This window comes from Serinus canaria, chromosome 1A (genome assembly GCF_022539315.1).
Source record: "Serinus canaria isolate serCan28SL12 chromosome 1A, serCan2020, whole genome shotgun sequence".
NCBI lineage: Eukaryota > Metazoa > Chordata > Aves > Passeriformes > Fringillidae > Serinus > Serinus canaria.
The window spans coordinates 59,767,849-59,839,705 of record NC_066314.1 but is presented as its reverse complement, the minus strand read 5'-3'; the positions used below and the strand labels follow the sequence as shown (position 1 = coordinate 59,839,705).

General features: G+C 44.8%; 3 long non-coding RNA genes across 3 annotated transcripts; all 3 read right to left on the bottom strand.

The window, feature by feature from the left end:
- Positions 1-44,787: 44,787 nt before the first annotated feature.
- Positions 44,788-46,969, bottom strand: LOC127061345 (uncharacterized). The gene is made up of 3 exons (XR_007780842.1): positions 46,870-46,969; positions 46,124-46,289; positions 44,788-45,603 (listed from the first exon to the last, which is right to left on the bottom strand). It is a non-coding gene; the product is annotated as an uncharacterized LOC127061345 (long non-coding RNA).
- A 6,826-nt stretch (positions 46,970-53,795) lies between these two features.
- Positions 53,796-54,214, bottom strand: LOC127059144 (uncharacterized). Its single transcript, XR_007776622.1, has 3 exons — positions 54,141-54,214; positions 53,982-54,053; positions 53,796-53,894 (listed from the first exon to the last, which is right to left on the bottom strand). It is a non-coding gene; the product is annotated as an uncharacterized LOC127059144 (long non-coding RNA).
- A 1,256-nt stretch (positions 54,215-55,470) lies between these two features.
- LOC115485220 (uncharacterized) lies at positions 55,471-55,994 on the bottom strand. The gene is made up of 3 exons (XR_003945938.1): positions 55,915-55,994; positions 55,642-55,713; positions 55,471-55,554 (listed from the first exon to the last, which is right to left on the bottom strand). It is a non-coding gene; the product is annotated as an uncharacterized LOC115485220 (long non-coding RNA).
- Between the last annotated feature and the right edge of the window lie 15,863 nt (positions 55,995-71,857).

Sequence of the window (71,857 nt, the reverse complement as noted above, 5' to 3'; positions counted from 1 at the left end):
GATTCACTACCTGACAGAACAGGAAACTCAGTAAGGAGTGATGCAAGCTCATGTTCTCAGTGAACTCCCTGATTCAGTTTTTACACAAAGACACTCAGAGGCAACCAGATGCTCAATGCAGTTATATTAACAGTGCACAGGTGTGCAGAGCAGAGTAGGAGAAAAGAAGAGGTAATTTCAGTGTATTACAGAATTTATGGCAGGGGCATTTTTGTGTCCAGGGCTTGATGAAAATCATGGAGAGGGCTAGTTAAAAACAAATTCCTAACTTAGAATTTAATTGTTGTTGCTATTGAAAGAGAAGGAGGTCCCAGGAGACCAGAAAAAGGTGGGAGCTTTTATTAAAAAAAGATAGCTTAAAGAGATAAAGTCTGAGATTGAAGATGACTCAGGCTAGTTTCATTAACAGGATAGAGACTTAAATGTTTAAAAAATAATAATAATATAAAAGCATGAAGGAGAGATTAACAAAAATTTAGGAGTTTATTTGAGAAGCAACTTCTCCAAGCAAATGAGTATTAATTTTGGCATGGTTACTGGTACAAACAAACACAGGTGCAGTACTGTCTTAAATTCTATAAGGCCTCTGATATCAACTCATAGAAATAGGAAATATGGGTTGGATAAGGAAAAATAGTTCTGGGAACATTGTCATAAAATGGGCACATAATTTGCTGAAAAAAATCTGCTTAGATCTGACTGTAATGGTTTCTGTCAAAAAAAAAAGGCAAAACAGTTACAGTCTCTTCTATGCCCAAATTAGTGCCATTATTTCCATTAAAGATTCAGATTATGAAAATTATAATAAACTTATAAAATACACAGAACAGACCAAAAACTTTTCAGAAGACAGGAACAAATCAAAATAAATCTCAGCAAGTTGGAGAAATAATCTAAAACTAAGGAGGGAAAAATCAGATAAAGTCAAAGGTAAAGTCTGTAAGAAGAACAAAAAAGGAAGAGCATAATTAAAAAGAGAAGACTCGTAGGAAGTTGTGCAAGAAAAGTATGGAGAATTGTAATGAAGTGGGAAATCATAATGAAATATTACAAAAACTCCCAAGTCTCACTCTGGGATATTTTACAGAGTGTCACTGACATATTTTCTGAAAAATCCTTTTGCTAGGATTTTTCTCCTGAGAAGCTGAGAGGCCTCAGAAATGAAATGTAAACAATGATTATCTGATGGCTGTGGAATGTGGGCTGGAGATGATTTACCAACAAATGCATCTTTGATTGGATGCATGTGAACTGTTTTTAATTGATGGCCAATCACAGCCAGCTGTGTTGGACTCTCTGTCACGAGATTTTATTATCATTCCTTTCTAGCTTTCTGATGTTTCCTTTCTCTTTCTTTAGAGTAGTTTCAGTGTATCATTTTCTTTTAATATAAAATATAACATAAAATGATGAATCAGCCTTCTGAAACATGGAGTCAAGATTCTCATCTCTTCCCTCATCCTGGGGACCCTCAAACACCACCACAGCAGAGAGCACAGAAAATAACTTTTTCCTTAAACTCAGGTGAGACTTTGCCTAGAATAATGTCCAGACATTGATCACTTGGGGATCGCTTGATTTTTCAAGTGATCCCTAAAACCATGTGTCCTAGACACATGGTTTTGGGGATCACTTGAAAAATCAAGCTCAAAGGAATGATGTATTAAAGATCTGGTTGAAGTCCAGAAAAAGGAAGATGAAGTACCATGTCTACATTTTCCTCTATGTTTACTCAACAAAATGAAGAACCAACTGGCTCCATTTTCAGAAACATTTTAAATAAGAAAGTAAAAAATATATTTGTCTGTCAGCACAATTAAGTTACAGAAAAATGGGAGTTTAGGAGGGAGGCTCTGGACTCAACTTTACAAAATTAATAATAACAACAAATTCCTAATGAAGAGAAGCATGTTGCTGTGACACACACGGGAGCTGAGAGAAAATGACCTGGATTGTTCTCTCCAGAGAGGGAATCTCCACCTCCAGGTCAGCCAAGCCCCTGCTCTGCTTCACTGGAGTTAACAGGAATATCCAATTCTCAGATATGTGAGCAGGGGCCCCACACCAAAGGGAGTAATAGCTCTCCATGGCATTGTGGTGGCACTGGGCACAGAATGTCACTTGTTCATTAGTGTAGATATTTCCATAACTGAGGCTGCCAAAAGAGGCACAATAGATGTTAGTTGGGGGTTCAGACTCACTGATTTCTTGGAACAGGTTAAAGCTCTGATTCATGAAGCTTCTTAAGCAGCTTGTGGCTTGTGCATTTGAGTCATCTCTCAAACTGAGTGTTTTATTATAAGTACATGTGTACAGAGTAATTACTTAGGGTCTGATGCACCCCAAAATTTGTGGTAGAACTCTCTCACCTTTTGCACACAAAATCAGGAGAGGTATAACTTCAGAAAACATATTTCAGGAAATAATTATTTATTTGGACTGGGTTGCCAGGAGCATCCCTATGTACATCTCAGGCCTTGCCTCTCCCTCTGTGTTGCTCACACTTTAATCCAACAGCCCATGGCAACAACTGCACCAAGACCATGATCCTGCTCTGGCTTTCCCTGCTCTTGTTCATATGGGAACAGACCTCTACCTACCAACTCCACTTTCCTGCACCCCCATTCTATGCACACATCTTTTCCCTCCTGTTGTTATTAGAACTAAAAAAACCTCTTGTGACTCTACAGTAACAAATCCCCCAATGATTCCTGTATATATCATAATGACAAATAGTTTTAAAACTCTGGGGAAAAAACAACATAATCTCACACATTCCAAATTAAACAGTTTCTCTTCTCCCAGGTACTGGGTTTTATTTTTCACTTCTTTAGTTCTTGCTTAATGATTTGCCCCTTTTGATTTGGTAGGGCTTGACATCTGCTTTTGAGTAAAGACAAGAGTCATGGAGAATATATTTATTCTATTAGACAAGAGGCCTTAAAAATAACATGGGGTTATGATGCTGAATGTGGTGCCAGGAACCAAAGCACAAATCTGCTTAAAGAACCAGAAAGTTTTATTAATATTTTCAAACACAAAATGAAATTCCACCTTCAAGCTATATCCTGTGAGATCGATGATAATTCTATTTGCTTTGCAAGGATAAACACCTCATCTCATTGAACATGCTTTCTTTTTCATCTTTCCTGCATGGAATAGACTGAGTATCCCTGTGTATTGCTTTGGGAGGTACCTGCCAGCAAATAAAAGAGTCAATGAGAACACACAAAGCTCACTGATGATTGTGACATAAAACTCAGCTCACTTCCGAAATGAGTAAAATAACTAGGGTTTTAAATAAATGACAATTAAAAAAAAACCCCAACAACATGATTCATTGGTCATGATGTGGAAGTACAAGAAAGGACAACAGTTCTCTGATTCACTCTGAATGCACGTACCTATTAAATAATTCTGACAAATGTAAAAAGCAGCCAAGAAGTTTTCAGTCCGTTACAAAACCAGAATAAGTTAAAGATTTCTAAAGGGTGACACTAAAGAAGGAAGTGTTAAAAGGTACAGCTCATAAGGACATTAACACAAACAATCTTTAAACCCAGCTTTTTTTGGAAACAGTGATACATCAGCACTCAGAAATTTCTGACATGGACACGTCATATGAATGGAGGGATTGACTGCACTTTTCCCTGGAGTGATGAATTCCTGATAATTAGAGAGACCAGGAGAATTAGGCAGTGATTTGACAGGTCCCTCATTAGATCTGAGGATGTAAATAGCATGATGCACTATTTGAATTGTGTCATTATCAAAATATGAATAAAGAAAGGTGGAAACTTTTAATTTATTCCGTCTAAAACCAGAAGGCAATGCAAAATAAGGAGCTATTGTTATAAACATTCATTTTTCCAGAAATTCATCACCCACAGCTCATATAGATTTATTGAGTTTCAGCAAACTGCTTTTATCAGAACAATTTTGACTTTAACACTGTTTATCAAATATGTGGAGAAGGTCCAGAAGAAAAATTAACAATCCCAGAATAAAAACAATTACCTCAGAGTTCTACAAATTCTCAGCATGAATGTTCTGTAGGTAGAGAAGTATATTTATGACTGGGAGTGGAATGACGTGCTGTTATTTGCTGCAGCAATCTTGTGTAGGAAGTAGATACCTCAAAAATGCATGCTTTTAATTATATATTATGCAGTGGGTGTAAATGGGAGTTGGTTTCTTGTAGGATTTTTTATGATGAATTATTACAAAATATGTTCTGATGATATCATGTAATGAAAAAAAGCACTTAAAGAGATTTTTTTGTAATGAATAACATGCTATATTAATTTTAATTTAAGATTAGATAAGTTAGGTAAAACTTAATATTTAGATGGTAATATTATAGGAACACTATATCACCAAACTAGAATTCAGGCTGATCATTGCAAATTAAAATTGGATTTAAGTGCAAAGTTTCAGTAAATAAAAAGTTGCATTGGTTTTAAGGATCAGAAGGTTCTGGAGACAAAATGCAATGCTATTCTTATTGTTTTTATAATTATCTTCATAATAGAAGAAGATAATTATAAAAACAATTGCTCAGTTTTTAAAGCCCAGTGTAAAATTTCACTCACTTGGATCAGCATTCTTCAACCCCATATTAACTGGTGGCACAGTCAAAGAAGAACTGAAAATATATTTTAATGCATGGCAAGCAAACATAAGAGGATCAATTAAAGCAGTTCACTATCTAAATTCTGTAACTGGTTAAAAAAAATTAAAATCTCTGCATAACTTTTTCTCACTTCTCAGAGCTTAATTTAGCTGTGTTTCCTTAGCAGAAGAATTTATTCCCTAGAAATAATACACACACACACACAAAGTTCTGAAAGAGAAAATTTTGGACTGTATCCTCCATTGCATGAATGGAATAAGAAAAATTCTTCCAATACATATTGCATGACAGTGAATTCTCATTTTGTTCTTCCCCAGAGTCAGAAATCAATTGAAGTATTTGGATTTATGCCAGTTTATATTGGTTTAGATTCAGAGTTTTGATGTAGAGACTTCTGACTGTAATAAATCATAGTGATCCTGAATTTATTAGCATATGCTGAGTTCTTAAACATGTTTTGAAGGTACCAAGGTTCTTTTAGACATCCAAAAGTTGAAGAGGAAAGAGACAATCAAAACATGAACTGAACTGTAGTCTGTCCAACAAAAGTTTTGATCTAAGAGTTATTCATCTTGTTTCTTGAAAAGAAAGAAGAGGCTGCAGGAGAAATCCAACAGAATTTAAGAAAACTGCCTTACCATTAAGTAATTCAGTGCCAGCTTCTTGTCCAAAAGAACACTGCAGTGGGAAAGGGAAAGATCTGTTTTTTCATTTAAAGAAATATTGTATGGTTTGTTTCCATTATTGTTGCAATCCAGTCTTTATCAGAAAGCATCCCCACTGATATCTGAGGGAAATTACACAATAACTCCTCTGTATGCCTTCTCTTGAATGTTGAAAGCAATTATCATGTCCTTTCCCAGAGCTCTCTACCACTGTTTAGCAAGGATCTCTGGAAGTCATGGCCTTATCACAGAGTGAGCAGTGCTTTGTGAGCAGCATTCCTGCAATCTGTGAGAAAAAAGGAACAATTTGTCCTTTTGCCTTGGCTTGCTGGCAACCATTGCACAGCACAATCTCTGAGGGAGTCACTTCAGTGGTACCACTTCACTTTGCATTCAAAAGAGAGAAAGATGAAGAAAGAGATGGGGTAAGCTCCATCTAACCTGAGCCATTCAGGCACAGGAAGTATTCAAACCCCTCCTAAGTGTAGCAACAACACTTTCACCATCAAATTTTCTGAAAAATCTCTGTGCCCAGGATTTTGCTCCTGGGAAGCTGAGAAGCCTCAGGGAAAAATAAAACCAATAATTATCTGATTCACTTCTCCTGTGTTTTGCTGCTTTGGAATGTGGTTTGGACATTGTTTACCCACAGGGCATTGTTTGATTGGTTTCATGTGAATTGTTTTGACTTAATGACCAATCACAGCCAGCTGGGTCAGGGCTCTGGAGAGAATCACAAGTTTTTCATGATCATTCTTGTTAAGCCTTTTGTAAGTATCCTTTCTCTATTCTTTAGCACAGTTTAGTATACCATTCTTTATTATAATATCATATCATAAAATAATAAATCAGCCTTCTAAGAACATGGAGTCAGATTCATCTTTCCTCCCCACTACAGGGGACCCAGAAAATACCCCACAACACCTCCATTGCAATCAAAAGGTTACAATCTAATGCATAAAATAGCTTCTTGCCACAAGGAACAAGACATCAAATTAGGATGGGGAGACTTGTGGTAACATCAAAATTAGCACTTCCTCCCTTGTCAGCACAGTGATGTATTTGACTTTCAGTGACAACTAAGCATAACTGGTTAAAAATGTCCTGAGCTTTCACACCCATGAAAACAGGTTAAGGAGAAGCAGAATGTGTCAGTCTTATAAAAATTGAGTCATGTGTTTCACAGAATAGAATATCTTATTTTTCATTGTCAGACTGCTTATCAGGCACACAAGGAAATCAACAGCAAGAGAGAAGAAGGGTAGGTGAAGTAAAAACAAGGATAAAGGACCAGTCCTCTGTGGCAGGATTTCTAGCAGGTTTAGAGTTGTGGTACAGCCAAGCCAGTGCAGAAAATGGATTTCCACTCAAGATACAAGAAATATTTCTATCTTACTGAAAAAATTGAGCACTAAATAATAATGTGCTAGATTTTATCTTTCTAATGGAAGATGTTAATTCTCAAACTGTGACCAACATGGTGCAGGTTTGTCTGATTTAGTGGAATCACTGATTCTGAAATTCAGTTTTCTTCTGTCTCTGTTGTATCTGGCCAGTTTGAAATGAAAACTGACCCTCTTGCTGGGCTCAGAGGTACGTAATTCCTGGGAAAGATCTTTGTGTTTGTCCTTCCTCATTCTATAAGTGGTGTGCAATGCAGGGTGGTGTATTGTTACCAATGGTTTGTGTTTCCCAAAGCATATGATCTAAGGAAAGTTTGCAGTAGCTCTTTTAACTGTTTATAAATTGGTTTAAGGAACTGAATTTGTTTTTAAATTTTATTTTTGCAGACTTCTTAATAATGATTTTTTTTTTTATATGAGACCAAGGTGTACAGTGGTCCTAATCTATTTTATTTGAATGACTGAAATTCCTGGGCAGATAACAATTTGCTCTCTTAAATGCTTTGAACTGGAGGTGCACCACAATCTTACAAAGGAATTAACTGTAGGAATTATAGCATCTTCTGGTGGGCAAAACATTCAGCTTCGAGAAACCATCTTAATGGTGATTAACTGCCTGCTGATGCCAGGTAAAGGTCACAAGACAAATTCTTCCAGCAGCCATAAAGCAGCATTCACATTGCTTGACTTTCTCCATCTGAGTTGGGTACCTGAGTAAGGAGTCTAATCTCCACAAGATGCCCTTGAGCAAGGTTAGGGAAAGTAATTTAGAAGCCCCTGGAGGGTAATTCAGAGGGCATGAAGTTGAGGCATTCCACACTTAAGTGGAATTCAGCAGAGTGGATATGCCAGCCTTGTGACCTACTGGGGAGCAGCCTGAAGCACTGTAACTCTTGCTTCCCCTACAGTGAGAGTAGCCAGACTTGTGGAGTCCTCTGCCCTTTATTACAGATTATTTGTGCCAGGCCTAATTAAATGCCTGGAAGGAGATAAAGAAATAAGACAGAAAATTTCAAGTTTAGTAAAGAAACTAAAAATTTAGTTTAATTAGAAAAAATATGGGGGGTGGGGTAGGGGGGGAAGGCAGCCTAAAAAAGTGCTTCTGGGGGATCCAGTCAAAACTCAGTGTTATCCTCAAAGTGCAAGCTTTTAATATTGCATGAGTTATAAATTATGGAATGTAGCATTCAGAAGATTTCCAGACATTTCCCTGCTGGTGTATAATCTTCTATCACTCATTTTCACCTTGTGCTTGTATCATCTTCTGCAGCACGGAATTGGTTTCAGCCCATGACTGTGCCTTCAGTGCTGTTTTTTACCTCGAGATTCAGCATTGTTGTAATCAAAATGTAACAGAAAAAAACTGTGGTGTAAGTGAGTGAGAAATAGTTTAGCTGTAGATGAAATCAACACAGATTGAACATTTCCCTCATTTTACAGCAAATCAATATATTAAGTACTATATACTAAGAAAGTCTAAACTTTCATGGTGGTCAGGAAATTCACACCACTTGCAAAATAACTTGACTAACAGAGTGAAAGACTGGCATGTCCAAACTTTCCAATTTTCTGGTTTGGATCATAGCTGGTTTTAACTGAAATGAGTTTTTTAGCATTGTGTCAGTTCATATCATTGAGGGATCTCCTTATGCTTCTTTTGGGTCTTCTGTTTCTTTTACTCCAGCAGAATTTTCACTGTAATTTGTCATCCTTATAAGAACAGCAAACCTTTGTTTGCTCACCTAATGTAAATTCAATTGCTCTTTTGATCTATCCTACTAGCCTATGCCAGAAATCTGCAGTGATAACTTTAGGTCTGAAATTTCCTGCCTGCCTTGGGCAACAAATATACCAAAAATGCTGAAACCACTCAGATCAAACAATCCAAGCAATCTTTTAATAACCACCTACTCACTTACAGAGAATTGAGTTCCATTTTATTCTCTTCCCCTCTCCATCTATTTCAAAGGACAACAAAGTGGTAGTGTGGGCTATTGTTTTCTGGGTTTGCCTTCCTTTAATGCATCCTCTTTTAATTGAACCTTCTGAAAGCTGGGTATCATCTATCCAGGGCACTAGCTTGTTTCATGGAAAACCATATGGTCTGATGACTATGGGGAATTCATTAGAGGGACAGAGGCAACTTAAAAATTACAATCTTATGACTCCAAACTTCAGTTCAACTATTTTATGATTATTCTTGTACTGGTTTAGTAAATGTGGTGCTGAAAGCAGGGAGAGGATGTGTGAATTCAACTTCTGTTCACCCTCAGCACCCCCAATTCCTCAGCCAGTTCCTGCTCTCCTCTTTGGGGAGCAGCCTCTGGCAGGTACCATCAGTACGTGCACAATGGTTTGACCTTCAGCTGGAGCCTCCCTCGTGTTGTACAGCTTCTCCTTTACCTATAATGCTGTCATACAACCTTCTTCTTGCTAATTGCTTCATAGAACAGCTCACTGACAAAGGACATTTGAGGGAAAAGCCTTCTAAATGCATGAGTTCTCTTAGTTCTGTTACCATGTGTGTTTTAGGCACCAAACCTTTCAGCATTTTTACTGGGGTAAGAGGTGCTGGAAGGTCTCTCCTTGTTGCAGCTGTGCTTAAAATGTTTTCAAGAGACAAGCACCACTCTGCTACAAACAAAAATTCACATCTGTAGCCATATTTCAAAACAGGTGTTATTTGTTCACTTTATTAGATATGCTTGTATTTTTTTTACCAATTCCCAAAGAGAAAATATATTTGTCCGAGGAGGGATAGAAGTCTCTTAAACAATACCAACATGTAATCAAACAAAGTTGACTCACTGACTGACAGAGTAATAATATTCTGGAGGTTTTCTTTGATCAATCATGTTCTAGTTCTTGTAACACAACTTAGGTGATGAGAAAAGAACAGTTTTTGTTCTTGTAGGCTTTTAGTCTTTATCTACCACAGGATAACACAATGAAGCACACACTTCTTGCTCTATTTAAGGTTAACTCCTTACCCATTTGATCACCTGTAGGATTTCACACTTTTGTGTCACTCAGATGAGGAACAGAAGTGGCCAGTCTGGTATACTGGTGTTGTCTGGCCTGAAACACTTCTGGTTTTTGACATGTGATAGTAGCACCCTCCAAGTTACTGTGTCCAGATATGACAGCAGCAGCAGACTGCTGGAGGGTGGATTTTGGGAAAAAAAATTCCTGCTGCTAAAGGCATTCTGCAGCCTGTACAGAGCAAGTGAAGTTTTCTGTCAGTTATCTACTTCTGGCATCCACACCCTGCCCAGCCAATTGTTTAGCTCTTAAATTTACAAAGAGTGAAACAGGCCATTAACTTGGCTTAACATGACCTATCACAGGGTGTATTGCTTGGGAGTGTCCCTACAGCTGTTTGTGCTGCATCACAGTCACGTTTCTTCCTTCAGTTTATCACTGACAGACATCAGTGAGTTTTACAATTGGGCTGTTGTCCACAGCTCCCTGATGGTGCCCATGGGGGTCAGCATCCCCTTGTGCAGAGCTGCTTTGGTTTCAGACACTGCCTTTTACACAGACACTGCCCACAGCTGCCTTCCAGCATCTGTTGTGCTGAAATTCCTTCAGAAAGAGTGGAAATCACAGTGTTAGATTTCTGGAGCTACAGTTGAGACTCTGCCTGATATGATTTCATGTAAACACTAAGAAATGTTTACTGAAGCTTTCCGAGAATCCCAGCTTCTATTTTGTCAATCCAGACCCTGTATGTTGTTTAAATCTTACTGATTTGGATGAAAAAAAATTAAAGTCAGTTGTCCATTGCAATAACTAAGTAATTTTTAGGGTCCCTCAAATTGCTTTTGAGTTTTGTTCAGCTATCAGAGGAACATTTACTCACCTGCTTTTATGCCTGTTTTGGTCAGACAACACAGAGGCATTCAGAGGAAAACAGCAGTATTTTCTTGGATTAGTCACACACTTACTTCTAAAAAAGGAAGCTAAGAGTCATTCCTTGTTGTGCAGCACCATTACATGTGAAAGAAACATGCTTTGTTAAAGAGCAGGTCAAAGAAAAGGGGCACTTCTAATTTCATATCCTTCATTTGGAAAAGTTCTGTTGGTGAGTGGAAAGTATTATTCTGTTGGTGAGTGAAAGTAGTATTGTTTGACCCAGTCCAGTGAGTTTTGAACTTGGAAGTGATTTTTTTTTTTTTTTACTGAACTGCAGTGAAATTAAAATTGCAATGACTTTGAAATTCCTTGGAAGAGTGAGTAAATGTAAAATGCAAGATTCAGAGTAATTATTAATAAGTGTAATTAAGTAAAAAATGTGTAAAGAATAATGAAGCAGAGAATAAATATTACTACTTTGTCCGTTTTACTTGGATTTCTTTGGGTTTTTTTTGTTTTGTTTTGTTTTGGGGGGTTTTTTGGGGTTTTTTTGTTTGTTTGTTTGTTTGCTTTTTGTTTTTTAATCTGTCCTTTGTTCAGGAAAAAGAGAAAGAAAGGAAGAATGAACAGCATGTGATAAACTGGGCTATCTGATCTGCACTGTTATCTCTCCTCCACTTTACATGGAGGAAATAATCCAAAAGATGTCAAATCATTTGAACTTTTTCACAACTCGTGGTAATCTTGAGATAAGGACCCAAAGTTATGCAAGGTGCCTCCCCTGTTACCATAGGGATTTCATATAACATACAAAATATATATATAGGTCTAAATCTCTTTGAAATTACAATCAATCCTATCATTTAATTCTGGGGAAAAATCTGAGACCTGAAATGATCATGGTATGTGCAATTAAAAAAAAATCATTTATGCCTGCTGTTCTGATGCTCCTATAGCCAGCTGGAGTAACATTCAGGTGACATCTTTAACCAAGACTTTTTTGCCTCATCTTTAGGAACACATTTCTATCATTTCTGCCTCACTAATTTCAGTTGTCACCAATGCCAAGAGAGCACAATTGACAAAGAGCAGAGAGATAATAACAAGCTTTCCAGGCTGTCCTCAGGGGGTCTGGTGTGACTGCTTTCAAACATTTGGGTGAGCAATTGAACAGGAAGCTGCCTAAAACTGAGCAAGGGTATGTCCTTGGCTCTTGTTTTACTTTAACACCGAGAAAATCAAGCAATTGGAGGTGCCAGGGAGCAGCATGTGGGGAGGGGGTGAGTCAAAGGCGACCTCCCTTAGGCTGGGCTCTCCCTGAAGGACCCATCTGTATAAAAATAGGGATCCAGGACCAGGGAACACCCAGGAGATGGGGATAAAAACCATCACTTCATGGCAGAGCTCTGGGAGGGTGAGATAGCCCCTGAAGCCAAGGGTTGGCTGGGGACAGGTCAAGGTGGGCCTGCAGTTATGGATTTTTGGTACCGTCAGGGCCCTGATGGAGGGCTCTGAAAGCCTCTCTGCACTAAATTGCAATGGGGAGAGTAAAGTGGGTGTTAATGTGACTTACAGTAGGACCTTGCCACACACCCTTACAAGGAATCCCTACTTTATTGTGGAGTAGGACTGCAGGGAGCTTTGGTGTCCATAGCAACTTCAGGGGAAACTGATTTATTTCCCATCTGTCCTGGATTGCCAAGCAAATTGTATTCTATTTGCCATCTGTATGGCAATTATCTTCTGTTAAGTGGGCAGTTTTCCTTATCTCTTCCACAACCAATCCTTCCTCTGGGGAGATATCTGCTGATGTCAGGCTATGGAATGTCACTGCATGGCTGATAAGAATTACAGCATCCCATTGGGAGATGCTCTGCCCAGAGGGAGGAGCCAAACATTCCTAACTGGATATAATCTGGAGATTCTGGAACACCAGCACAGCTTCTCCACTGGATTTCCCAGAGGAACAGCAGCTGCCTCTTCCACTGGATCTTCAGAGGAAGACTCCACCCTCCTACAGGATCCCTGCTCCAACAGAACCACACCTGACACTCCAGGAGGACTGCAGCCACAATTCCAATTGGACTGCTACCAGCACCCTGACCCACAGGGTGTCAGGTTGTGTTCTGATTCTGTCAGGGTTGTTTTAGTTTATTGCATTGTTTATTTTATCTTTTTTTTTCTTCCCTATTCAAGAACTGTTATTCCTGATCCCATATTTTTGCCTAAAAACTCCCCTTTATCTCAGATTCAAAGCAATTCAGAGGGAGGGGGTTTACATTCTCCATTTCTGGCCTTCCTTGGCATGCACCTGTCTTTCCAAACCAAGACACCATCAAAACAGCACTTAGTCATGGTGACCTCCTCCCACCCCCAAAACCATGCCAACCACTGATTAGGAAAAAATCAGGTGGACACAGACATGCAAAAATCTGGGATGTTGAAGGACCCAAGGCACGTGGAGAGAAAGATGAGGGGGAGCAGAGGGATCCGGGGCAGCAGGACAGCAAAAAACAAACACAGCTGGGAGCCTGTGCTGAGAGGGATAAAACAGAATTGATGAGAACAGGACAGGGTGACCTGGAGCATCAGTGGCCTAATGTGGGTGGAGCCTGGCTGGGTGATTTGTGTTGTGAATCAAGGACCATTCCTTGCCTGAATATTCCTTGACAGGGCCACACAGGGCCAGCATCACCATCTGGTGTGTGCTGCTCCAGCAAGGACAGACACTGCTCCTTCCAGGCCATGTGAGCTCTGCCATCCTGTGTGGCAGCAGGCTGGATGCAGCTCTCCAAGGCACTGGCTGCACTCAGGGACTGGCAGAAGTGGTGATAAAATCATGCAGCTGTGATGGTTTTTCTCATGTGAATGCTGTGTGCAGGATCTAGAGAAAACCATGTGTTTTGCATCCTTGTTGGCCTTGAGTAGGATGTTTGGCCATGTCCATTAACTAGATGTGACCCTATATCCTGAGAGATGAAGGAATCCAATGTAGATTATTGCCTTCAGGGGTAGGAATAACAATGCTGCTTTGAAGAGTTATTACGAAAAAATATCTATAAACCAAAACTAAGAAGCCAAACAAAAAACTTCAAGCAACTAAACAAAATACCACCAAAAAGGCCCCACCAAAAAAATAACCAAAGCAAAATGCATCCAGAAAATGAACAGAGAGGTGCACGGGACACCTGAGGCAATGACAGACACACACCTAATTATGACTTCACTCAATCCCCAGGGGTAGCAAATCCCAGGCACCTGTCTGTACGTCTGATAGATGGGAATTAACTTCCCAGCAGGACAGCCTGGCATTTTCCTTTGAATAAAAGGAAGCAGGGTCAGGAGGGAGGAGTAGCTCCTTGCGTCATCCCCTGAACGAGCGGAGATGAAAGCTGTGGTTAAAATGCACCTCCCTAGACCAGGTGTAGGAAAACAAGAGGCAGTAGTCAAATCAGCATGGAAAAGGAGGATTTTATGGATCTCCAAGTTTGGATTTTGTCATGCATTTCAAAGAGCATAACAGTTAAGAAGATCTTTTTAGATTCTTCTTTGGTAAAAAGAGCTTCGCCCTAGTGGAACCAGCTGACATTTTCACTTTAAATGTAAACGTATGCATATACATATACATGTATTTTCACACATAAACTAAAATGGAAAAGGTGACCCAGGGACATTAATAGGGACAGTAACTAATTTACTGGAGTGAAGACAGGCTTGTGATGGGGCCATTTCAATTTCAAAAAGTTCTTTCTTTTGGAAAAAGAAAAATTAACCTAAAATTGTTTTGGATTTTTTAACAGTGTTTTCTACACAGAAATGACTATGACTATGCAGTTTTCTTTCATTCAAATCTATTCTAAAATAGACAATAACTTTAAAGGACACTGAGATCCAGAACAGCACACTTTCCTCATCCTCAAATTATGCTTTTCAACCTGTCTATCAACAAAAACTAAACTGTTTTTAATTTCCCCACCTCGAGGAAATAATTTGGGATTGACAGCAACCAAACACATTAACCATTGTTAGAACTTAAATCTAGTGGAGTTTAATGACATTTTTATCTTATCTCCCTAATTGTTGTTGGATTTTACATGCATTTTAAAGACAGAGAATTCAGTACAATTTGTATCAATCATTTCAGTGATAATAAATAGCACACATCAGGGAAAAAAGAATTTCACAAATACTTCTAAGAAACAAAGTATTAAAACAAAAATAGTTTTAAACAAAAATTATTCATTGGTTTACAGGATCTTGATTTAGGCAAATGATTGTCCTCTTTTAAGGGTTTACCGAGACAATTCCCTTAGAGTTATTAATCTCTCCTGCATTTAAAGACCATTAATTCCTCAGCTGTTTAAGGTATGATTCCTCACGAAATTTCCTAATTAACTCCTGAATACACTATTATTTTTCATTTATCATACTTGAAGTTAATTAACTTTCATGTTTGTAAAGGCCCTTGGAAGAAGTAGCTAAATGAAAGAATTGGGGGTTTTTATCAGTGAATTGGATGAGACAAAATGATAACTTAATGCATGTTCTGCTTCAGTTTTTTATTTTGATTACCTCATGGTGAATAGCAGTATTGAATAACTGAGTGTAAAACTGGAATCACAGCTTGGCCTTCAAGCAACAGCAACTTATTATTTTGGTAATACCTCCTAGGACTATGCATAGTAGAAAAAAAAGACAAAGGAAAAATAGTTGGGTCAATCTAGAAAAGTTTCCTCTAATTAAAATGTTTTAATTTACTGAATAAAGGTTTTAATGGGTTTGGTTTTTTTTTTTTTTAACATGACAAAGGTTATTTCAAGAAGAAAAGTCAATCATTCATGCATTGGCCAAACGAGTCCAAAGCAAAAATAATATTTTTACAGTATTGAAAATTAATATTTAAATTAACATTACAAGGCAATACTTTGATAGTTATTAGCAAAATAAAAGAGCTCTTCCTTTTTCTGTCACCTTTTATTAAAATTAAGAGGACTTAATTTATTTTATTTTTACATATATATATTTATTTCCAATTCCTTTGAATGTTTTGTTAGTATATTCAGCTCTTAAAATTCACTTTAATTTTTATTTTCACTATCAGAATAAATATTTTTTCCTAAAACTTGCCCTCATTTGATTAAAAAATGAACCCAAGGTTTTGCACAAAACAACCAGTTTTTGTGGTAAAATTTGTTTTTGTCTATTCTAGGTACAGAGAAAAGGTTAAATACACAAATTATAAAATGCCCACCAGCAGAATTAAAAGAGAATAAACAACAACTGCATTGTCTTTTCAATCTTCTGTGTAGAAATCACTTCTAAGAACTTTGGATATTTGAGTCACGGCTGGAACATCTGACCCTGAGTGGCAGCAGAGTGGAGAGCAGCAATCAGCATCAGCAGATGTACCCTGCTGCTCTGCGAGGACAATGCTCATCTTCCTCCAAAACCTCGGGGAAAAGATTGCTGCTGAGAGGAACTCTTCCCAAGTTTTATCTAAAATACCACATCTAAGCATCTCTCTGACAGCATTTTCATTTTTCAGCTGAATTTCTAGGTCAGACTCACTGACAGGAAAGACATTCTCCCCATTTCCTCCTGTGCCAGCTGCAGCCCAGCGTGTCTGGTGCCCGTGGGAGCAGCTTCAGGTGCCTGCAGCACCAGCCAGGAACCCTGTCAATCTTCCAGGCTGATTTCTAGAGCAGGGCTCTCAGCTGCACCCCAGCCTTGGCTGCATGCAGGAAAAGGCCAAAGCAGCACACAGAGCCTTTCAAACCCCAACATTTATCCAGGGCTGTGTCTCTGCAGAGAGAAGCTCCCACAAGTGCCTGTCCAGGGGTTGTGCCAGGGAAGGAGGGGTGCTGTGGGGCACAGCCTGAGCTCAGGATGCTGACACCATTTCAAAAGCACTGTGGGGAGTTCATGGGCACTGCAGCAATGTCAGACAGGCCTGAGGAGCTGGACAAAGAGGAAAAAACAGACATGGGAACTCTAGATACCAGAGCAACCCTGAAGTGGCAGAAAATCACTTCTCCACTTCAGTACTTGGTGGTGTTTAAAAGATGTGTCTCAGAACCACATTGATTCTGGTGAGGTAGGAAGAAAAGTCTTTTTCTTTCTCCAGAGGACAGAGCTTTACTATATAAGCAGCTGCTGAAGAGAATGCAAGTCCAGAGCAGCAGCAGAGCAGCCTAGGGTTTCTTTCTCCAGTAGCAGTTTCTCTGATTTGGGCAGTCTTCATAGAACATGTGCTACTATTAAAAAAATAATCGATCATATTTTAAAACCCAAGCACAAACAAACTGAAAAAGATAAGCAACAATGGGTTATCTCATGTTTCTCTCATGCATCCCTATTAGACTTCCACTAGAAGTGGAAGAAGACTCCCAAGAAATCAATTCACTTCACTGAATATAGAGTGAATTCTGAATTCTCCTTGAAATAGGTCAGTGGCATAAATGTTGAATGTTTAACTTCTGTCCCAATTAATAGCAGCTACTTAGAGTGCAAAGTGGGTTCATTAACAGACTAATATTTCCTGTGCAAAAATAATCTATACAACTTCTGCCTTTCTTCCAAGAACTGAATACGTGGATATGTGCAAGGCTTTCTTAGAAAACCCTTAGAAAAGGAATCTCCTGCTCTTTCAGAAAACAAAAGGTACATGAGTGTAATTGCTTCATTCTGAACTGTTCAGTCAGTTTAAAATGCTGTTTGAAATAAAGGCAAACCTTTCTGTTAATTAATTATAATTAGGTACTTTTTGCTTAGTCTCTAATTTAATCAGATTTTCAACAGACAGTACCTCCTGCATAAATATTACACTTATCTTTTTAGTGCTATTTTAGCTTTGCTAGCAGAGCCTCACCAGCTATGAAGAGATCATTATTTCACAACTGTCTCAAGAGAAGCCCATTTCTCACAGGAATTCATCCTCAGAGCCCCCAGGTCTGACCAAGGCAATCATCACCTGGGAAAAAGGAGTTCCACATGCACTTGTGGGTGTGAATACTTGACATCCAGAGCTGCCCTGGGAAGTGACAGGGACACTCATGTCACAGCAGCAGGGTGGGTGCCCTGGGGACATTGAACACTCAGGACACTGAGGGAGCACAAACCCCTCCTGGGCAGCAGCCAGGGAAGCCTGAGGAGCTGGAGCTGCATTTTCAGAGAAAAGGAGCTGCTTCCTCCTCTGAGCTGTGGAGACTTCCCCTGCTTCCATGGCAGCTGCCCAGCAGCTCTGCAGGGCAATTACAGGGACATAGGATGGATGAACGAGTGCAGGCTCTGAGAAATGTCATTTGAAGTGAAACCTTGGTGATAGGAGTCATAAAGTTTGTACTCCGTGGCTAATTTTATTACTCTGCTAGTGAGACTCATTGAAAAAACATCATTCAGAAGTGACTTTTATGAGAAATTTTATGTGAAAATGGAGATTAATTTTGAAGCTAATATTGTGATGCTAACTTTGTGATGTTGGAGTGAAAAGAAGAATTCCAGCTTTTCTATGCTGACTTACAGTGATGCAGACTTTCTGGAGGCACGACACTTTAGGAAGACTTGAAGTTGTCTGAGGCTTATTGGTATTACTTCAATTGCATTTGGGATTCATTTAATATTCTTGAGGGAGTGAGAGAAAAAGAGGTTGAGCATGTAGCACCCAATCAGGTTCTAAAGAGGTTTTTTAAGCCTTTTGTCACAATCTGTGGGACTAGAAGTAATTTCATATTTTCAAAGAAATGTTTATTCTTCCATGGGCCTTTGAATTGGATACTGTGGCTTTATGGAAAATATTAATTAGTATTGTTTTAAAATTATTTAAAATTATTTAAAATAATTAATATTATTGATATTGTTTTAAAATCTGATTCGACAACAGTGGCACTATCATGAAATAGCTTATCAGGAAATAGTTTAGCTGTGCTTTATAAGTTTGCAACATGATCAGTGGCACAAATATTCATGCACTCCACCTGAAGAACTGAGAAAGAAACATGAGTAAAATACAGTGACAGAAACAGCAACACTCAGATCCAGAAGGGATTTGTGACCTACTGGGCACACTAATTATTACCAGTGATTTAATCATCTCTTGCCAGTGACAAACTCATTTACTGACCTCACAGTGACACTGGGAAAATATTCCATGGTTTCTTATTTCAGAGAAGTTTCTGGAGCTCCATTTGAATGCTTTGAATCTGTATCTAAATAATTTACTAATGAAAAAGTTTCATCAGAAGGCAAAGAAATAGGGGAGGTTCCCTTCTCTGACCCAGTGTTAGGGATAATGCAGGGACAGAGAGATCTGTATGATGTCCACATTGCCCCATGGAAAAAGAACTAGCTCAGGAATCTTCCACCAGGTGTGACAAGATTGTGAACTACACAGATATCATGCAGTTTAATCTTTATTCATTTCCCTCCTCAAACTTTCAGTGAAGGGGAAAATGAAACAAGATCTCCCACAGCAGGAAGAAGACAACACCAAGAACCTCAGGGTCTGACCCAGCCTTGACTCTGTGTAATGGCAGTGGCTCACTACATGGAGGAAGAAGTAGGTTTTAAAATCCCTAGCCCTGTGAGCCCTTAGGCTGGCTATATTTCAGTTTGGATAGAAGAGGCTACTATGGTAACCCTCTTTTTGTTGCTAGGACAACCATTTAATAACAATTAGTTCCTTTAAAAGTAATTCACCTTTAACAGAGCTTTAGAGATTACACCCAACTCTTCCAAAAGGTGTGAAGGATGGAGTCACACTGCCATTCATAACAATTAATAAAATAACCTTTTTTCCTTTTTTTTTTTTTTGTTTGGGATTTTTTAAACAAGGAATTGCTCCTCTTGCCACATATATTTTTGCAACTTGCATCCCATGTACTCTCTCCACAATATTTTTGTGCTTGCAAAAGATACACTTGACATGAAATGTTGGCAGGGCTGCACCAATTCAGATCTCTCAAATGGTCTCCGTGTCCTCATGGCATTCTGCTCTCCTACCCTTTGGTATGGGGAGTCTTCAGGCCCAAGGCTGAACTGGGCACTTGAAGCAGCTTTCAAAGTCAGGAATATTTTAGTTCATTCTCTAAGCTGCAGAGCTGAGCTGTGAACTTTGCAATGTGGGAAGGATCACTCTGTGTATACTCAGTTCAATGACAGTTCAATAGTTGTAAAATTTGAGTCTGAATCCATGCTTGCTCCCTAATTTATCCACCAACAATGCAGCTTTTAGAGAAAATATTCTCTAAGCACCCCACTGCTCATCAGGGTTTGGAAGTGAAGGCTGAGAAAACCCTCCCACTCATGAAATGTTACTGTTGGTCACCTCAGTTTAATGGCTAATGTTCAACAAGACACTTATAACCCTGAACTGTCTCCTCAGTGCTCTGGAGCATCTGTTTTTCCCTTTAAAAAACTCACCTGAGCTACCTTGGAGAGCCTCTCCTGATAAGCAGGGTGATTTGAAAAGTGGTTTGGCACTGCCCTTCCCGTGGTGCCCAGAAGATTTTGTGTGCAAGGTGGTTAAAACATTTCTTATTTTCAGGAGTGAAGCTCAATCCCCACTCTGGGGCTTTGCAACCTGCAGGGACTCAGAGATTTCACAGTGGCCTGACATTTATTTTAGCTAATCCTAAACCCCGTGGAGAATATCAGATTAAAATTTCATCTGCTCTGTGAGTTGAGGTTCTGTCTGTCTGCTGTGACCTCAGATGATACTCTGGGCTGCATGAGGGTGCTTAGAAGCAATGTTTCTCCCTCCTCTCCCCTACTCATCCACACTCAGCCAAGGAGATGAAGGTCTGTTTATCTGTTGCTTCTCCATGCAGCCACCTGAGGAGGGAGAGGATGAGAAATGGGAAACCCTCTGAAACCACTGACCCCGTGGCTCAGATTAGCTGGGGGAGTGCAGGGAAAAGAAATTACAACAGCGCAAAGGAAATGGGACTGAAAGGAGAAGCACAGCTGAGTCCCAACTATTCCTCTGATGTGTTCAAACTCTCTGCTGAGCCCTTCCCACCAAAAAGGTAAACAGACTCCCAATCCCCACAGGCTGAAATGGATTAAAAAAATGCAAAACTCTGTCCTTGCTGTTAAAAAAATGCAAAACTCTGTCCTTGTTATTAAAAAAATGCATAACTCTGTCCTTGTTGCAACGAGGCTGACACACTCAGCCTTGCAGTCTGATTTTTCATGCCTGTAGCTGTTATTGAAGACATCCTTTTGAAATGTAACCAAAAAGAAAAGTGAAAGTGCAACAATTTTCTAATCACCATCAATTTCTCTGGCCTTTCATCTCTCATAAAACATTGGGTAACATCTGGCAAGGAACCCTTTTTCCCCTCCCCTCTGGCAGTTCTTCTAAAGTGGCACTGATGAATCACTCTGGCTGAGGGCTGTAAAAGGAAAGCAGATGGCACACTTATCACCCAGAATCCAATCCCACAAACTTGTCCTTTACAAGCATCTCTGGTGAGGAAGCAACTTGCTAATGATAGCAATTAGCATCATGGAAATACCAAAAAGGCCAGAACCTTGCAGAAAGCATTTCTAATAAACTCTGGGATTGATGCTTCTGATGCCAACCAGGCAGTTAAAACCCATTAGTGTCTCATGTTAATTCATCACAGCTTACCAGCTCCTATGGGACTTTGGCGCAACAGGACCTTGCTATTAAATGCTAAATCAAGGAGAGATCTAATGATCTCTCCTTGATTGATCTAAATGCTAAAAGTAGAGATCTCTGATTTTTGTAGCAGTTCAGGACTCTCAGATTTTTGTTTATTACTCTTAGGGACATTCAGCATCAAGCTGTCCTGTGTGTATTGTGGTTTGGTGAAAGTCACTCTTTCCCCTTTGCAGTAACTTTTTCCAGCAAAGGAGGGGAGGAGCAGTTCACAAGAGTTTGGTAGGATGAAAGTAACTTCAGTATTGCTTTAGCCTGTAATTTTATTCTGTAATTGGACTCCTTCTTGAGAAAGATGCAAGGACAGGAACAGAGGTGCCTGGTTAAGAGCAGGGCAGGACTTCCAGGGAGCAGCAGTTTGCAGAAGATTAATTTGGGAGTCCTTGCTGCAGCCTATGTAAATGGAGCACTTTTCCTCAACTTGATGCATAAAGGTTGCTGATACAGAAAATAAATGTACAGGGTGCAACCTTGCAACTCAATTGAATTATAAGCCCAATTTTGGCTTTGTACAATTCACAAAGATATTTTTTGTCACAACACTGGTAAACTTTTGGGTTTTTTTTTTTTTTGTTTTTTGCGTTTTTTTTAAATTGAGGAACTCTCAGTTCCCTTGCAAAACATCTCTCTTTTTCAGCGTGTCTCTCAGCCTAAATGACTTTTTCCCTTGTAGGTAATGTGGAAAGAAACAAAAGTAGGTCTTTGTTTTGACAAATGACCCTGGGTTTTGCTCTAGCATTTCTCAGTAGAAAATCAAAATTATAAAGACTGTCTCAAATTCTTAGCAGTTTGAAAGGTTCAGGGTCTTAACAAGCCTCAAGAATAATACCAGTTTATTGCTGAGAACTCATCTTCCATTTAAAAATGAATAAAAGTTTATATCTATGCAGCATTATTACACAGATAAAACACAAATTCCACAACACTTTGTTGAAAAAAATTTGTCCAATAAAATTAAAACAAATCAGGGAAGTCTGTTGTGAATTCAACCGTGTTGCACTCCAAATGTTCATGTTAGAATTTGCATCTGTTTGTTACTTTTGCTGTAATTTAGAAGCTTCACAGATTTATTTAACCTGCAAATGTGGTGGGGATTTTTTTGTGAAGGTGGATGTCTTATTGTTTCATGGTTCCTTGCTTTTAAAAGTGAGCCAAAGAGAAAATGAATGCCCAGACACAAAGTAATGAGCAGATAAATGTACACATAAATATATTTCCCATTTCTCTTGAGTGGTTCAGGTCTTGGCACAGAGCAGCAGTGTGTGGTGAGATTAAAGCAGAGTCTCATCTGTTCTCCTGGCAGGCATTGATCAGCACCCACAGTGGTTCTGGGATGAGAGCCTGTGCAGTTAAACCAGGAGCTGCAGTGGAATTTCTGTCTGATCCCTCTGGCCAGGAAGGTGATACATCAGTGAGACAGCATCTCACACTGGCAGATTTGTTCAGAAGATCAATAGAAGATCTCTGTTCACAGGGCAGTCAATCTGTTACCTTTTATGAGCAGTAAATTCCCTTAGCAAAGTGTGAAGAACAGCAATAAGCAATACAACAGAAATTCATTTGCTTTGATCACAGCTGGATCTTGACATTTAGTTTCTGTTTTGAAGATAATAACTCTGAATGGTTTGATGTTTTCCCCCTCCTGAGCTATAATATTAATAAGGCACTGTAAGTATAAGAACAGAAATCATTCTAACTTGAAATATATGAAACTCCAGGCATGTGCCCAAACATCTTCTTAAGGCATGCTTGATGCAGCTTTGGTCTTGTTCATTGTCTGGTTGGATGATCTCTTTATGATGAAGAATCTGAAGAATCATAAGTCTTCTCTCACTTTTCTTAGTAAGAGGAATCTGACCATGGAGGTTTAGTAGTGCAGCTTGTGGGAATACAATCATACTGTTTCTGAACAGTAAAGTTCAGAAAACTTACAGCAGCTTGTTCTCAACATGTATTGGTGATGTGTTTCACAATTATGAATTAAATACCTTGCCTTTCACATACTGCTTGGCTGATTAGCCCATTGTTTTTCATCACATGCCGTCAGACTATGGTTTTGAATAGATTTGTTCACATATATAACATAAAAAATACATGCAAAAATCCCAGACACTGTTTGTCCCAGCTGTCTGCTGCAGTCTCAGCTCATCTTTCTGCTTTGATTCCAAGAACATCTGGCAAAAACTGATTGTCAGCAGCTTGTGAAGTAAATAACACCAAAAACATTGGAAATTATCACAAGATAATAGAGATGAAAATGGCTGATTGACCAACTACGGTAAAAATGGATGGGGAAAAGAACTGTGAAGCCACTGAACTATAAAAAGGAAGAAAACAAATATTAGGGTTGCAGGTGTTCCAAGTCCAAGATGAATATGTTCTGTGAACAGTTTCTTTTTCCATCTCTGTATACTGTGCTGGCACACAGAGACAGCAGATATTAAAACAATTTACTTTCCAGATTTGTTGAGCTGCCTTATTTCAAGATCGAGTCCTGAAGTCAGAACTGAATGAGACCAACTGAGGAAAACATTGGATACTGTCAGAAAACATTTTGTCTTGTCCCCTGTAGTTCCAGGAAGAGATATATAGAATTATAACCCCAAGCCTACTTCACCTCTGTTTCCTGGTAAATCTTGCTCTATTTAACAGGAAAAAAAAAAGTGCAGCGAGTGAGAGAGGTAACAAAAAGAGATCAGTGAGGAAAGGAACACTTCCAGGCACAAGAAAATAAAAAGCTGGTAACAGAGCAATAGAATAAATTACAAGAACATTTCATAAACACAGAAATAAATGGTTTTTATCTTGTGAAGAAGGAACACTGCACAAAATGAATTCCAATCAGAATGCAAAACACTTGAGAATGGGTGAGAACTAATTTTCTAAGTGACTTACTTGTCCCCAATGTTCTTTTTTATTCAGTTTCTTCTTACAGCAGAGGTTCTGCTGCCACATTAAAGTACAGATCAGCTGTAGTCAAACAGCAGTGTTTTGTATGGGAGTGGATTCACTTCCTTTTATTTTTGCCTGCTTTTTGGTCTTCTGTCATGAAAATGAGTTTTCCCACTTCATGTATTTTCCAGTTCACTTACTGCATTGCTAAAATATTTTTGCTAGCTTGTTTGGTTCTTTTTTTTAATCCCCCAATCTTCCCGTCCTCTTTTATTTCATGTAAAAATCAATGGCCAAATCCTATTATTCCCATTATTCTGCACATTCAATTTCCTGTTTGCACTACCATTTCCATGATACAAACTGTTGTTATTGCTAAATAAAAACAAGACATCTTTATCAGGCTGAACTGTGTAATAACAAGAGTGTTTAGCAATTTTTACTGCTTGTTCTCAAAGGGTTAAGGGCTGCAATATTGCTCTGGTCTCCTGCTCCATCAGATGGGAAGGGACATATTCTTTCCCTTCACCCCTCTAACATTAAAAAAAAAAAACAAACAAAAAACCCAAAAAAACACCACCACAAAAAACCAGGAAAAAACCCCTTTCAAAAATATAAAATTTTGATTTGCTGCCATAAGTAATGGACATTATCATGGACTTCCAACAGAAAGAGCTGTCAAATATGGGACCTGGACAAATAACACCAGAGGTCTCACCAGTATTAACTGCCATGTGTCAAGACATTATTTCACTTGACTCTGGGATGCTCTTTAGGTATACAGAGGGCTCTTTTACAGAAAATCCAGTTGCACTTCAGAGGCTGTTTTAAACCATTGGCATTGAATCCATAATTCCTGTGGAGTATAATTTTGACATGGCAAAAAAGTTCTAAGACAGACTGATCCCTGGTAGGGAGAAAGAATTTTCTGAAGTGAATTTAAACCCAATTCTCAAGGGAGAAGAACATAAGGGTGGTAAAATATAGAGGGGAAAAAAGCAACAGTCTGACAAACAAATTGAACATTCCCAAATGACTGCAGAAAAATTAAATGAAATGCTGGTAACAGTATAATGTGGTTTCACATTCTAACAGCAATAGTAATATTTAAGTTCATCTTAGTTTATTAGTTCTTGTCTGAACAGTGCAAGTACAGTTCTTAGAACTGAGATGAAGTCTTTGATGAGGGTCTTCATAAATACTTGAATTTGCCAGATTTTTTTCAACATGTATGTGACTTAGAGAAATCAGTGGATTTAGAGCTGTACACACTAACTGTGGGCTAGCTGCTATTAATTTAATTTATTTTAATCCAAATGAGAAGCTGATGGAGAACAGTGGCAGGGTAGCCACCCTCAAATTGCATTTCAAAAGTGCCTTCTCCAGGTTTGCCTCATGTTCATCTCAACTCACCTTCCTATGAAGAATGTTCTTGACTTTCCAAGAAAAAAAGTGGTGAAATAATTAATAAGATGTCAGCAAAGCCTTTTGAATTTTAAAATATTTGTTTTAAGTATTCCTTTGAATCTGAGGATAAGGAACTTCCATTTCACTCCAGCTCAAAAGATTCATATTAAGAATAATAACAGCCAAAAAAATAATTTCCTTCCCTCGCTCTCTGTTGAGAACAACCTCTTGATAAAATTTCTCAGAAGAATAGTTTATCAAGAGAAATTTTACTTTCACACTTGGAGTTCAGTTTTACACATCTATTTGTAGTTGTTGACAACAGGTGTCTATACCATAGCATGTCTGAGAGACTTAGTAATCCAGGCTCTCTTTTTTGGCTACTGGAAAGGTACAGAACCACCACTGCTGTATATTTTTAATTACTGACTTTGTTAATATTACAGCAATATATTATCCACTGTCTTTCACAGCACCCTCTGAAGCCCTCTGTGTTCCTGGGTCTTTCTCCCTATTTTAAAGCATTGCAGAGTGTCAGTAATTTCAGTCAAAAAGATCTCAAAGTTGAAAAGCAAAGCTAAAGTGTAGCTGGACTCCATTTTTTCCCCTTTTAGCTTGATCTTCTGCTATCACTAAAAGGTTCCTGTAAAAAGAAAGGTCTTGATCGGAACTTGAAGTGCACCTGGGGTTTGGATTCATTCTGACATCTCTGGCAATGACAGCACCACAGCTGGGGACCTTCAGACAATTTCAGAAGGAATAAAGTATTCCTTGCTGTTCTTGTAGCATCTCAGGTGGGAGGAAAAAAACCAAAAAAAGTCAGCAATTATTTTAATAAGCTTTATACTCCTGGTAGCAAAGGTGAGGAATCATCAGTGGAGGATGTAGTCAAGCTGCCACATGGTTCAGCATCACTCCTTACCCTAAGGATGCCTTATTGTATTTGCAGGAAATGCCCTGACAAAGGCAGGAATGTTGAATCTGACTCCATGTTCTCAGAAGGCTAATTTATTACTTTATGATATGATATTATATTAAAGAATAGTATACTATACTAAAGAATACAGAAAGGATCCTTACTGAATGCTAAAAGATAATGATGAAAACTTGTGACTCTTTCCAGAGTCCCAACACAGCTTGGCCCCAGTTGGCCAAAGAATCAAAACAACTCACACCAGAATCCAACCAGGAAATCACCTGTGGGTAAACAATCTCCAAACACATTTCACATGAGCAAAACACAGGAGAGGCAAATGAGATAAGAATTGTTTTCCTTTTTCTCTGAGGCGTCTCAGCTTCCCAGGAGAAAAATCCTGGGTGAAGGGATTTTTTCAGAGAATGTGAAGGCCACTCTGCCTTAATTTTCTCTGACTGCTTATTTGATGTGGCCAGGAGAAAAAACCCAAAACCCACACAAATGCAAAATCCCATGTAAAGCATTGAAAATATCCTGGCAAAAGCCAGTGTTTCCAATACTCACCCAGACTTGTTGCATCTGATCTTTTTAAGCCAGGTTTAATCTCCATGGGACTCTGCAGTTTTGAGGGTTTCAAGCTGCTGCCTGATAGATTGCTTCTGGAACAGCTTCCTAAGTAAATAATTTTATGGTCACTGCACACTGCTGGTAGTCTATCATCAGCTGCACCTAGAGTCAGCTGTTCATAGTTTACTAACAATACACTCAATATATCTTGATGATATTGGGTGTATTAAAGCCTTCTACCTGGAGAACCATAGCCTAATATGACAGGTCTGTGGAGAAAAATTCCGGGCTCGTGCTACATAAAGGGTGCATGCAGGTATTGAGGATTATTCTAGCAAATAATCATTGCCAAACAAGAAACTAGTTCCAGTGCTGAAAAGGTCACTGGCAAATGAAATGTTCTTTAAAAGATTATGCAATTCTTCATATGGGTTTTAATACCAATTTACTGAGCACTGCCTGCAGGTTCACAGAGCTTTAGATCAGATTTTCAAGTTAGTAATGGATAGAGATCTATGTCACTTCTGCAGCCAGAAACTGCTTGAAGTGGAAAGGGGGAAAGCAACATGAAATGACTACAGTGGGCATTTATCTCCACAGAACCAGGGCTGTCAGCAGAGCCCATCAGAAAGCATTACATTGGGATTGTCCTCGGCATACACCATCATCAATACAGACCTGACCTTTCCCGGGCCTTGGACGGTTTGTGGTGCTCTGAGGGATGCAGGAAAATAAACAGATGCCCTCAAAAGATGGTAAATGGCTGCCCTCTCTCTCTTCTGGAGGTAAAAAAGAGCTTTCCCATTAACATTTCATCTCCTGTCACTTGGTAAAGGGTAGAAAAGCAAAGATAGCTCATCTTACTTAATTAAGAGTCCAGTCTACCTGCAAAATAGCTGGCTCAATCCAGAAGTGCAGAATTGAACCTTTGGATTAAGTTACATGTAATATATTGGAAACTACACTGTATCTCAAATTAGTAGAGCTGGTTGCATTTTAAACAATTTATATGTTAAAATGAAAAAAAAAAAGTTCTGCTTTTAATTAAAAGTATTTAAAAGGTCATTTACAGAACTTCTTGCAGAGATTGTAAATGAAACTTTAGAATTTAAATTAGAAGCTTTTTATTCCCTGTTGTAAATAAGAATATCCTTATTGGCCACAAACTTGCTTTTTCAGGGTATGGTTTGAGCCTCAAGCTTTTTATCTATGCAGGTCAATCATATATTAGATCCTTGGAAATGTCTTTATTTAATTAAAAAGTAAATTATTGCTGGGCCTCAAAACCCCCTCCTGTTTACAGTCCTTCTCTTCAAACATTTTATTATTCCTGAAACAGATTCTCCTGTGCAGGAAACATCTGTTTTATTATATTTATATAATCCATACTTTTCATTCCCTACTGTGTCTTCTCCATTCACACCCAGCTGGCTTTTCCCTAGTTAGTGTCATAGATTTGCATACTCTAGTCTCAAATTTCATTGGTTATTTTGTTACCTCCTGTTAGTTCTGTGTTCCAAGATGCTTGAATTCACTTGATTAACGTTTTTCTTAAAAAATAAAAATCTGCCTCTCACTTTTTCCTTAGAAATGCAAGTCTGGACATTTAACATTTTGGCAATCAATCCTTCCATCAATAAATTCCCCCTAACACCTGGCAGAGGCTTTACACTCTTTCTCCTTGACCTATTGCTACTGATGTGCTTCAAGAACATCTAATTAGGTATTTCAGATGTATTAATATCTTCTTCTTGTCCTTCCTCCTGTGAAAGACAACTGCTCACTTTGAAAATTTAAAAAGGTTTATTAGATCTTGACAAACATAGAACAAAAGGACTACTTAAGGAAAAAGCTGCAGTGCTGGGACTGCCCCTCGTGCACACCTCCTGGCCTGTTGGGACCCAGGAGATCCCTCTGGCTGCCCGGGATGGCTCAAGCCCCTACCAAGGGGCTCAGAGACCTTGGCACGAAGCCAAAGGCACCTGTGGCTTTGATTTTAACCCATGGAAAAAATTACCAACTTTATATGAAGATTTACAAGCCACGAGAGTTTAAATAGAATGATAGTTAATTTATCACTGAATGAAAAGAATTTTAGGTTTTTAGAATGGGGAATTAGAAGCCAAGATGGAGGGATTTGGGCATGCTTTGTTCTTCTTCTCAGCCTCCATCTTCTTGGTGATGGTGGCACTTTTGGATTGGTTTAGAGTAGAAACACACTGTCTAACATAGGTGATGGGTATTGGAAAATTGTAAATAATGTACACATAGTTTTTAGTATAAAAAGATAACACCACCCTGGGGGTGGGCAGAGTGCCTCGGACCGACCTGCTAGACAGACCCCAGCAGGTCAGAAAAAGAATGTTATAGATAACAGAAAATAAACAACCTTGAAAACCACAGCCAAAGAATCCTGACTCCTCCTCTGATCTCAGGGCTGGGAAAAAGAGACTTTCTAACACCTCAGGGTCATCTCAACCACAAACACCTCAAGAATGGCCTGTTCATCTTCAAGATGGATGCTCAGTCTTTCATACCCCTGGGGTTGCATCAGCCAGCCCTGGCCCCTCCCAAAGTCTGTCAGTCAGCTCTTCTTTGCCATTTATCAGTGGAGACTGCTTGCTTGTCACTGGATTGGAGATCAGGTGTTGCCATGCTGCACCCCCTGAGCTTTTCCATTCCCACCTGCCCCATGCAAGGGACACGTGTGCAGCCTTCTTTGTACCTGTCCTAGACAGCTCTGGCTGTCTGATGGCAACAATACAGGGGGGAAAGGGAACTGTGGGGAGAACAGAGGGCATCTGAACTACAGTAACATAACTGTACATCACTAAAGCTTTTCTTAATAGTCACACAATAGTTTTCTTTCAATTGTGAGAGCCAATCGTCTCATTATCCATCTGTAACACTCCTAAGCTCTTTCTGTAGTTGTTCCCTGGTCACACCTCACTTTCCTTCCTCCCCAGGATTGCAGTTGGGGCTGCACAGTCTGGCACAGTGGCTCCACAGGGGAGTCAGCACAGGCTGAAATATGAATATTTCTTCAGTGCTGAGTATTTTCCCTGCCTGTGTCTCTGCACAACAGGCATTGGAGTCTGCTTTGGTTTTGACTTTGCAGACTATATTTAAGCACAGACCTGATTTACAAAGTTTCTGAATGCCCACTTTTCTACCAGGGGCTACAAAGTCATTCCTGGCACAGCTGCAAAGCTGGCACTGGGACAGGGGATGGGGATATCCAGATAACAGACATGGAATTGTTGCTTTTGGAGCCATGCATCCCACCAGCATCTGCTGGCTTTTCAATCCACCAAGGAGCCATGTGACTACAGACTTCCAAATCCTAATTTTGCATTTCCAGTCCTTAACTCAAGGCCTGCAGGTAAAACCTGCAGAATGCCAGATGGCTGGGGATCCTCCCTGCAGTCCATGTTCTCTCCTTTTTCTCTCCTTTTTGCCTGGTGACTGCTGGACCAGCACACTGATCTTTCTTTCTCCTTCTATTGATTGTAGTGCTGCTTGTTTGTTTGATGAAGAGGTGTAAATTACTGAAAAAAGCAGCACTGAGTGGTCTTACAATGCTACTAATGCTGCCTTAAAGGTCCCTTCAGACACAAAACTGAGCCTTGAATCCTTTCTTATCAGTCTCTACTAGACAGTAAATTGTGAGGTGTTTTCACACTATTTGTTTGTAAAGTAAAACTTGTATCAAAGTTCACAAGCTTGGGGGGACATATCTTTTATCATAAACTAGTTTTTATGATAAGTTAATTATTTATTAGCCAATATTGACTTTTATTTTCTGGGCTTGTGTTGGAAGAAATCCAAATTTCTCTTTTCAATAATTTTCACATTTTTAGCACAGCTGGTTGAACTGAAAATATTCCATTACCTACAAAACCAAGTTTACTTTGCTGTAGTCCTCACAATTTTAGAATATAAGCGACTGTGAAACACTCATTAATTTCTTTGCACGATAATTCTGAAGGCTGTGAACTCTTACTTTATGTATTTTCATGATAAGAAATTAGAGACCAAATTACTTCCTACAGAACTGGCAGAAGGGCCAAAGAGAAGCAATTTTGTGAGAAGTTTTGTAAATGTTAATACAACCACTGGCAGATCAAGCTCTGTTTTGGTTTTTTTAAGAAGACTTTAGCATTAAAATTAATTTTTTTTGTTTTAAAAATTTTTATTTGTTTCATTAGGATAACTCTAGAATGTAGTAAACAGTAATTTCATGCTTTCATAAAATGCTTCCGGTTATTACAGTAAAAAAATTTAAAAAACCTATCTCTGCTCTTTTTATGGCATTTTGCTCTTAGTGTAATACTCTTATGTTGTCTGCAAATTACAGAAATCCTGGAGCAAAACTTCTGGTATCCCTTTATCAAGCTAAACATGCCAAAGTAGCTCAATACTCTGGAAGATCCTGGGTAAAATTTCTGTGCTGTGGTAGGGGAATCTTTCTATTTCTAGAAACTGTAGAAGGACTCTAGAAAAGCAGTTTAAAGAGTGAACATTTAGCTCTGCATGGCGAAAATCTGGGAAGACAGAACCTTCCAAGGTGACAGTCTGTGAAGTGTGGCTGCAGAGCAGATGCTGGTATTGAAAATGAGATTTTCCCAGTGCTGAAAGACAACCTCAGAGATACAGATGCCACTGGAATCTTAGACAAATATCTGAAAAGAAAATCTCAAAAATAACCACAAATCTCTCCTGCTCTTTGTCTTTGGATATGCCCAGAAATTAGTTATTTAGGCATTATGAGTGCTTTGTAAAGAATCTTGCAATAAAAATATCTATTTGTGAGGTATTTTCAGTTAGACTGAGCTCTTTTTACCCTATTCTTACTTATTTTTCCCTCTCACTTCCACTATTTATGACCACTGCACAAATTCCACATGATGATTCAAGAAAATTATGTGAACTATCTTACACAGGACTTGAAAGGAGGAAGGGACAGTAATAGAAAGAGAGTCTGAAAGAAGTCAAGTACCTATGGGAAATATATGAGAATAATTTGAAATAAGCTTGGACATTTATTGGTTCCTAAAATACCCAGGCAGTGAAGGAAAGTGGCCAGACTTGGAGGGTTTGAGAAGACATGCAGCTCCCTTCTGAAAACACAGCCTGTCACCACATTGCCCATAAAACAGGTGAGAGCCTGTTACACACAGGAAAACACATTCCCACCCCAAGGAATTTGGCCACCACTGTTTTCCTCCCCTGCCTTCTCCCTTTTGAGTCACTTTTGTACCCACCTCAGTTGCCTTTAATATATTGTGAGTCACATTTCATTCCAGATATAGACTCCTGAGCAATGGATGTGAGATCCTGAAATACTGAGATGACAAACACTCACTAATGCAGCCTAGATTAGATATTTAATCTTAAAATATTGTTTTTCTCTGTGTTCTATGTGAACTGCAGTAGAACAGGACAGAGTTGTGGTTTTATAATGTATTTTTTAAATTCCATTTCCCAGTGCTTTCTCTGAATACTGCCTTCCTGCTGGATTTTTCAATATTTTTCTAAACATAACTTTTGACCTTTGCAGCAGTTCTGGACTCATGGCTTTCACATCATACAGAGTCCCTCTCTAGTCCTCTAGGCAGAAATGCACTCTGTAATACTTGTCTGCTGTCCTGCCACAAAGAGCCTGGTCATAAGACTTTAAAAGGTGTTGGTCTGCAGTGACCCCTTGACATTTTGGTTTTGGCAGTCACTAGGGTATATTTCTCTTTGAGCAGTTTTTACTAAAAATCTTCAGCAAGTAGCTCACCCAAAGTCCTGGAGGCACCTACTGACCTGCCATCACCCATCCTTCCTTCCACTCTTTACAGTTTGGCTTTCTACAGGTTCACTCCTCCTCCTGATTTCCCTTTTTTCTCTCTTTCTCTTGACATAATTACTTGTCATGATTTTTCTTTCTCTCATATAAATATTTTCTCTCCTGCCCCATTTTAGCTTGTGCTGGGATCCAACCCTGGTTCATCCCCATTGTCTTTTCCCCTCAGTCTTCTTTCTGCACTTAGGACACTCATGGAATAAATGCCACAAAACATTCACTACACCTTTTCTATCTTTCTTCTCCAGTTAACAATTCTTCTCACATTTAGTGGATTTTCTCACCCCAGCCATCAATCACCTTGTCACTGTCTTTGAGGATCTCCCCACTGCAGCCAACATTTTTCTGATTCCACAAACAGCCCTCTCAGCCTCCCAAGAGGAACCTGATCAAAGGGAGGGCTTTTGCATTGCTTTTGCTTATTCTAAAACTATTACATTCACCTGTTAAAAGCAGATGCTTCTTGACTGCCTTTTGCCCAACTCCTTTAATTGTTCCAATGACCTCGCTGTGTAGCTTGTCTTCCTTGCGCTCTTTTTATCTTTTCCTTTTCCTGCTTTCACTTCCTGGCATGTTTTATCTCACAAATGCATCTTTGTCTTTTAGCTCTGAGACATCCCTTTTCTCCACCATTACAGATGCAAGTGATCTATTTCTTGGGTTTGCAATCTAGGTTTAATCTTTAATTTAGAGTGCTTTTTAACACTGACATGTAAGACCTATTTTTAAATGTGACAGGTTCTTTTTCAGTGGAGGTGCTGGTGGGAGCTTGCAGAGCACTGCAAAGATAGAGTTTCATTGTCCCTTTAAGTCCTTAAAGCTTTTCCATCTCACAATTCAGTTGCTGTGGCATCATGTTGTCTGTTCCTGTCAGAGGCACTTTTGTGCTGCCAGTGTGCATGTGGCAGGCTGCTGCTAAGGTCATTTTCCCAGTCCATCACTTTGACTTTCACACTCTGCAATTGCTCTCACCTTCTGGGTTGTATCAAAGAGAGTACTTTTTTTTTTTAATTTTCCAAGCTCTTCAGGTCTTATTGCAGTATCGAGTTGACATTTCCTTCCTGCAGGTGGCTGTGAGGCCAACTTTCATCACACCCATGCTAAATTCTGAACTTCATGCATTCAGGCATCCAGTGACACCTTCACCTATCTTTTATTTCTCACAGCCCTCCCTAGAACTCTGGCCATTCCTTTTAAAACCACTGCTTAACAACCAATCTTCTTGGATGAGGTGCTCACAAGAGCAGGGACTGCTGGGATATTCTGAGATCAGAAGCCAAGCACACCCACAGATGTTGCCTCATTATTTTCCTTTACTCCTCTCATCTGTTTCTGTCCATCTGTTTTGTCATAAAGTTTATTTCTAGTCTCTCTGAACAGAAAACAGATATATATGTTCACAGCACCAAACCTACAGCATTTGACACACCAGGATCCTAAACTGTGACTAAAATTCAAAGATGAAGGCCACAGGATAATGTAAATAAATAAAAGTAGGTGTAATTATTAGAATAATTCTACCAATATGTTATTGATCCCTGTATCATCATTTCATGATCATTTCATGATCTTTATTTTTAAATTATTTGCGTAATTTTGACAGTATTTTAGAAATATTGGTGTTGGGGGTTTTGTCTCAACAAACTATCAAGATTAATTTCTGTACGTGAATCCTGGCAGAATTTTGCCATCAACTGTTCATGAACATTTTCTCTAAAACAGTCTCTAATATTGTGACACAAGTGTTAAAAGGACACATTAACATTCCTGCCAATAATGACAAGAGGGAGTTAATCCATATGTTGATATTCTGTCAGTCAAAAACAAACTGAAAAATAAATCTGTATTTAAGCAAAAAATAAAGGGAAAATTCCTTAATTAATTTTTTAAATTTCTTTTTTTGGCTGTTGTCCTCATCCATGGATTTCTGTACCTAGTTTGCATAAAAATAAATACCATAGCTCATTGTAGACATGTTGTGGTCCACATGTTACGAAGATAAATTAAACATGCTTCTCTTTTTCTGAAAGCTCTTTTTCTTGTTGTATGGTCCAATATTAGGAAGCAGAAAGAACAACAGGTAACTTTTCTCAAAGCATTTTGTGGAGATCCATACACCTGCCATGCCATTTTTGTACACAGACACTTTCTCAGCTCAAATGTCAGGGGCAGAGGTGAGCCAGGGGCCCTGACTACAATGCAAAACCAGCAGAGCAGAATTTTTTAAACTAAACTGTCCTACTGGTTATATAAAATGCAGTGTACTTTTTAAAATTTTAATTTTATTTGTAATGCCAGGATTTGAAATTCTAGTTTTTCTGAAGTTTCTCTCTCTCTCTACATGGCTACCACGTCCTCCTAAATTGCAGTAGTACATTTCAAGGGGCACCATCATATCTTTAAAAGATTTGCTGAATTGAGAACACAGCCTTATTCATGACAAGTTCAGATAATCTTTCCTCTGTATGCCATGGCTAACAAGGTATTTTGATAAAATATTCTCCTCATGTAGAACGTCAGAGCCCCTAATGTCCCTAACCTCTGAAACAATTTCTAGAGCAGATAATGAAAGTTGGTGCCTGCATGTCATTTGTGCCTTTGAAAATGTCCCCTGAAGCCCAGTGACACAGTGGAGTGCTGTTCTGATACTCAGTGCTTAGAAGAACAGTTAATGGTTTGACATTTTCTAATCTGGATGCATGAGATAAATCATAAAAGAAGACCCAGTGAGCTTGCTATACTGGAAAATATCAAATAATTTTGTCTTTTATCCAACCAGGTGTTGTACAGAGTTGGATTTGGCACTGCTTTACTTGGGCAACTTTGGGAAGTGCTGTCAGTTTCACCTGAATTTGTATATGTACATTTGAGGGTTCTAAGCAGTGAATGTCTCTGCTGACTCTACTGTGCTAACTCCATCCCAGTGTTTAAGCATCTGTATTTCCTAATGGTCAGAAAAACAGGGTGGAGCCACTGCCTTGAAAAAACCCTGATGAAATTAGCCTGACCACTTCTGGCTTGAATAGAAAAAACTATTATAATTTATAAAAAAAAATACCAATCTTTCTGCATGAATTCTTTGCAGGCCTCCTAGGACCTAAGAGCTCCTAGGGAGAAACTATGATTTGTTCTTGATGTAGGGAACCAACTGCTGCAGCTGCCCTTCCCATTCAGCGTGTGACTGTCTGCACCCAGGGCCAGTGTCTCAGGTGTGACAGAGGAAGCTGTAACAAATCCTAACCTGAGAAGTGACAGACAGCTGTGCTTGGGTGCAAAGTTTCATCTTAGCCCCCTCAGTCAGTGGCAGGAGTTCTTGATGACTTTCAGTGTGTCAGGCAGAAACAAGAGCAATCCTGAGCCCAGCTCAGCGGCAAATTTCCCCCTGACCTCAGTGAGGACAGATTTTCTCTCTGGGACCTCTCTCTCAGATATCACCACACAAATCTGCTCTATCTGCTTCCCTATCTGTGAGAAAGGAGGCCAATCATCTCCTCAGGGATCAGCAGCAGCAGAGAAGACCTCTAAGGTTAACTCAGGAATTTTATGGAACAGTTACTGATTTACCTCTTTCTGTTGGACTCCTGGTATGAAGGGCAAGCAACATCCATGCCACTTGTGGAAGGCACGAACTTGTTTGTGCTGTGGCTGTTACTACAGGTTGGTTTTGACTGATATTAACAAGAATGCAATGTATAACAGACAGAAAAGCAACAAACAATACAGCCCTCTAATGGTAAGAGTGAATGTTAATGTTTTGAAGAATAAATAACAATTGCATGAAAGAAATTTTTTTATAAATCACAAAAACATTAATGCCCATAATCATTTCTCTGGTACTATGGAGATCAACTGGATTAAAGTAAAGAAGATGTTAAATGCAAAGAGCAGGTGATGATGAATCCCAAAGCACAGCAAAAACATGTATCCCTGACCTTGAAAGGCAGCAGGACTGAAGGGGATGGGAGAAACAGGAAGGATACAATGCTTGCCCTGTGACTGCTTCCATAACCACAGAGCTCACAAACTTGCACTGGGCTTTGGGGGTTCCTTTGCCTGGTTTAAAAAATCAGTCACTCCACTGGGGACATTCATCTTTTCTAAGCTAAACCAGGATGTGACTTCGACCTGAATTCTACTTTTGAGTGCTGAGGAAGGAGCCTAAAGCTGCTTTTGTCACTGACTGTACTTATGGAAATGCCCTACAGTTTCCAAGGCACTGATCCTGTGGTGCAATTAAAGCAGCAACTGAAACAAATGGATTTTATTCTCTTCATAAATGCAAGAAAAGAGCTGAGTTCAATTAACTAAAACAGGAGATAGTTGGTCACAGGTGCTGCACTGGGAGAGGTTCCTGGCTATGTTCTTCATCCACATCTTTGAGCTGTTTGCTTCTGATGTACACTCAATTTTTCCATTGTGAATAGTCCAAGGGTGAACAGAAGATGTGTGAGGAACTGGCTGAAGATATTTACTAATAAACTTGTTTGTCTTGAATTATTTCTGTTGCTATGTTGGGGAAAGCCCTCAGGTTTACGTATATATTTATCCCCGAAAAGTTTACTGCTTGTTTTCTGTTTTATGCCTTTTGCAAGGGACTATCCCTAAATGAAGGACTGCAGTCAGTAATGAAGCCCTGGCTTGCTAACAATCCCAAAAACTCTGTTCTGTTCTCATGCCCCTATAGCAGTGTCTACAAGTCTGACAGGATGGCAGGACACACAGACCACTTCCTCTCTTCCTCATATTAATGAATGAGGAGTTCAATGTGATTTCTGTTTAAATCCAGACCTTCTACCAGAAACCCTACAGCTGTGTTGGAGCTGGCCAACACAGACTCAGTGAATCACATAAAGATTCCCTAAAAACCCTTTTCTCTTCTCCTGGCTGCTGGGGCATTCACATCTTACATCATAAAAATAAGGCCTTCTTCTCCCTTGTATTTGTAGAAGAGAGCACTGACCCCTCACTGATATAACTGGGTGCTACCTCTGTGAAGATAAATCCATGAATAAAAGGCTAAACTCTGCTCCTACAGCAATCACTAAGTAGAGACATGTCCAATTTGGACCCTCTTTTAATACATTCCTACTTCCAGCTGAAGGTATAATTTACTTTCTGTATGATATAAAGTGTTCAAGGCTGATGTGTCTTTCAGAATGTCTCTCCTAAACCAACATAGAGGCATTTGGTGAACCCTGATTATTCTGGATGGTGTTCCAATTTGAACTGCACATAGAATCTCATAAGCATTACAGAAGCTCTATATTTAAACCATGACTTAACAAGACCTATAGGTTTCTATAAGAGAAAAGAGTTTTTGACTGGTTTGCACCTTTTTTAAAATGGGAAGAGACAGCAATATAATACTAATATCAGCAAATACTAATATCAGTTTAGTTAGAAGTAACTCCAGGAATAAATCCATTAAAATCACATCAATGGCAATTCAGTGCACTTTTCAGCTACTCTGAGTTTGAAATAGAAGACAGACAGGTTTCTGCAAACCACTTGCTATTAAAATTATTTTTTCCATGTTGTAACTCAAAAGAAATACAGGCCAAATATGTCATATTTATTCAAGTGAGTGATGCAAACAGTGACACAGTAGACATGGAATTTGTCAACTTTGCCACAGTATGTCCTATACCATAGATTCATATGGTGACAGGACAAGGGGGAATGGCTTCAAACTGACAGAGAGTAGTTATTTGTGAGAATTTCTTTACTGTGAGGGTGATGAGGCTCTGGAACAGGTTATCCAGAGCAGCTGTGGATGCCCCATCTCTGGAAGTGTCCAAAGCCAGGTTGGATGAGGCTCTGAGCAACCTGGTCTGGTGGAAGGTGTCCCTGCCAATAGCAGAGGGTTGTTCTTTAAGGTTCCTTCCAACCAAAACAATTCTATGGTTCTGTGATTCCATACATTACACTCCTGCTGTTTCCTTTGCTGCAGAGCAAGACATTGGAAAGTACGAGGGTTTACATGAAATGAAAATAATTTTTCATTTCTCATTCATCAATTTTATGAAAATAATACCTTAACTGTTTATCTTTGAACTGCCAGATGGGATGTGACAAAATAAAATACCTAAGGAAATAGTAATGCAAGAGACTTAAATTATATGTCCAGGTCCTACCACTGACAGTCTAAGTAAACATCTTAGCTTAGTAGGATAAAACTGATTAGTCCTAATTGAGCTTCCAGCAGATACTGACTCTTTAATTGATCTCCTGTGTAACAAGGTATTTTTCTGAATGAAATTATCTCCTGTGTGTGCAAACATATTTAATAGGAGCAACTGTGCTCACTGAAATTCCTAATGGTTTGAAATTCAGATGGAATGAATGGTTTGAAATTCAGATGGTTTGAAATTTTTAATGGCTTGAAATTCAGGTGGAATTCAGACACCAAGGGAACTTTGAGGCAGTCCTTTTACAAGCATGTGAGGACAGGTGGGTACTACTAGATCTGAACCAAAGATTTCTCATATCCAGCAAAATAATGGATGCTGCAAGAAAAAAAAAAATCCTCCATCTAAGGAAGACAGCTGAGACCCTAAAATAGTACCTGCAAAAGGGTTCACTGGAATTAACACACACAAGCAGAGGCCAAATCCCAAACCAGCCCTCTGCTATTTATCACTTTAGGCTTCCCTGTCATCAGGATGTCACAGACTCACTGCTATGGACCCAGGTCCATGGGAATGAGCATTTTTCTCACCATCAGTTCAGGTTTGTTCAACGAAGAGGGAGCCTGATCCAAATCTAAGAGGGTGGAAAAGAAAAGGAAAGGTGTTTAACTGAGCCTGAGGCATCTATCCTCACTTTGAGAGAGAAAACATGCCAGAGGAAAAGCAATAAGGAGAACCTGGGGAACTAAAGGCCGATGAATCTAATCTCAGGTTTTGGTAAGATTTTGGAGCAAATTCTTATGTAAACTATTTTGCAAGCACATGAAAGACAAGAAGTGTTTGGGAGCAGCCAGGATGGATTTAGCAATAGAAAGCACAGCTGATCAACTTGATTTGTTTTCCATGAGGAGATGACTTGATCCATGCACAAGCAGACACAGCAACAGATGTTGTTTACCCTGACTCCAGGAAGAGTGTCAGCATGGTATTCCATGATGATAAACTGGAGAACTATATTTTGGATAGATGGAGTATAAAGTGGAAAAACTGCTGGATTTTTTTTCTTTTCTGGCCTAAAAGGCTGATGGTCAGAAGTTTAAAGTGGCAGCTGGGTACCAGTGGCACCTCTTGGTGGCTGGCACTGATATTATTTAAAATCTTCATTAATTGCTGGCAGTATAAAATACCCACCCAATGGTCTGCCAAACAAGAGCAGTTGATATGCTGGATTGTAGGGCTGCCATTCTGAGGGCCCTTCACAGCCTGCAAATGTGGGTCAACAGCACCCTTGATAATTTCAGCAAAGACGAATGAAAGTCCTGCAATAACCACACAGACTAGAGCAAACTGGGGACTGGACAGCTAAATAGAAACCATGAAGGAAAGGACTCGGGACATTTGGTAAACAACAAACTGAACATTAATCACCAGCATGCTCCTGTGGTGCCAAAAAATGCAAAGTGGGTTTTAGTACTGGGATCAGAGACAGCAGGTGGAGGAGGAGATTATCCCCTTTCTGTTCCCATAGCCCACTTTTTGTGCAACACAATTGAACACTTTTGAACGCTTTTCTCCTTCATGAGATCTTTTTATTTTGGGGGATCTTTATGTTTTACAGGGAGGAGACTAGTTATGAGAGAGTCTAACAAACAAGCAAAAATGGGATTTTGTCACAGAACCTCAGAAAATAGGTCATAAGGCTTGTGTGTTCAGGAATTCAAGAAGTTCAGGAAATTTTGCAAAAGCTTTGGTGCATCTGCTGTTTTGACGGGTGTCTGAGCAAGGAAACAAAAGCCTCCTCTGATGGAAAACGTTCTCAGCATGGACATGAAAGGAGACATGAAAGCTACCAAAATAAGCCCCCATTTTATATACTTAATATCTTCCAATGCTGTGAGAAAATGGCTCATTTCAAAGTTTGAATCTCTCTAAGAAAAGCAGTTGATCCATTACCTGCGTCATGATCAGCTCCTGGATCTCTGGAATGCATTTACTGTTTAGGTAAGTGAGTAGCAAGGTTCATCAGTACTCCTGCCATGGACAGAATTCCTCTTACAGTGGGTAACAACAGCATTTTTTCCAACACTATTTTCCCAGAATAGTGTCTCAATGCCTGATTTCAGATAAGCTTGCTCCCAATCAAATTATGCAGCTTTCTTTTATCTGTCTGATTTTTCACTCCCTGACTGGACTGCTAGTCTACACTGGGTGCATGTTGAAATTAGTTTGGTTTTTTATCATAATGTGGACCTTCAGTTCTGAGGCAAAAAAAAATATTACTCTCAACTCTTTCTGCTCTGACTGTGCTGCATTTGTCAGAAATGTTTTGGTATTAGACAAGGTACTCAAGAGGACAAACAAAAGTTGGCCTAGCCTCATGTTATTTTAGACTTTCAAGCAAAGACTCTGCTCATTAATAGTTCACTTCAAAGCTGTGCCAGAGCTTTATGGTCTTGGTGCACTAAGTCAATGCTTGCAGGTATCTCTGTGCTGCCATCTTTAGTGAGTTCACCTATGGAGTTTATGGGATGAGCACAGGAAACAGAGCCCAGATTAGACACATGAACAAAATATGTGGGATTTAAAACTCCCCACAGACCTTGGGTCACCTGTGCAGCTGCTCACCTCTTGCCTGGGACCAGCTGCTGTGAACACCCCAGAGACACAGGATTTTAACCTCCAAAGACCTCTGTGGTTTGACTCCTTCATCTGTGTGTCAGAGATCATCCCAGAAGATCAACTCTGCTGCAGGGAGCAGGCAAATCATCTATTTAGCACTTTCCTGGCAGTGCAAGAGGCAAGAATGGGAGAGGTGGATAGCAAAGTCCAGCTTCATCATTTCTAGTAAGATCAGATGAAAATACTGAGGAATTATTTTGTTTAACATGAGAATAGGGAATAGTTTCAATATTCAATATGATTAATTTACAACAAATTCTAAGTAGATTAATTATACATACACCATGTTTCTTTCCCCAGATGATCATTTATCAAGATAACTTTACAAACCAACAATTAGAGCAGCATTCCCTCTGCTCTGATAATATTCACTGGTGTTCCCAGGCTCAGGCAGCTCAACTGAACAATGGTTATAAGATGGTTGTTGTCACTAGGTAAAAATCTCCAGTGGGAAAAGAGACTCTCCAGTACACTGGGTGTCTTGTGATGACTTAGTTCTTCTTAAAGATCATCAATTAAACGCAGTTTTATTTTTTAGTCTAAGAGTGTAAAAGTGTTCTAAATTTTTCAGAATTCTAAAACTCCTTTCATAAATAGAGATGTTTTGTGGAAAATGGAAAGAAATATTTGGGTATTTTTTTTTCCATAAGAAGTGTTTCTGAGTATTTCTAAAAATTTCTGCTATGTAAAAATGTAAAATGAAGAAAATGGGGTCGCTTTTTCTCAGGAGGCCCATGAATGGCTGCTGCCCACTCACCCATGGCTGTGCCCAGACAAGAAGCTCTGTCAGTGCAGCTCGTAGCACACAGAGACACCTGAGCAGAAGCCCAAAGATGTTGCTGGACTCAGGCCCTTCCCTGGAAGGAGGGCTGCACCTCCTGGCCTGGCTGGACACCAGGGCCAGCACCTTTGGGACAGAGGGTCCTACTATGGGTGGTGGTGGTGGCAACTGCATGTGCCCAGTAGTAAGCTGGTAAAGCAGATGTGGAAGGGACAATGAACACTGCCATAGAGATGCAAAATGACAGGTCCAGTTCTCTTTTGCCCGACTTATTTGGCCAGTCTTGTGAAGCTGCAGAAGCTATTCTGTGCAGAGAGCAAGTGGCTGAGGCCCCACTGCCAGTGGCACAAAGGGACATTCCTGCACAGCAGGGCCCAGAGCTGGCAATGCTCCCCAGCACAGTTGGAGCTGCTGGCACAGCCTGGCCCAGCTGCACAGCTGCCCCTCACGGCCCTGGCGAGCAGGGGACGGCTCTGGGCAGGGTCCCTGGCCAGGAGCGGGTCCCAGAGCGCCTCTGCCTTTCCTGGGCAAGCTCGTCCCTGCTCTTTCTCCTCCCCACCGTGCTTTTCGTCTGCCCTGTAGCCCCGGGCGCCCCGTGTGCCGCAGGGCACGGCTGTGGCTGTCAATGTGTGTGGCTGCAGCACAGGGCCAGGGCGTTGCGAGGTCCTTGTTGTTCCTGCTGCGCTGCTCGGCAGCCCCATCAGAGCCCGGGCCCACAGCCGGGGAACCGGGGCCGCAGCTGGCCCGACAGGGGCGCGGTGGCTGCAGAGCCCTGCCTGGCCCCAAGGATGGGCTCCACCCACCCGCCGGGCTCGCAGGCCGTGCCCAAGGCTTTACAGGAGCTTCCTGCTGACTTTGCACAGCCTCGACCGAGAGTGGCCCTTTGCTGCTCTGAGAAGACTGAAAAACCCCTCAGCACACCTCATGAGGGACTCCTGCAAACCTCAGGAGAGACTGTCAGTACTCCTTTGTGCCTCATGAGGGATCCCTGCAAACCTCAACATAGATCCAAAATTATACCTGTGTGCCTCCTGAGGGATCCCTGCACCCCTCAGCAGGAACCCCACAATATCCCTGAGTGCCTCACAAAAGAACCCATCCTCCTGCCCACCTTAGCAAGGACTCAGCTCCTCTCCAGGCCTTGACGGCAAGCACTAAACCACAATGTTAATCACAAGGAAGTCAAGCCCCTGCCAGCCTTACAGATGTCTCCAGTCACCTGTACGCCATAGAAAAGATCCCATATCCCATTGAGAACCTCATGAGGAAACCCAGCCACACGCACCACTTAGAAAGGACCCAAAGCCTGCATGTCTTACTGCAACACCCAACATGCACAAAACCCCCTCCAGCTCGCGTGCCTCACGATGGACGCCGATCATCTGCCAGCCTTACACGGGTCCCCCCATCACCTGCATGCCACAGAAAAGCCAGGCTTGTCATTAACTCTAGCCAGCAGCGTGTTCCCTGACAGAAGCCAATTTCCTTCTGGGAATGGGGAACAAGTGCTTTGGGGCTGCCTGCACCTGTGGGAGCGCTGGGGAGTGTGAGCCTGTGCTGTGCTGCACTGCTGAGCTGGCAGCCCGGTGGATCCGGGCAGGACGCTCTCCCTTTCCCCCAGAGCTGGGGCCTGCAGGCACCTTGCCACCCCTTGGCACAGGCTGTGCCTCCCAACAGAGCCCAGCAGGCCGGGAGGAGAGCCCGGGGGCAGCAGGAAGCTCAGAGCAGCCCCTGCTCTAGAACTGAGGCAGTTCCACCAGAAGCAAACCAAGATGGTGACTTGAAGAGATTCCCACTGTACTCAAAGTTTGCCTGAGAAGACTTAAGCAGTGAGCTTGCCAAAAATCCCAGGAAATATCTGAGAAAAGGTTTAATATATGATGGCTGTGACTAGGTGCAAAGGTCCCTTGGGAAAAGAACCTCTGCAGAAGGCTGGGTGTCTAAGGGTGTCTTTGTTCTTCCCAGAGTAAAGATTACCACTGAAAAGCAATTTTATTTTTTATTGTCTAAGTGGAAAAAATTTTGCAGAATGTAAAACTGTTGTCTCGTTCACAGGGGTCCCAGGATGAGGGAAGAGACGATAAAGCTAACTCCATGGATCAGAAGGCTTGATTTATTATTATATGAAAAATAATATACTAAAACTCTACTAAAAGAATAGAGGAAAGTATTTCACTACAAGGCTAAGCTAAGAATAGAAAAGGAATCGAAAACAAAGGTCCTCTCCCAGACCGAGACCGGCCAGACAGGTGAACTGTGATTGGCTCTTAATTGGAAACATCCTGAGGAGGCCAATCACAGGTTCCTCCCGTTGCATTCCACCGCAGCATTTAAGAATTGTTTACAATTTGTTCCTGAGGCCTTTTAATTTCTCAGGAGGGGAGAAATCCTAAGGAAAGGATTTTTCATAAAACATGTCGGTGACATAAAACTACTTTCATAACTAGAGATGTACTGTGGGATAAGGAAAGAAACATTTGGGAATTTCTCTCTACAAAAAGTATTTCTAATATTTCAAAAATAGTGAAGACAAAATGGGGTCACTTTTTCAGATTTTTAATCTTCTTTGAAAAATCCTTAACTACTATAGTGATTGCAAAGTAATAATTAGGGATGTCTCTCTACAGAAAAAATATTTTGAAATATTTCTAAAAATGTCTAATTTCTAAAACTGAAAAACAAAGACAAAATGGGGTCTCTTTTTCTCAGGAGCCCCATGCTGCTGCCTGCCCCCTGGGCTCCCCTAGTCCTCAGAGCCCTGCTGCTGCTCACAGCAGCCCCTGCCTGGCTCCTGCCTGCCTACCCCGTGGGCATCCACGGCTGCCCCTGGGCGTGGAGCTCAGCCAGGGCTGGTTCCAGGTGGGCTTTGCTGCTGCTGCCACCTGGACACTGGGGTGAGAGCTCCATCTCTTTATTGCAACAGAAGAGCTGATTTTGGAAGCTCTCACTCAATATTCAGTTGTGCAGTTCCACATGCTTTCCTGAGGCTTTCACATTTGGCCCTGGAGGGAGGGGTCCTCAAATCACCACAGAGCTTGGGGGTGAAAAGGAAAACAGGTCAGACTCAGAGCTGCTGCTATTGCTCTTCCAGCAGTAGAGGTCTCGGGGCCAGCAACCAGCTTTCAGCGTTTCTTCAAGGTGGTGCCTGTGAAGAGAGGAGGTGGCTGAGGCCCCACTGCCAGTGGCACACAGGGACCCTCCTGCACAGCAGGGCCCAGAGCTGGCAAGGCTCCCCAGCACAGCTGGAGCTGCTGGCACAGCCTGGCCCAGCTGCACAGCTGCCCCTCACGGCCCCGGCGAGCAGGGGACGGCTCTGGGCAGGGTCCCTGGCCAGGAGCGGGCCCCAGAGCGCCTCTGCCTTTCCAGGGCAAGCTCGTCCCTGCTCTTTCTCCTCCCCACCTTGCTTTGCCTCTGCTCTGTGGCCCATGGGGCTGCTCTTGGCCAGGCAGCCTCAGTGGGAGCCAGCACTGGCTGCAGCCCAGCGGGCCCCCAGGACAAGGCCCAGCAGTGAGGAGGCCACAGAAATCACTGGGCAGCAGCAGAACCCTCAGCAGGGTATTTGGACAATCATGGACTGTCCACAACTCCACTGCAGCCTCCCTGGGAATGTTTCCCTGAATATGTGCAGCCTTTAAAGGAAGCTTTTTGACCTTCAAAACACTCACCATTGTTTCTTCCAGCAATACCAGATTCCAGTACAGCACATCATCAGGCAAAGTGCTGCACCAGCCACAATTGCTATCAACGTATTCAAACAAGGTGTTCCCTAGCAGAAAACACTTCTCCTGCTTTTCCAGTTGTTCTCAGCATGTGTTGTCGGGCCGGCTGCATCTGTGGGAGCAATGAGGAGCGTGAGCCCGTGCTGTGCTGCACTGCTGAGCTGGCAGCACAGTGGATCCGGACAGGACGTCCTTGCTCCCTATTTCCCTCTGAGCTGGGGCCTGCAGGCACCTTGCTGCCTCTTGGCACAGGACTGCTCAGTACCCGAAACCCTGAGCCTTCATGCCATAATTCCTCTCTTCTGTGCCCTTCTACTCCAGGCAATACTTTTATAAGTCATAGATAATGTCAAGGAAAATGCCCAGGGTTTTGGAGCTGCTGCAGGGCCCTCCCTCCTGCAAAGAGCTGTCTCTCTGCATGTACCCAGAGACTTGGAAATCCCAGGGAAACTCAGGCCAGTGGTGCAGTTTGGGCTCCCTGGCAGCTGATGCCAAATGCCTTCCTGCAGAGGCTGAGGAGAAGCTGCAGCCAGGCCAAGCTGCGGAACAGCCCTGCAGGGCGTGGAAGCAGCAGCGGGGCAGTGAGGCTGCCATGGATCCCTTCCTGCTGTGCCAGGCACAGCATGTCTAGATGTGCAGCCAAAGCCCCCAGCTGCTGAGCCCGAGGGGAAGGCTGAGGGAAATGCACCCACCACGGCATCCCTCCATGTCCCTCAGCATTTTGTCTATGTGTTTGGATGCCTCCAAGGACTTCATGTCTCCTCTAGGTTTGTTCTTCATTCTCAGCAGACCTTAAATGAAAAATTTCCATTTCCAGGAATGCATCCCATAAAAGCAGGGCTCAGCCTGTGGGGTCAGCAGGGATACACTACTCACGCCTGCGATGGGAGCTGGCCCTGTGAGCAACATCCAGCAAAGGACCTGGGAAGGTCGTCCCTGCAGACACCCCTGTAACTCAACAGCCACAGAAACTTCTGTCATCTCTGCTCACCTGCACAGGCATGACTGAGTCACAGGAGCGGTGAGGGGATTGCGCAGGGCGAGGGCACACACGTACATGGATCTGTCCTGGCGCCTGCAACGTTGTCCCTTGGCTGAGCTTTGAGCTCTGGGTTGGCAGCTCTGCCAGGGGAAAGGCCTTGACCTACCCTGCCCATCTCCCAGAGGTTGAGTAACGGGTATGGGTTGGGAAGCCCGATCATCTTCGTCACCAAGATAATCTGCATCATCAGGTTCATCTACAAAGAACAGCAGAACACTACAGCTCCTGTGTCACTGCTGAAGATTTACCTTCAGGCCCGAGTGGCAGTGAGGGCACGTGGGTGACTGGTGTCCTCCAAGGCACTCCCTCTGCTCTGCCTTCCATGCATGATCAACAGCAGGGGGACCACGTGCCTGCAGTGGCCCTACACTGGGATGGAAGGACCCCTTTGAGGGGCAGTAGGGGCAGAAAGGACACCCTGGATCTGCCAGCAGCTCTAAACGCAGCTTCAGGCAGGGCTAATACTTGGCAGTGGAAGCAGGAGCAGCTCAGGCTCCCTGGGGCTGGCAGAGGAGCTGAGAAAGGCTCAGCCCTGGGGCACAGCCTTGGGCCCGGCCCCTTCCCTCTCTGTTCTTCTCTGTGGCTGCACAGAGCACACAGAAGGACACACTGGCATTGCACACGGGAAGAAGATGGACAGCTAAATGCTCCTTCCTCCCACTGACAGCGATCCTGTGGGATGCCGCAGGGCATGAGGCAGGAGCAGGGACAGAATTCCAGATTCTTTCAATGCTGAGATTATGTTAAGAGAAATGGCTCATGAGTCAGCTCTTGACACATAGACACGGATTATTCTCTTAGGAAAAGCACAGGGAGAACTTACCTCCAGCATCCTCCAATATTTTCAAGCTGTCATCCAATAGGCATCGAGATAATGCAAGCTGTGATCCCAATCTGGAGGGGAGCAGAGATCAGACCCATTTCCATGGTGTGCTTGGATCCCCCTCTCCCTCATGGAACTGGGCATTGCAAAGGGGTTGGGTAAGGCTGTGGGAGCCAGATGTGAATGGACAAGGCCAAAGCTGCACAGGGGCCTGGGGGGAGCTCTGGGCTGGCTCCTGGTCACTCTCCACCCTCTTTCCATGCCCTGTAACACATCCCTGGGGAGGAAACAGGGGCTGCCCAGGGCCCATGGGTGATCACTGCCTCCCTAAAAGCCTGGGGAAAACCATCCCCAGCACTTCCTGGGGAGCAGGGAGTGCGGTCGCAAGAAAGGGGAGCCAGGCTGCCATCTCACCTGCTCTCTGTGCTTGCAGTGGAGCAGCCTGGGCAGCCCTGGAAGGCAGGGCCACGGCCACGAGGAGCAGCAGGAAGAGGCGCAGAGCAAGTGCCTTGCCCTCTGCCAGTCCCACAGCTCTTGCTGCCACCGCTGTCCTGACACCGCTGTCCCAATGTCAGCACCACTGCTGCCACCACTGCTGCTGCTGCTGCAACAGTTGTGCTCAGGGACTGACTGCTTGGTCCTTGTGCTGCTGTGCAACCATGGGGCTCTGGGACCTCTGTGACCTCAGCCTGCTGTGACCTCATGGCCTTAGCTGTACCCCCAGAGTGCCCCCCCATCTGTACAAATGGACTGCCATGATTGTTTTCATGTATCTCAGGCCATTGCTCAGCAAAACCTTTTTTTTGCCTGCTGACATTGCTGGTCACGCTGAGTCCCTGGAGATGCTCTCGATGGCTTCCAAGTTTTCCTGGGCATGCCACTGGAGGAGGTCCAGGCCCAGATGATCCCAGGGAAGGAAATGTACCCTCAGCCCAGGCATGGGCTCCCCCAACCCTCGGTGGTCCGCTGCTGCTCACAGCAGCTCCTACCTGGCTCCTGCCTGCCCACCCCATGGGCATCCATGGCTGCCCCTGGGCGCGGAGCTCAGCCAGGGCTGGTACTGGCTGGGCTTTGCTGCTGCTGCTACCTGGACACTGGGGTGACATCTCCAGCTCTTTATTGCCAGAGAAGAGCTGGGCCAAGCCCTGCCCACCTTCAGTAGGGGTCAGAGAGCAGGGCCAGGGCCTTCAGGGGGAGGACAACCTTGTTTCTGTGGTGGCAGCATCGGCTGAGCAACAAGCTGGTAAAGCAGCTGTGACAGGGACACTGGGCATGGGCATGGAGATGGGGAAGGTCTGGTACAGGTGTCCCAGACTGAGGTGTTTGGCTACTCCTGTGAATCTGCAGATGGACGCCTGTTGAAACAGGAGGTTTCTGAGGCCCAGTTGCAGCTGGCACACAGAGACCCCCTGCACAAGCAGGAGATTCCCACTGTGCCCAAAGTTTGCCTCTGAAGACTGAGAGGTGAGCTTGTCAGAAATCCCGGAAAATATCAGAGAAAAAGGTTTTAAGTTGGTTGTTGTCACTAGGTAAAAATCTCGATGACTTAGTTCTTCTTAGAGTAAAGATTACAATGAAACTCAGTTTTATTTATTATTCTCCAAGTGTAAAGTGTGTCAAATTTCTCAGAATTCTAAAACTACTTTGAAAAATCCTAAAGTACTATGCGAAAATGGAAGAAATATTTGGGGATTTTTTTCTACAAAAGATGATTCTAAATATTTAAAAAAACTTGTGCTTTGTAAAAAATGAAGAAAAAATGTGATAGCTTACTTTTCAGGTGGACCATGCTGGCTACTGCCTGCAGCCCCTGGCTGTGCTCAAACATACAGCTCTGCCAGTGCTGGTGGTAGCACACAGACAGCAATAGCTGAAGCCCAAAGATGTTTCTGGACTCAGGCCCTTCCCTGGAAGGAGGGCTGCACCTCCTGGCCTGGCTGGACACCAAGGGCAGCACCTTTGGGGACAGAGGGTCCTGCTCTGGGTGCTGATGTAACCAGCATGTCCCTAGCAATAAGCTTGTAATGGAGCTGTGGAAGAGACAACGAACACTGGCATGGAGATGCAAGATGACAGGTCCAGTTCCCAGTTCTGCCTGAGTTTTTGGCCGGTCTTGTGAAGTGGGAGAGGTGCTCCTGTGGAGAGAGGTGGTGGCTGAGGCCCCACTGCCAGTGGCACACAGGGACCCTCCTGCACAGCAGGGCCCAGAGCTGGCAAGGCTCCCCAGCACGGCTGGAGCTGCTGGCACAGCCTGGCCCAGCTGCACAGCTGCCCCTCACAGCCCTGGTGAGCAGGGGACGGCTCTGGGCAGGGTCCCTGGCCAGGAGCGGGCCCCAGAGCGCCTCTGCCTTTCCAGGGCAAGCTCGTCCCTGCTCTTTCTCCTTCCCACCTTGCTTTGCCTCTGCCCTGTACCCCTGGGGCTGCTCTTGGCCAGGCAGCCTCAGTGGGAGCCAGCGCTGGCTGCAGCCCCAGCGGGCCCCCAGGACAAGGCCCAGCAGTGAAGAGGCCACAGTAAGCACTGGGCAACAGCAGAACCCTCAGCAGAGTTATTTGGACAATCATGGACTGTCCACAATTCCACTGCAGCTTCTCTGAGAATGTTTGCTGTCTGCATTAGACTTTCAAAAGAAGCTGTTTGAGGGAAAGATGAAGAAAACACTCACTGTTTTCTCTTCCAGCTATTCCAAATTTGGACACAGAATAAAATGAAGATAAGCTCCAAAACAAGTAGGCCTGCTATTAGCCCTAGCCAGCAGCCTGTTCCCTTACAGAAACCCTTTCCAGGGACCTTCTGGGAATCAGGAACACGTGCTGTGGTTCCAGCTGCACCTGTGGGAGCAATGGGGCGCATGAGCCCTGCTGTGCTGCACTGCTGAGCTGGCAGCACGGTGGATCCGGGCAGGATGCTCTCTGTTTCCCCCACAGCTGGGGCCTGCAGGCACCTTGCCGCCCCTTGGCACAGGCTGTGCCCCCCAACAAAGCCCAGCAGGCCGGGAGGAGAGCCCGGGGGCGGCGCAGCTGCTTGGGCAGTCACTGCTTCGAGGCACAGGTGCCAAACCCATCCCTGAGCAGCCCCTGCCAGCCCTGTCCCTCCCTGCCCCGTGAGAGCTCCCCCAGCCCCAGGGGACAGAGTCAGGCCCTGTCAGGACCCAGTGCAGCCCCTGCCCAGTTGGGAGCCAGGGCTGGCTCTGGCCCTGGGCTCATGGCAGGGCTCCCGCTCGGGGCTGCTCCTGTGCCTTGGGCCTCTGGGCACTCAGGCCAGCTCCGGAGCAGCTGCTGCGGGAGGGACGTTGGTGGAAGAGTCCTGTTGCCCCGGGGCTGTGAACGAGCTCCAGAGGCGCCTCCAAGCCTCCAGAGGTGCCTCCAGCTTTGGCTGCTGCTGGACCGTGCAAGGGCAGGCCCTGGGGAAAGAGCTGCTGCCACACAGCTGATCCCTGCACAGCAGTTACCTCCTGTGCCTGTGCCTGTGTCTGGCATAGCCTTCCTTCCTGCAGCTGGGGCTGCCAATCGGCCTCTGCTTCCTTGGGGAAACATCTCCTTCTGTCCTGCCTTTTGGTGCCTCACTTGAGAAAAAAGAACAGCTGGATGAGATAGAAAAATTCCCAATTTCTTTGGTGGCATCTTCAGGGTTTTGTGCCTAATAAAAATACTGATAATATTCACAAAATATCTGGAATTTTAGGGCGGGGCCAGGGCCCACCCTCCTCTAAAGAGCTGCCAGTGCTGTGCAGAAATTGTGGAGGGGGTGCGCAGGGTGAGGGCACACGCGTGCATGGATCTATCCTGGCACCTGCAGCGATGCTCCCCTGACCAAGCTTTGGACTCTGAGCTGGCAGCTCTCCCAGGGGAAAGGCCTTGACCTACCCTGCCCATCTCCTAAAGGCTTTATCCTGAATGTGGGTTGGGAAGCCAGATCATCTTCACCAACAGGTTCGTCTGCAAAGAACGTCAGGAAGAGAACAGTTCTTGGGACACTGCTGAATATTATTCTTCAGTGACAAGCAGCATGAGGGCACCTGGGTGATTGGTGCCTTCCAAGGAACTCCCTCGGCTCTGCCTTTTACGCAGGAGCAAGGGCAGGGGGACCACGTGCCTGCAGTGGTCCCACACTAAGATGGAAGGAGCCCCTTGCGGGGCAGTCAGGGCAGAAAGAACTCCCTGGAGGCACCAGCAGCTCTAAACCCAGCCCCAGGAAAGGCCAGGGCTTGGCAGTGGCAGCAGGAGCAGCTCAGGCTCCCTGGGGCTGGCAGAGGAGCTGAGAAAGGCTCAGACCTGGGGCACAGCCCTGGGACTGGCCCCTTCCCTCTCTGCTCTTCTCTGTGGCTGCACAGAGCACACATAAGGACACACTGGCATTGCACACGGGAAGAAGATGGACAGCTAAATGCTCCATCCTCCCACTGAAAGCCATCCTGTAGGATCCCTCAAGATTCCAGAAGGGAGCAGGGCAAGATTTCCAGAACTGATCAACATTCCGTGGAATTCTAGGGAAATGCCCCATGAATGACCTCGTGCCAAATTGACATGGATTATTCTGTCAGGGAATGAATGTTGAGAATTTGTCTCCAGCATCTGTTAAGGTCATCAAAACCACGATTCACCAGTATTTCCACATAATCCAAGTCATGATCCCAATCTAGAAGGGAGCACAGATCCTACACCAGCTTTCCCATCGTGTGCTGGGATTCCATTCAGTCTTGGAGAATTGGGTAATGCAAGGGGAGACTTGCTGTGGGAGCCCTGGGTAGGCTCCTAGTCACTCTCCAAACTCTTTACAGGCCCTGTGCGACATCCCTGGAAGGGCAGCTGGAGCAGCTCCGAACCCTGGGTCTCTCTCACTCCCGCACAGGAAACCCTCACTAAATGCCAAAGGAAATCTGCAGCAGGCAGACTAACCCTTTCTCCCGCTCTTCTGCTTCCCCACCTGCCTGTGGAATAGCTTCCCCAGCCCAAGGGCACACAGCCAGCCCTTCTCAGGACCCACTGAAGCCTTGATCTCCCCCTCTGCCCTTTCCCCACAACGGGCACCCCGTGCAGCAGTTCTCAGGTTTCCCGACATGTCTCCCACGGAGGGACCCCAGCAGGACAGCTCAGTACCCAAGTGCCCTGAGCCTGCTTGGGATAATTTCTCTGGGCTGTGCCCGTCTTTTCCGGGCTGTTCCCGCATTGCCAAGCAGCAGAGAGGGCAGCTCAAGCCTCAGCAGGGCTCAGGCCCAGAGGCACAGCAATTACCTCCTGTGACTGTGCCTGGCATCGCCACCCTAGCTGCAGGAAAAGCAGCCTTCCATAGAGCCTCTCTGTCCATCCCTTGAGAAAGGAATAGGCACAGCTGGATCAGCTGGAATCATTGCACATCAGGAAGGTGGCCTCTTCAGGAAGCAATACTTCTCCAAGACATGGAAAAATCAGGAAAATGCGGATCCTCCCAGGCCCTTGGGGCTGGCTATGGCCCTCCCTCCTCCAAGCAGCCACCCCTCAGGATGTGCCTGGGACCGGGAAGTTGCAGGGGATCTCATGCCCGTAGTGCAGTTTAGGCTGCCTGTCAGCTGCTGCCAAATGCCTTCCTGCAGAGGCTGGGGAGAAGCTGCAGCCAGGCCAAGCTGGGGAACAGCCCTGCAGGGCGTGGAAGCATCAGTGGGACAATGAGGCTGCCATGGATCCCTTCCCACTGTGCCAGGCACGGCGTGTCCAGATGTGCAGCCAAAGCCCCCAGCTGCTGAGCCCCAGGACAATGCTGAGGGAAATGCTCTCACCATTCCCTTTGTGCAGTTCTGTCACCATTTGTTTCGGGATTTTGTTTGGCTCATGGGGTTTCTTGTGCCATGTGGCTTTGTTCTTCCATCTCAGAGGACCTTCACAAAAAGTAGTTCCATTTCCCAGGAAGGGATCCCACAAAAGCAGGGCTCAGCCTGTGGGGTCAGCAGGGATACACTACTCACCCCGGTGATGGGAGCCAGGCTGCCATGTAGGAATCAGCAAAGGGGCAGGAAAAATTCTCTCTGCAGACACATCTGTAACTCAACAGCCACAGAAGTTTCTGTTACCTGGTTCCTGCCAAGTTGTTAACAATATTCCTTGGTGGGGCAGTGAGAACATACCTGCAGGAGGTTCCAATGGCTTCAAAACTTTATTCAACCAATCTAATGGAGGAGCCTTCCCAGCAACCTCATCTAGAACGGAGCACAGATGAGAATATTTTTCAGGGAATGCTGGGATTCCCTTCTGCCTCTGGGAATTGGGCACTGCAAGGAGGTTGGTAAAGGCCGGGGGAGCCATATGAAAGGACATGGCCAAAGGTGCACAGGGGCCTGGGGCGATCTGGGAACGCTCCTGGTCACTCTCCAGCCTCTTTCCATGCCATGCCCTGTGTGACATTCCAGGTGGGGTGGCTTAAGCAGCCCAGGGCCCTGCGGGCTTTCACTCCCACAACTGCAACTCTTGCTAAAGCCCTGGGGAAAACTGCAGCAGGCTGTGCCAAACTGTCGCTCTTTCCCTCTGTAACTCCTGCCTTTTCTCCCTACCTTCCTACCTTCTTCTATCTCTCCATCCCTCTTTTTCCCCTGGGACAAAGCCCCAAGCCCAAGGGCACAGAGCAAGGACCTCTCAGGACCCAATGCAGCCTTGCTCTCCCCCTCTGCCCTTTCCCCACCAAGGGCACCCTGTGCAGCCACTCCCAGGTTTCAGGACGTGTCTCCCAGGGAAGGACCCCAGCAGGACAGCTCAGTACCCGAGTGCCCTGAGCCTGCTTGGGATAATTCCTCTGGGCTGTGTCCATCTTGTCCGGTCTGTGCCTGCAGTGCCAAGCAGCAGAGAGGGCAGCTCAAGCCTCAGCAGGGCTCAGGCCCAGAGGCACAGCAATTACCTCCTGTGACTGTGCCTGGCATCGCCGCCCTTCCTGCAGCAGAGGCTGCCAATGAGCCATTCCTTCCTCCAGGAAACTGAGCCTTCTGCCCAGCCTCTCCATCTGCTTTTGGAGAAAGGATGAGGCACTGCTCAATCAGGTGGGGCTGTTCCCCTTTGGGGAGGTGGCATCTTCAGTAGTCAATGCTTGTCAAAGACATGGTTAAGTATCAGGAACTCCTTATAAAATTTTTCGCTCTGCCAGGGCCCTCTGTTCTCGAAACAGCTGCCCCTTCTGATTTGTTTGGAGATGAGAAATTGCAGGGGATCTCATGCCCGTGGTGCAGTTTGGGCTTCCTGTCAGCTGCTGCCAGATGCCTTCCTGCAGAGGCTGGGGAGAAGCTGCAGCCAGGCCAGGAGGGGAAGAGCACTGCAGGGCATGGAAGGAGCAGCGGGGCAGCGAGGCTGCCATGAATCCCTTCCTGCTTTGCCGACCATGGATTGTCCAGATGTGCTGCCAAAGCCCCCAGCTGTTGAGCCCCACGGGAAGGCTGAGTGGAATGCACCCACCTTTACCTGCCTGCTGCTTTTCCTTTAGCATTTGGCTCATGTATTTGGATGGCTCATGGGGTTTCTTGTGTCCTCTAGCTTTGTTCTTTCCCATTGGAAGACCTAAGAGTAACAGGGTTCCATTTCACATGAATGGATCCCACAAAAGGAAGGTTCAGCCTTTTTGGTCAGCAGGGACACACTACTCACTCGTGTGATGAGAGATGGATTTGTGTGCAGGAACCAGCAAAGGAGCTGGAGAAGTCCTCTCTGCAGACACACCTGTAACTCAACAATCACAGAGGCTTTTCTCATCTATGACCATCTGCATGGGCACCACTATGCCACAGGAGCGGTGATGGGATGGCACAAGGTGAGGGCACACATGTGCATGGCTCTGTCCAGGCACCTGCAGCGATGCCCCCCTGGCCAAACTTTGGGCTCTGAGCTGGCAGCTCTCCCAGGGGAAAGGTCTTAACCTACCCTGCCCATATCCCAGAGGCTCAGTAGAGGTCATGGGCTTGGAAGCCAGATCACCTTCACCAACAGGTTCAGCTGCAAAGAAAGGGACGACAGAACAGCACCCATGGCACTGCAGGAGACCCTCAGGCTGCAGGCAAGGCTCAGCCCTGAGGCACAGGCCTGGGTCCGGCCCTTCCCTCTCTGCTCTTCTCTGTGTCTGCACAGAGCACACAGAAGGACACACTGGCCTTGAATACGGGAGGAAGATGGACAGCTAAATGCTCCATCCTCCCAATGACTGCGATCCTCTTGGATCACTCAGGGAAAGAATTCCAGTATCCTTCAGTCGTGAGATTATTCTAAGGGAAATTGCTCATGAGTGACCTCTTGCGACATAGACATGATTATTCTCTTAGGAAAGGCTCACGGAGAAATTACCTTCAGCATCCTCCAATATTTTCAAGCTTTCATCCAATATGGCATCAACATAATGCAGGTTGTGATCCCAATCTGGAGGGGAGCAGAGATCAGACCCATTTCCATGGTGTGCTTGGATCCCCCTCTCCCTTAGGGAACTGGGCATTGCAAATTGGGATGGGTAAAGCTGTGGAAGACAGATGTGAATGGATAAGGCCTGAGTGCACTGGGGCCTGGGGAGCTCTGGCCTGCCTCCTGGTCACTGACCACCCTCTTTCCATGCCCTGTGACACATCCCTGGAGAGGAAACAGGTGTTGCCCAGAGCCCATGGGTGATCACTGCCTCCCGCAGAGGAAACCCTCCCTAAAGGCCTGGGGAAAACCATCCCCAGCACTTCCTGGGGAGCAGGGAGTGCTGTACCGGGAAAGGGGAGCCAGGCTGCCAGCTCACCTGCTCTCCGTGCTTGCAGCAGAGCAGCCTGGGCAGCCCTGGCAGGCAGGGCCACGGCCAGGAGGAGCAGCAGGAAGAGGTGCAGAGCAAGTGCCTTGCCCTCTGCCAGTCCCGCAGCTCTTGCTGCCACCGCTGTCCTGACACCGGTGTCCCAATGTCAGCACCACTGCTGCCACCGCCGCTGCTGCTGCAACAGTTGTGCTCAGGGACTGACTGCTTGGTCCTTGTGCTGCTGTGCAACCATGGGGCTCTGGGACCTCTGTGACCTCAGAGCCTTCTGTGACCTCAGAGCCTGTTGTGACCTCAGCCTGCTGTGACCCCTGAGCCTGTTGTAAAAATGAATTGCAATAACGAATGTGCTAATTGAGCTTTCAAGCAATATTGTGTAACGGCGCTTTTCATTTTTTTCTTAATATCTTCAAATCAAACGCCTCCCATCCTCGCCCAGCAGCTTGGGTGACCACAGGGAAAGCTTCTATAGTACTAGGGGAGAATGACCCCTCAATTATTGCTTCAGTATTATCTCCTTTCCACTTTCTTTTTTGTGCTGTTTTTATTTCGGGATCTAGCTCTAACTCCCGAACTTCCGTGGTCGAGGGGCGTATCTGCCTCCCCCTCCGCTCCTCGAGAGGCCTCTCAGAGCTCAAAGTAGCTGGCAGCTCCCTCCTTTCAAAAGAATAGTCCTTTTGGGGAGCAACTAGATCACTTTGTTGAATTACAAACTTCTGCAAATTTTCCAACAAAGCTTTTAAATCATCTTCTACCTAGGCAGATCGTCAATCTGTCTTTTCTTCTACAGCCTCATTTTCAGGTGATGAGTACATTATTTCTTAAACTTCACCACCAGCTGCCCCCTTTTCCTGAGTACTTTTATTCTCGAGCTGGCAGCTAGAACCTCCGAGGAAGGCTGCTTCCTGACTCTGTTTCTCATCTGAGGGTCCTGAGATTGTGAGTTCCTCTTTAGTTAGTGGAACTGGGCTAGAGGGTCCTGGGCAGCACGAAGGAACATCTAATGTAGTTGGAAATACCTTGCTAGCAGGAAATGCCTGTGGCTCAGGATCGGGGCTTGGGGAGAAAGCAAAGCAAGCTGCTGCAGCGGCTTTCTTTTCCGCCTTCATTGCCTGTAATACCTCTACGATGTTTTCCCACAAGGCAGCATATTTAGATGCCTCTTTAGCCTCACGTCCTCCCAAAGCAATACAGTCCCACAACACACCGCCCACGGCTTCCCAGGTCGATACCTCAAAAGCGACCTGCGCTCCTGGTATGGGGTTTTGTTCCCATGCCCAGTAAATAAGTCCCTTCAGAGTGGAAGCATCATATTTCTGCCCTCTCTTAAAGAGGATATGTTGGAGGAGTTTCTGGACCCCATCTCTTTCATGGTCTGACTCCATTCCTCCCCAGCCGCTCACCTGATCCGGGCAAGATCACTTCTTCTTCAATTTGGAGCTCCTTTATTCACCTTTTCTTCTTGCCGGGGCAGCAAGGATACTTTTGACCGGCTGCTCCAGCTCCCGAAGGCTGTTGCTGCACCTCTCACCACAGTGAAATATCCGTCTCCGGGTCCCTCGTTCGGGAACCAAAATGTGTGGAGGATCAGTAAGGGGACATCGCGCCATGATCAGTATGATCAAGTGAAGCCAATTTATTACAAAAAGCAAGCCATTTTTATACTATTCCCTATTGTTCACGCCTCAAGCTAATACATGATTTGTTAAACCATTTTTATGCAAGCATTTTAATATTTCAGTTAATTTTATTTAGTCTTCCCTCTTCATGTGTCTCACAGCGGTTTTCTTGTCTGCCTTTGCATCCTGAAGTGTCTGCTTCTGAGCGTGTTCTTCTCCTTTTGTGTCCTTCAAGGACATGGTGACCTTACTCAGTCTCTATGAAGGCTGGATTGTGCATATGTTGCATATGTCCATTGTCCTGCAAAAGACTCTCAACACACACCCACCTTTCTGGACTCCTTTGTTTTCAAGGGCTGCTTCCCGAGGAACTCTCTGAATAAGTCTCTTAAATAGGCCAAAGTCTGCCCTCCAGAAGTCAAATGTGAATGTCTTATTGATGTTCCTCCTGATTTCACGAAATATCAAGAATTCTTGATACATTGGTGTTCCAATGTCTGAGACATAACATAAGACAGACCACTCATGTTTCCTCAGAAAAACTGCCCTGCTTATTGTCTGGAGCTTTCTTTTATAGCCAGTTCAAAACTCCTATGTTGAGACAGCATTGGTCTATCTGTGTGCCTCCAGACTCTGAACCAATACAATGTCTGCATCCTAGGAGAGTTCCCCTTTGGATGTGAACTTCTTTCAGTCAAACACAGAGGCTAATTCATGGAGCTGAGCTGGACTGCTTATTATAACTTGAATAATTTTAACTACAGATCTGCATGAAATGCAACCAATTAAAAAATTCCATGATCACTGGGCCCCAAGCAGCCTCCAACCACCATATCTTCCCCCAGCCCACCTCTATTTGCAAACAGCAGATCTAACATAGTCCCTCCCCTGGTAAGCTCACCCACCAGCTGCAGCAAACAGTTGTCCTCCACACACTCTACAGATTTCCTGGGCTGCTTTTTTTCTACTGTATTAACTTTCCAGCAGATGTCTGGCAAGTTGAAGTTGCCTGTGGAAGAATGGTTGGATGAACTGGGCGATAGATCCCTGGAAATGATGTACAAGCAAGCCCCATGTTAGCTTAGCATGAGTAGGCCGCATGCCATGCTAGGGAGATTGCAAAATATGCTGACAAGGACAGGACAGTGTCCCTGATTGTTTTGTGTGGGTTTGCAATATAAAAATAAGGAAGTAAAAGCGACAAGAATGAGGAAGAACCCTGTGTTAGAAACCGCAAAGTAGGAGGAGTATGCAAATGCAACCTTTTGCCTTACACCAATGAACTAATGACAAGTATGCATAATTACTGGAAACAATATAAAAATACTTTTGCACTCAAAATAAATGGAAGATTGCTTTACCAATCATATTGATTGATTGCACATCTTCCCTCGCTGACCATAGTTGCCTACAAGAACAAGGGCTGATGATCTTGAAACATTCTCTAGCTGTTTATAGAATGAGTTGTCCACCACTTCTTTGTGGTTGGGTGGACGATAACCGACTCCCAGTGGGATGTCAGCCTTGTTGGCCTTCCCCCTAATTCTCACCCATAGGCATTCAACTTCATCATCATTAGTTTCAATATCCATGGTGTCCAAAGCCTCCCTAATATAAAGAGCCACCCCTCCACCTCTTCTCCCTTTACTGTCTCTCCTGAAGAGCTTGTAGCCATCCAGTGCAGAGCTCCAGCCATGTGAGTCATCCCACCATGTTTCTGTGATGGTGATTACATCATAGCTCTGCTGCTGGACCATGGCCTCCAGCTCTTCTTGTTTCTTACCCATGTGCACTGGTATCCATGCACCTCAGCTGGGCTGCTGATTTCGCCCCTAACTCAGGCTTACCACCCTCGGGCCTGCTTCCAGACCACCCATCTGCATGCCCCTCCCCCTTCAGACCTAGTTTAAAGCCCTCTCAACAAGTTCTGCTAGCTCAGGAGCTAAAAACCTTTTGCCCTTAACAGACAGATGGAGTCCATCTGGTTCCAGCAGGCCAGGTGCTCCAAAAGCTGCCCCATGATCAAAGAATCCAAAATTCTGCCAATGACACCAACCCTTGAGCCACTGATCATGTGAGCTCTCCTATTGCTTTCACTGTTTTTCTCAGCCACCAAGGGACTGAGGAAAAGACCACCTGTGCCCCTGTCCTATCAGCCACTTGTCCCAATGCCCTAAAGTGCCTTTAAATTGTCCTGATGGTCCTCTTTTCAATCTCATCACTGCCAGCTTGGAGTATCAGCAGTGGATAATAATCAGAGGGCTGAATCAGCCCAGGAAGTCCCTCAGGGATATCCTGTACCTGGGCCCCAGAGAGGCGGCAGACCTCTCTGTGGGGTGGGTCTGGTTGACATATGGGGCCCTCTGTTCTCCTCACAAGGGAATCACCCACTACGATTACCGTTCCTTCCTTTTTAATAATAGAGGTGGCAATCCATCTTACAAATTAATCATAATTGGGAGGCTCACTGGGCAGACAATTTTCTTCTAAATTGTCTGACTGACTCTCTAGATCCGAGGGCTCATACGTTTTCTGAAGTGGCACCTGGCTAGGGGATGGGGGTTGGGAGGAATTTTTATCATAACCTCCCTGTGCAGGGACCATTTCCACTCCCCTTCATCTAGCAGGTGTCCTTCTATTGCCTGACAGTGGGCAGCATAGGAGTCCTCTGACCCTTGGTGGGCCTCCTGAACTCCGCCAATTTATTTCCCAATCACTTTCCCTGATAATCCATAGTCTTCCAATTTCTTCCCCAAGCTTGGCCACCAGTGAAAGGAGACCGTTCACTTGTTCACAGCGCAGGCAGCTTTTCTCTGCAATGCCTTCTGAAACCACTGCTAAGCATAAACACTACACAGGAATGGGTCTGGAAAGACACATCCTTTTTGAAAAGTTGCATCTGGTTACATACACTTGTACTAACTACAGTTTTCAATTGCGTAAAAACCATTACTACCAGAAACCCCAAAACCAACCAACCAACAGAAACACTGCAAGCAACACAAAGTAAAACTTACTAGCAAGAAAACCTGCAACGCTGCCTGATTGCCCTGCCTGTGCAAACTGCCTGGCGAGCTGCCCCTCAGAGACGTGCCATGGCCCTGTTGGCGCGCTCCTGTTCGCCGCACTCCCCAGAGGCCTCTTTCAATCAGCCCACTACCCAACAGGGGAGGAAGGCGCACCCCGTCCCTGCGTGACTCACAAGCTTTTGATGGCTTCCCTCTTTTCCTGGGCATGCCACTTGAGGAGGTCCAGGCCCAGATGATCCCAGGGAAGGAAATGTGCCCTCAGCTCAGGGACGCTCAGCATGGGCTCCCCCACTGCTCACAGCAGCCCCTGCCTGGCTCCTGCCTGCCCACACCGTGGGCATCCACGGCTGCCCCTGGGCATGGAGCTCAGCCAGGGCTGGTGCTGGCTGGGCTTTGCTGCTGCTGCTACCTGGACACTGGGGTGACAGCTCCATCTCTTTATTGCAACAGAAGAGCCTGGCCAAGCCCTGCCCACCTTCAGTAGGGGCCAGAGAGCAGGGCCAGGGCATTCAGGGGAGAGGACCTTGTTTGCATGGTGGCAGCATGGGCACAGTAATAAGCTGGTAATGCAGCTGTGACTGGGACACTGGGCCTGAGCATGGAGATGGGGAAGGTCTGGTACAGGTGTCCCAGACTGAGGTGTTTGGCTACTCCTGTGAATCTGCAGATGGACGCCTGTTGAAACAGGAGATTGCTGAGGCCCCAGTTGCGGCTGGCACACAGGGACCCTCCTACGAAGCAGGAGATTCCCACTGTGCTTAACGTCTGCCTCTGAAGACTGGGAGGTGAGCTTTTTAGAAATCCCAGAAAGTATCAGGGAAAAGGCGTTGGTTGATGTCACTAGGTAAAAATCTCAACGACTTAGTTCTTCTTAGAGTAAAGATTACCAATGAAATGCAGATTTTTTTTTATTCTCCAAGTGTAAAAGTGTTCTAAATTTCTGAGAATTCTAAAACTACTTTGACAAATCCTAAACTATTGTTGGAAAAGGGAAGAAGCATTTGGGTATTTTTTTCTACAAAACAATATTTCTAAATATTTCCAAAAAATTCTGCTGTGTAATAATATAAAATGAAGAAAATGGGGTCGCTTTTTCTCAGGAGGCCCATGCCCAGCCGCTGCCTGCTCACCCATGGCTGTGCTCAAACATACAGCTCTGCCAGTGCTGGTGGTAGCACACAGACAGCAATAGCTGAAGCCCAAAGATGTTTCTGGACTCAGGCCCTTCCCTGGAAGGAGGGCTGCACCTCCTGGCCTGGCTGGACACCAGGGCCAGCACCTTTGGGGACAGAGGGTCCTGCTCTGGGTGCTGGTGTAACCAGCATGTCCATAGCAATAAGCTTGTAATGGAGCTGTAGAACAGACACCGAACACTGGCATGGAGATGCAAGATGACGGGTCCAGTTCTCCCTGCCTGAGTTATTTGGCCGGTCTTGTGATTCTGTAGAGCTGCTCCTGTGGAGAGAGGAGGTGGCTGAGGCCACAGCTGCCAGTGGCACACAGGGACCCTCCTGCACATCAGGGCCCAGAGCTGGCAAGGCTCCCCAGCACAGCTGGAGCTGCTGGCACAGCCTGGCCCAGCTGCACAGCTGCCCCTCACGGCCCCGGTGAGCAGGGGACGGCTCTGGGCAGGGTCCCTGGCCAGGAGCGGGCCCCAGAGCGCCTCTGCCTTTCCAGGGCAAGCTCGTCCCTGCTCTTTCTCCTTCCCACCTTGCTTTGCCTCTGCCCTGTACCCCTGGGGCTGCTCTTAGCCAGGCAGGCTCACTGGGAGCCAGCACTGGCTGCAGCCCCAGCGGGCCCCCAGGACAAGGCCCAGCAGTGAAGAGGCCACAGAAAGCACTGGGCAGCAGCAGAACCCTCAGCAGAGTTATTTGGACAGTCACAGACTGGCCAAACCTCCACTGCAGTCTCACTATAAATGTTTCCTGTCTACATTAGATGGTAAAAATATGCAGTTTGAGGGAAAGATGAAGAAAACACTCACTGTTTTCTCTTCCAGCAATTCCAAATTCGCACACAGCATAAAGTGAAGATAAGCTCCAAAACAAGTAGGCCGGCTATTAGCCCTAGCCAGCAGCCTCTCCCCTTAGAGAAACCCTTTCCAGGGCCCTTCTGGGAATCAGGAACACGTGCTGTGGTGCAGGCTGCACCTGTGGGAGCAATGGGGAGCGTGAGCCCGTGCTGTGCTGCACTGCTGAGCTGGCAGCATGGTGGATCCGGGCAGGACATTCTCCCTTTCCCCCAGAGCCGGGGCCTGCAGGCACCTTGCTGCCCCTTGGCACAGGCTGTGCCTCCCAGCAAAGCCCAGCAGGCCGGGAGGAGAGCCCGGTGCGGCGCAGCTGCTTGGGCAGTCACTGCTTCGAGGCACAGGTGCCAAACCCATCCCTGAGCAGCCCCTGCCAGCCCTGTCCCTCCCTGCCCCGTGACAGCTCCCCCAGCCCCAGGGGAAAGAGTCAGGCCCTGTCAGGACCCAGTGCAGCCCCTGCCCAGTCGGGAGCCAGGGCTGGCTCTGGCCCTGGGCTCATGGCAGGGCTCCCGCTCGGGGCTGCTCCTGTGCCTTGGGCCTCTGGGCACTCAGGGCCAGCTCCGGAGCAGCTGCAGCGGGAGGGACGTTGGTGCACGAGTCTTGTTTCCCCGGGGCTGTGAACGAGCTCCAGAAGCCTCCAAGCCTCCAGAGGTGCCTCCAGCTGTGGCTGTTGCCCTGCCGTGCAAGGGCAGGCCCTGGGGAAAGAGCTGCTGCCACACAGCCCCGACAAGGGCTGATCCCTGAACAGCAGTTACCTCCTGTGCCTGTGCCCGTGTCTGGCATGGCCTTCCTTCCTGCAGCTGGGGCTGCCAATCAGCCTCTGCTTCCTTGGGGAAACATCTCCTTCTGTCCTTCATTTTGGTGCCTCACTGGAGAAACAAAAAAACCCAGCTGGATCTGATAGAAAAATTCCCTTTTTTTTTTTTTGGCTGCATCTTCAGCGTGTCATGCTTATTAAAAACGGGAATAAGATTCACAAAACATCGGGGCTTTGGGGTTAGGGTTTGGGGGCTGGGCCAGGGCCCACCCTCCTCCAAAGAGCTGCCACTGCTGAGCAGTAGTTGTGAGGAGATCGCACAGGGTGAGCGCACACATGTGCATGGCTCTGTCCTGGCACCTGCAGCAATGCCCCCCTGGCTGAGCTTTGGGCTCTGAGCTGGCAGCTCTCCCAGAGGAAAGGCCTTGACCTACCCTGCCAATATCCCAGAGGCTTTATCCTGAACGTTGGCTGGGAAGCCAGGTCACTTTCACCAACAGGTTCATCTGCAAAGAAGGGCAGGACAGAACAGGTCCCGTGACACTGCTGAAGATTTTCCTTCAGACCCGAGTGGCAGTGAGGGCACCTGGGTGATTGGTGCCCTCCAAGGCACTCCCTCAGCTCTGCATTCCACTCAGGAGCAGGAGCAGGTGGACCATATGCCTGCAGTGGCCCCACACTGGGGTGGAAGGAGCCCCTAGATCTGCCAGCAGCTCTAAACCCAGTCCCAGGCAAGGCCAGGGCTTGGCAGTGGCAGCAGGAGCAGCTCAGGATCCCTGGGGCTGGCAGAGGAGCTGTGAAAGGCTCAGCCCCGGGGCACAGCCCTGGGCCCGGCCCCTTCCCTCTCTGCTCTTCTCTGTGGCTGCACAGAGGACACGGAAGGACACACTGGCATTGCACATGGGAGAAAGATGGACAGCTAAATGCTCCTTCCTCCCACTGAAAGCTATCCTGTTGGATCACTCAGAGCTCCAGAAGGGAGCAGGGCAAGATTTCCAGAACTGATTAACCTTCAGTGGAACTTAAGGGAAATGCCACATGAATGAGGTCTTGCCACATTGACATGAATTATTCTGTCAGGAAATGTACATTGAGAACTTGTCTCCAGCATCTGGCAAGGTCTTCAAACCAAGATACACCAGTATTTCCAAATAATCCAAGTCATGATCCCAATCTAGAAGGGAGCACAGATCCTACACTACCATTTCCATGGTGTGCTGGGATCCCTTTCTTTTTTAGGGAACTGGGTATTGCAAGGTGGTTGGGTTGTGCTGTGGGAGCCTGTGGCTTCTGGTCACTGTCCAGACTCTTTGCAGTCCCCGTGGAACATCCCTGGAGAGGCAGCTGGAGCAGCCCAGGGCCCTGGGGCTCTCTTCCTCCCACTCAGGAAACCCTCACTAAATGCTTGGGGAAATCTGCAGCAGGCAGTGCCACAACTAACCCTCTGTCCCTCTGTCACTCTCTCCTGCTTCCCCACCTGCCTGTGGAACAGCTTCCCCAGCCCAAGGGCAACCAGCCAGGCCCTTCTCAGGACCCACTGGAGCCTTTCTCTCCCCCTCTGCACTTTCCCCACCACGGGCACGCCGTGCAGCTGCTCCCAGGTTTTGGGACATGTCTCCCACGGAGGGACTCCAGCAGGACAGCTCAGTACCCAAGTGCCCTGAGCCTGCTCGGGATAATTTCTCTGGGCTCTGCCTGTCATGTCCAGGCTGTGCTCGCAGTGCCAAGCAGCAGAGAGGGCAGCTCAAGCCTCAGCAGGGCTGAGGCCCAGAGGCACAGCAATTACCTCCAGTGACTGTGCCTGGCATCGCCTCCCTCCCTGCAGGAAATGCAGCCTTCCATAGAGCCTCTCTGTCCATCCCTTGAGAAAGGAATAGGCACAGCTGGATTAGCTGGAATCATTGCACATCAGGGAGGCGGCCTCTTCAGGAGGCAATACTTGTCCAAGACATGGATAAAAATCAGGAAAATCCTGATCCTCCCAGGCCCTTGGGGCTGGCTATGGCCCTCCCTCCTCCAAGCAGTCACCCCTCAGGATGTGCCTGGGGACTGGTAAATTGCAGGGGATCTCATGCCCGTGGTGCAGTTTAGGCTGCCTGTCAGCTGCTGCCAAATGCCTTCCTGCAGAGGCTGGGGAGAAGCTGAATCCTGGCCAAGCTGGGGAACAGCCCTGCAGGGCGTGGAAGCAGCAGTGGGGCAGTGAGGCTGCCATGGATCCCTTCCTGCTGTGCTGGGCACGCCGTGTCCAGATGTGCAGCCAAAGCCCCCAGCTGCTGAGCCCCAGGACAAGGCTGAGGGAAATGCTCTCTCCATTCTCTTTGTGCAGTTCTGTCACCATTTGTTTCAGGATTTTGTTTGGCTCATGGGGTTTCTTGTGCCATGTGGCTTTGTTCTTCCATCTCAGAGGACCTTCACAAAAAGTAGTTCCATATTCCTGGAACGGATCCCACAAAAGCAGGGCTCAGCCTGTGGGGTCAGCAGGGATACACTACTCACCCCTGTGATGGGAGCCAGGCTGCCATGTAGGAATCAGCAAATGGTCAGGAAAAGTTCTCTTTGCAGACACATCTGTAACTCAACAGCCACAGAAGCTTCTGTTACCTGGTTCCTGCCAAGTTGTTAACAATATTCCTTGGTGGGGCAGTGAGAACATAGCTGCAGGAGGTTCCAATGGCTTCAAAACTTTATTCAACCAATCTAATGGAGAAGCCTTCCCAGCAACCTCATCTAGAACGGAGCACAGATGAGAATATTTTTCAGGGAATGCTGGGATTCCCTTCTGCCTCTGGGAATTGGGCACTGCAAGGAGGTTGGTAAAGGCCGAGGGAGCCATATGAAAGGACATGGCCAAAGGTGCACAGGGTCCTGGGGAGCCCTGGGCACGCTCCTGGTCACTCTCCAGCCTCTTTCCATGCCCTGTGTGACATTCCAGGTGGGGTGGCTTAAGCAGCCCAGGGCCCTGCGGGCTTTCACTCCCACAGCTGAAACTCTTGTTAAAACCCTGGGGAAAACTGCAGCAGGCCGTGCGACAACTATCAACCGGTCCCACTGTCCATCCTGCCTTTTTTCCCTACCTTCCTACCTTTGTCTATCTCTCCATCCCTCTTTCCCCAGGGACTAATGCTGCAGTCCAGGGGAACATAGCCTTCTCAGGACCCACTGCAGGATTGCTCTCCCCCTCTGCCCTTTCCCAACCCTATGCAGCTGCTCCCAGGTTTCAGGACGTGTCTCCCAGGGAAGGACCCCAGCAGGACAGCTCAGTACCCGAGTGCCCTGAGCCTGCTTGGGTAATTCCTCTGGGCTGTGCCCATCTTGTCCGGGCTGTGCCCACACTGCCATGGAGCAGAGAGGGCAGCTCAAGCCTCAGCAGGGCTCAGGCCCAGAGGCACAGCAATTACCTCCTGTGACTGTGCCTGGCATCGCCTCCCTTCCTGCAGCAGAGGCTGCCAATGAGCCATTCCTTCCTCCAGGAAACTGAGGCTTCAGCACAGATTCTCCATCTGCTTCTGGAGAAAGGATGAGGCACTGCTCGATTAGGTGGGGCTGTTCCCCATTGGGGAGGTGGCATCTTCAAGAGCCAATGCTTGTCAAAGACATGGTTAAGAATCAGGAAGTCCCTATAAAAGTTTTGGCTCGGCCAGGGCCCTCTGTTCTCCAAACAGCTGCCCCTTTTGATTTGCCTGGAGATGGGGAAATTGCAGGGGATCTCATGCCTGTGGTGCAGTTTGGGCTTCCTGTCAGCTGCTGTCAAATTCCTTCCTGCAGAGGCTGGGGAGAAGCTGCAGCCAGGCCAGGCTGGGAAACAGCCCTGCAGGGTGTGGAAGCAGCAGTCGGGCAGCGAGGCTTCCATGGATCCCTTCCCTTCCTGCTGTGCCGGGCACAGCGTGTCCAGACGTGCCGCCAAAGCTCTCGGCTGTTGACCCCTGGTTAACGCTGAGGGAATGCACCCACCTTGTCCTGCCTGCTGCTTTTCCTTCAGCATTTGGCTCATGTATTTGGATGGCTCATGGGGTTTCTTGTGTCCTGTAGCTTTGTTCTTTCCCACTGGAGGTCCTTAGAGCAACAGGGTTCCATTTCCCATGAATGGATCCCACAAAAAGCAGGCCCAGTCAGTTTGGTCAGCAGGGACACACTACTCACCCGTGTGATGGGAGCTGAGCTTGTGAGGAGGAACCAGCAAAGGAGCTTGAGAAGTCCTCTCTGCATACACACCTGTAACTCAACAGCCACAGAACCTTCTGTCATCTCTGTTCATCTGCATGGGCACCACTGAGCCGCAGGAGCAGTGATGGGATGGCACAGGGCGAGGGCACACAAGTTCATGGCTCTGTCCTGGCACCTGCAGCGATCGTCCCCTGGCCGAACTTTGGGCTCTGAGCTGGCAGCTCTCCCAGGGGAAAGGCCATAACCTACCCTGCCCATATCCCAGAGGCTCAGTCCAGGTCATGGGCTTGGAAGCCAGATCACCTTCACCAACAGGTTCAGCTGCAAAGGAAGGCAGGACAGAACAGCTCTCGTGGCACTACAGGAGACCCTCAGGCTGCAGGCAAGGCTCAGCTCTGGGGCACAGGCTTGGGTCCGGCCCCTTCCCTCTCTGCTCTTCTCTGTGTCTGCACAGAGAGCACGAAAGGACAAACTGTCATTGTACACAGGAGGAAGATGGACAGCTAAATGCTCCATCCTCCCACTGACAGAGATCCTGTGAGATCACTCAGGGCTCCAGAAGGGAGCTGGGCAAGAATTCCAGATTCCTTCAACTGAGAGTATGTTAAGGGAAATGGCTCATGAGTAAGCTGTTGCCACACAGACACGGATTATTCTCTTAGAAAAGGCGCAGAGAGAAAGGATGCATTGTCTCTAGAGGAGGAATTAAAACTCATGTCTGATGAATTCCAATTTTACCAGAAGAAATATGGGATAGATTATCGAAAAGAAAGAAAGCTGTAAAAAAAAATCTAGCAGAATAGATGGGCTGAACAGAAATTATTTTTATTAAGCCAGTAGCCTCCAAACAGTTCCATATATTATTCCTGCTCCCAATGTGTTATTAAGATGATTCTTCTGAAATGAAAATCATTGAAATTGATATTAGAAAAACCAGCAGCTCAGAATAATAACCAGCAGCTAAGCTACTGGGTTCTGAATAAGGATTTCTAATTCTCCTTAAGCTCTTCTCAAATTCCTCTTAATATGGCCAAAGACATCCACAAATTGGAAAAGCTTCAGCCTGCAGAATATGGCTTATGTGCTTTGTGTGAGAAAGAGCCAGCACAGCTTCACAGCTCCTCACAGCTCTCCCAGCAGAGTCTGAAGTGACCAAAACCTCAGAACCAAGTGGCTTCTCAGACAATCTTATCTTTAAGAGGCAAATCCAATATTATTCATCACCCTGCTCAGAGTGTTTGTGGATGCTCTGGCAGCTGTATTGCTCAAAAAGCCCAGGGTTTTTGTTATAAAGTGGATTTCTAGTGGAAGCACATATAAGAAGAGCTGTAACATTTAAAATGAGAAAAATTATTTTCTCACATGCACAAAGAGCAAACAGTGGTTTGCACAGACCACTAGGTTTGTGGGTGCCATGGCTGAGCAGAGCTGCACAGGATATGTTGCATTTTGGAGGTCTCTTACTAAGGACCTTGCAGAGAATTGTTTCAGTTCAACAACTGTGCAGCTCTATTGCCAAGAGAGCTGTTGTGCTGCTATGGTTATACAATTTAATTTTTGAGCCCAGATAAGGAATTATCTAGTAACAAACTCTGTTACACAGATGTGGTCATTTATATTATAAATGGTGACAATAATTTCTGTCTGTGAGGCACTTGTACATCATGCAAGGTGTTGCAGTCTCACAGGATTAAACATGCTCTCTGTTCCAAATCACTGGCCAACATAATTTATGGCATGGGGCTCCTTTTTGCTCTATTCAGCTCCTTCAAACCCCTTCATCTCTTCAGAAGACTTTGGCATGTTTTCTTCCCTCCTAGTTTTTCTAATTTTTACTTTCATTTTGCATTAATTATTTCAATACAATTAAAAAGAGATGATGAAAACCAACTGTTGTGAAGAAAAGACACCTAATGATTTTCATGGAACAGAGCAATTGTAGTTCAGGTTCTTTCCCTGTGGAAATGTTCTGTCATCAGATACCACCCTGAGCTGCCACCTACTGCCTGGTGTGTTTGTGCTTTGTTTTAAAGAGTTCTTTGTGGAAAATGTAATTTTTCACGCAAGGCCTTGATCCTGCTGAGGGTTGTCTTGACAATGAGTTATCCAAAATTCTCCACAGGGCAGGAAGCTAAACCCCTGTGCCAACAAAAGGAAAATGAGGAGAGTTATCATTTGTACTCCCACTGTTTAAAAGGAAAACCTCATGTGCTTCAAAGGTAAAGGCAAAATTGAATCAGAGGGGGAAGCACAACTCACTCAGGTCAGCAATTTTGCCCACACGTAACCAGTGTGAGATCTTGCACCTGCAGAGGCCCTGAAACAATAGCTCAGGGTGGGATTAACCACTGCACTTACCTCTGCTAAAAGTACATAAACAGAGCACAAACATGTTTTTAGCTGCAAGCCTCTCCCCTGAATTCCTCTGACAAAGGATGCAGCTCCCTGTAGCCCAAGGCTTGGCTCCAATGCAGCCCAGCTACAAAATCTGGGGATAAATTTCAGAGGAATTTATCCCCAGATAATTGCCCATAATAATTTATGAGGAAGGGGTCTAGAGAAGCCCATAAAGTAAAGAAGCTAAAACTGTGAACCCACAGCAGCTTGAGGGTCTGAGAGGATAAACACCAGCACGGAGACCTGGTGTGTAAACCCATGAAAGAAACAACAGGGAGCCATGAGACAGTAAAATAACAATATCAAGGTTTGGTGCCCCTGCCCTGCCCACTGCCTGACCTGCAAACTCTCAGGGGCTTCTTACTGGGAACTGAGAGCACATGAACTGTTTAGGCTAAAAGTTTGGGAAGTGTAGCTGTTCCTTGCATGTATTAGCTAGCAAATTACTTTGGGTTTTCAAGTAATCTGTGGAGCACTTGAATAAATGCTAAAGGCTGCCTGAATAAAATGATCCATGGAGAGTTAAAACAGCAATATTGAAAAGAGCTTTGTCAATTTTACTTTGTTTTTCCATTTGGAAAATCACTATCAGCTTCTGTTTTCTATACTAAGCTCTGACTGATTAGATGGGAGTATAAACCAACAGAGAAAAAAAATATAAATCAACTCTATCAACTACATACTTCACTATAGTAATTTGTTTAGTTTTACTTCCTACACTATGTAAAAGAAACCCCTTAAACTGGCAACTCCTCTTCCACCACATTTGCAGCCTTTTATATTTCTGATGTATTCTTTGTTGTTATCTGAACCTAAAAGTCTTAAACTTGATCTAGAGTTCATGGATAGGAATAAAATGTCTAACATGAAAGTTTAAATTTGATAGAGAAATAGGAGAAATATAAATGAGATGATACCTACAAATGTGTTCATCCAACCAGTGGAGAGAAATATGTGAATTGAACTGTCTTTAAAACTAATTTATCTTTGAAAATCTGATGAAATCGTGCAAAAAATAAAATTATCTTTCTTTAACTCAAGGAATTGTGAGTTCAACAAAGCCAAATCTCATTTAATCATTAGAAGCCCTTCAGA